This window comes from Balaenoptera physalus (genome assembly GCF_965194825.1).
Source record: "Balaenoptera physalus genome assembly, chromosome: 16".
NCBI lineage: Eukaryota > Metazoa > Chordata > Mammalia > Artiodactyla > Balaenopteridae > Balaenoptera > Balaenoptera physalus.
In genome coordinates this window covers 84367059-84428006 of record NC_138898.1, presented here as the reverse complement: position 1 = coordinate 84428006, position 60948 = coordinate 84367059, and the positions used below count along the sequence as shown (strand labels likewise).

Sequence of the window (60948 nt, the reverse complement as noted above, 5' to 3'; positions counted from 1 at the left end):
AGCAGACACCCGTCTGTGCTAATTTCAAGGGGAAAAGACCCTACAGTTCACTGACCCCACCCTGCCCCGAATCTTTCTACTGCACAGTGGTCCAGCCCCTTCCAGGTCTGCTTGTACACCCCTCATGACAGGCAGCTCACCACCTCTCCTGTTTAGTTAAAACATCGTAAACCCAGAATCATAAAGCAGAAAGCTCTTTTGGTAGAATGCCGCCTCGGAGTGAAATCTCACAATTTAGGGCCAAGAGGCAGCCACCGTGGCTCTTCCTTGATCCATGTAAGCCTGGGACCAATTCCTTCCTGCTCTGGATGCTGGGTGGCTGAAGGTCAGAACGCTGAGTCCTTTTCAGTTCTTACATTCAGTGCAACTGACACACTGTTTATTGAGGGCCTGCTATGTGCCAGGACCACTGTGGGCACGGGCTGCGGGCAGAAGCTCCAGAGGAGAAGCTAGGGCTGGGCACTTTATCTATGCACTCCTCCAGCAGGCCATGATAGATCCCCTGCTCTGTGCCAGGCTCTGGGGGAACCTCAGGGAACAAAAAACAATCTGACATCCTGGTTGGGAGGGACAGAGAGTAAATAAACACATTCAAGTATAATGGAGTGTCTGGTAGTGATACAGGCTTCAAGGAAGCAAAAGCTGGGAGGTGAGGATTATGGAAGGTGGGGGCTGTTTTAGGCAGGGAGAGCACAGAACCCTGACAAGGTGACATATGAACAGAGCCTGAATGAACCAGGAGAGGGAGAACCATGGGAGAGCCTGAGAAAGTGCTCTCCTGGCAGAGGAAGCAGCTGGTGCAGAAGCCCCAGGACAGCTGTCTGTCGCTCTGTAACTATGTCCCCAAAGCTCTGAGGATGAAAACAGTAACCACTTTAGCATCTCTCAGAATCCTGTCGGTGGAGACCGGGCTCTGCTGGGTGGTTCTTCCGCTCCATATGGTATCAATGGAGTCGCTCATACGGCTACGTCCAGCTGGGAGCTTGGCTTCACTCACGTGTGTGGGGTGGCTGGAGCAGCGGAGAGCTGGCCGGGCCTCCCCCTCCTCTCATCCTCTGCCCCCACCCTTTTCCTTTCCATGAGGCCACTCATCATTCAGTGGTCCACACTAAGTTTCTTTACATGGCAGCAAGAATCCCAAGACGGCAAAAATGGAAGCTGGCAGGCCTCTCAAGGGCAAGGCCTGAACATCAGACAGCATTACTGCAGCCAGCCTATGGCCAGAGCAAGCCCCAGGACAGCCCAGGTTCAAGGGGAGGGGAGGGGATGCCACCTGGTGGGAGGTGCAGCGTCCAAACAGGGAAGGGTGCAAATACCAGTGCCCATCCTTGGAACAATCCACGTAGGCCCCGAGGAGGGAGCGTCTTGATGGCAGTGGGTTTGCTGGGGTCAGTGTGGTTGGGGGATTAACTAGGGAGAGAGGGAAGGGGTAGGAGGTGAGGTCCTCAAGGTCCGGGGGCAGCACAGATGGTGTGGGGCCGTGTAGGTCGCTGTCCAGACTCTGGCTTTGACCTTCAGAGAGATGTGAGTCTCAGCATAGCGCAGAGGAAGGGTGTGGCTAGGAGGCCTCGGGCTGCTGTGGGGAGAACAGACTGAGGTGGGGGAGGGGGTGGGGGGGTACTTGTCTCCTGGGGCTGTTGTAATAAGGGACCACAAACTGGGTAACTTAGAACAACATTATTCTCTCGTGGTTCTGGAGGCCAGAAGTCTGAAATCAAGGTGTCACAGGGCCACGCTCCCTCTGAAGTCTCTGGGGAAGAACCCTCCCTTTCATCTTCTAGTTTCTCATGGCCGTGGCCTTCCTTGATGCCCCCTGGCATGACTCAAGTCTCTGCCTCCATCTTCACACACTGTTCTCCTCTCTGTGTGTCTGTCTCTGTGGCCAGATCTCCCTCTTCTTAGAAGGACCCCGGTCGTATTGGGTTTAGGGCTCACCCTAACCCAGGATGATCCCACCTTAACTGCAAAGACTCTATTTCCAGATAAGGTACATTCATGGGTTCCAGATGGACATGAATTTGGGGGGACTCTATTCAACCCAATAGACGGGGGCAAGGGCTGTGGAGCGCCCAGTGAGGAAGCTGCTGCAGTCGTGCAGGGGAGAGACAAGCGTGGTGGCAGGAGGACCCTCTCTAAATTCATTCCCCCTGCCCCCAACCCCGGCTGCACGGAAGCCTCCCTCAAGAAGAAGCCTCCACGCTTTAGTTTTTCTGAAGCTTGGAAGCCCTCTGCCCTGGAGCCCCAGTGGCTGAGGCCAGCCAGGGCTGCTCGCTGCCTGCAGTGTACTACTGGGGGACAGAGGGTGGAACCCAAGTCCTACCAGGCACCCCCAGTGTGCCCACACCTGACCTTGGGAGCAGTGAGGGGGCGTTCATGGAGACATTGTCCCCCAAGGCCCAGCTCAGGTAACCTCCCTGTTCTGCCCAGGGCTCACCTCTCCCTGCCGCTCACTCCACTCTGACCACTGAAGGCCTTCCCAAAACCCAGTCTGCTCCCCCTCCCTTAGACCAGATCCTCGGGTGGTGTTCAGGGCCCTCCACGATTACCCCAGGCCTCGCCTCCTCCCTCTTAACCCCCCCGGCTCCACACCCACCTCATTCCAGCCAGCTGAGCCCCACTGTGATGCCGTGACCCAGCTTTCCAGGCCTCCTCCTCCCTTCCCTGATTGCCTACCTTCCTCCCTTCCATCCTCAATGAAGTCACCAGCTCAGATGCCACCTCCTCCAGGAAGTCCCCCTGGTGCCTCCACACCTCCCCAGGCTGGGCCGGATGCTGCCCTTGGGTCCCACCACTGCCTTGTTCCCCATCACAGATCCTGTTCCCTACCCTGTACTTTCTGTGCCTGGTTTTGTCTGCGCCCCCAACTCCGCCCTGCAGAGGACCCTATGCAGAAGAGGCACCCAGAGATGTCTGATGACCTGAGCCCACTCTCAGCCCCCCACCCCTCCTGCCCATCCCCGTACCCCCAGCCCCATCCCACCCCTGCCCTGGGGGCTCTCCCATTGCCCTGGCCTCATGGAGTCGGGGCTCCGACAAGGACAGGGCTCCAGGCACAGGGATTGGAGGGCAAAGCTGAGCCCGGAGCTTCCACGAAACACTCGAGGAGACTTTGGGCCACCTCCACCCTCCACCGGGGAGCGGGGAGCGGGGAGCGGGGGTGGAGGACTGAAGACGGGGAGGGAGAGGCCAGGATGATTAATGGGACATTCCTCTCTGTCCCTCAGGGGAGGAAGAATGGTTGTCAAGGGCAACACATTCTTCCCGTGGATAACTCCAGCCTGTGTCACCCACAGGGAGTGGGGTTTCAGGGAGGTGGGGACTGGAGTGTCTGAGCCCAAACTGCTTAGAGAGCGTCACTCATCTTACAGGGGAGGGGAAACTGAGGCCAGCGGAGGGGGGCAGGGCTGCCTGCGAGGCTCATCCAGCAGTTGAGGCATAAAGGGTGGGGGTAGCCCTGGGCTCCTGTCTCACTCCCGGGCTCTGTCCCTAGGAGTCAGGGGTGTCCAGGCTGGGACCAGTGGTGGAGGCCGAAAAGGGAGGGCCAGGACGCGGCTGCAGTGGCCTCTGGCTTCTCCACAGGGAGGGGAGGAGGAGGCCCGGAAAGCTGGGTCAAGGGGCCAGCGTGAGGCCCTTCCTGCCTCCAAGCCTCTGCACACGCTGTTCCTGCTGCCTGTCAGCTCTCGTCACTGACCCCTGCCCGGTGCACTCCGCCTCCGTCACCGCTCACGTCCACAACACCGGGATGGTGGGTGGGTGGATCAGCCTGCTCCAGCCGCCGGGGCAAAGTGCCCCAGACCAGGCTGCTCAAACAACACTTCCTCACAGTTCTGGAGGCTGGAAGGCCAAGATCACGTCAGCAGTGTTGGTTTCTTCTGGGGCCTCTCTCCTTGGCTGGCAGACGGCCGCCCTCTTGCTGCCTCTTCACACGGTCTGTCCCCTGCAGCACCCCTGGTGTCTCTGTGTCCCAATCTCTTCTTAAAAGGACACCAGTCAGACCGGATTACATCCCACCCTCAAGAACTTACTTAATTACCACTTAACTTCGTTACCCCTTTAAAGACCCTCTCTCCAAATACAGTCACATTCTGAGGCACTGGGGGTTAGGGCTTCGACATAGGAATTGTGAGGAACACGGTTCTGTGTATAACAGGGTGTGTGCCTCCCCCCTCCCCCCACCCCCCGCCCCTCCGTGAGTGGGACACTCTCTAAGGACAGGGACCGGATGGGAGCCCTCTCTGTGGCCTGGAGGGTCTCTGGGCTGGGTCTCTGGGTCTGTTGTCCTGCCCAGCAGCTGCCCCCTCCCTCCTCCACTCCGACACCTCTCTTCCCCCTCCCCACCTCCGTGGGGACACGGTGGGGCGGCCAGGTTGCAGAGTGAGCAGTGAGGTGTGGCTGTGTCCCTCTGCTCCTGTTTCATGCTGGCCCCTCCCGAGAAGGTGGTGCCCGCCCTGCCCTCTACCACTGGCCTGGCGGCTTCCTGGGCTGGGCTGGGCTGGCCAGGAGCTGGACGTGCCCTCTACGCCCTCCAGCTTCCTCCTGCGGACAGTAGAGAGAGGCCGAGCTCTGCACAGGGTTCTTGAGTCGCCATCCTGAAGAGGCAGCAATGAACAGCCCCTAAGGCTGTGACACTGGCCCTGGGGCCCTTCCTAGAAGGCAGATCATCACAAACCCCAGCAAGGCTCCGAAAAACCGCCAGCATGAAATGAAATTGTGCTCCCCCAGTGCCTGGGGACTGGCCACCTTCCTGGGCATGATAGATGATTGCCATTCTGACTGCCCAGCTCCTGCAACACCCTTATTATGTCGGGGACATGGCTTTCTTGCTGCCATGTCCCCCGGCCAGCGCTAGCCATATGATGTCTTCGTAAGAATCCCAGAAAGGTGTCTCTTCTCTGCACGGACTCGGCCCCCTCACCCCACCCAGGAACCCCACCTGTGGCGGAGCCTGAGTCTGCACCTCCCACTGTAGCAGCCAGAGGGTGGGACGTGCCAGGCTCCTGGGCAGCCAGGGTACCCACCGGTCATGCACCCGCACCAGACAAAGAAGCAGGTGCCCTGGCCAGCTGATTGCGGTCGGTGTGAAGACGCCTTTTATAAAGCATTCAGGCAACAAATATTTATTAAGCAACTACTGGGAGCCGGGCACTGTGCTAGCTGTAGGAGTGCCCTGGTGAGCAAAGCAGACGTGATCCCTGCCCTCCTGGAGTTTACAGTTCAGTGGAGGAGACGCAAAAGCTCACTGTTTTAAATGTCTAATTACAAAATGGAAAGAAAACGTGCTGAGGAAGAAAAGAACACAGCTCTAGGAGAGCTGAGAGAGTCAGGAGGGGCTTCCTTGAAGAAGCGACAGTGAAGCTGAAGAATGATCTAGAGGAAGGGGAGCAAAGTGGAAGAATGGTCTACATTGAGGGAAAAGCAAGTGCAAAGGCCCTGTGGCACGGGGGCTAACGGAGGGTGTGTGTGGCATGAATTCAGGCATCAAGGGATGGATCATGGGGCCTCAGGACTGAGGTGATGAATCTGGATTCTGTTCTTGCAGCAGGAAATCTCTCTGAGAGTTGTGAGCAAGGGTGTGACACCATTAGGTGTATAATCTGGTCCCTCTGGATGCTGGGAGGAGAATGGGGGTGGGGATCACGAATGCTGGTATGGGGAGACCAGCAAAGGGGCAGCTGCTGACACTCTGGCAAGAGACCAGGGTGGCCGGCCTGGGGATTGCAGGGATGATGGAGTGAAACGGGTGGTTCAGAGATACAGAGGAATAAAGTGAGCCCAGAGGGTGAGAGGGAGGGAGGGGTGCTGCCCTGTTGCCTGGTTTCCACCTGCTGTCATCCTGATTCCTTTGATTTCTGGCCTGATGAGTCATTTGCGAGTCATCGCCCCCCACAACCATTGCTGTTTTATTCCTTTTTAACAATGAACTTGTTTTTAACAACTGAGCCATTATGTTATGGGCCAATGGATTTGGAGGCACTTCCCCAAATACAGCCCTGGAGAAAATTTAAAACATCATTTAATGAAAAATTCTCCACAAAGTAGTTCTCACTATGCGCCCTGCTCAAGGCTGTCACGAGCAGACCCTCGCCGGGCTGGCGTCTGGCTCATGACCCTCTCTGAGGCAGAGGCCCTGCCTGGCACGGCTCCCCGGGGTCCAGCGTGACGGTGCCTGTGTTGGCGATGACCGGTCCCGCCAGCCACCCCTTCTCCGTGTGGACTCTGTGGCGCCTGGGCACGCCTGTCAGCACAGCCCTGGGGCAGCATGCCCACAGCTGGGCAGGCTCACAGGGTGGCCTCCCGCTGACCAGTGTTGGCTTCCATCTTTGTAAAATATTAACAATTTGTGGACTTCCCTGGTGGCGCAGTGGTTAAGAATCCGCCTGCCACTGCAGGGACACAGGTTCAAGCCCTGGTCTGGGAAGATCCCACATGCTGCGGAACAACAAACAAATAAACAAATAAAATTAATTAATTTAAACAAAAACAATTTGTCAGTGTATTTGTGGATTCACCGACCTAAGATGACGTTCCCAGAACCCCCTTTTCTGGGGATCTGCTCTAAAGCTGGGGTGATAGAACCACTTTCAGAACATAAAGGGCCCCATTTTGCATTCATACCCATCCCCACATCAGAAACCCAAGCACAGGGACTTCCTTGGTGGCACAGTGGTTAAGAATTCGCCTGCCAACACCAGGGACACGGGTTCGAGCCCTGGTCCGGGAAGATCCCACATGCTGTGGAGCGACTAAGCCCGCGCGCCACAACTACTGAGCCCGAGTGCCACAACTACTGAAGTCCGCGCACCTAAAGCCCGTGCTCTGCAGCAAGAAAAGACACCGCAATGAGAAGCCCGCTCACCGCAACGAAGAGTAGCCCCCGCTCGTCGCAACTAGAGAAAGCCTAGGCACAGCAACGAAGACCCAACGCAGCCAAAAATAAATAAATAAATAAATAATAAATTTATTTAAAAAAAAAAACAAAAAACCCGAGCACAGCCTCTCCTTTTGGCTTATCCCCCAAGTCTAAGAAGTGCCTGATTCCTCCAGCCACCTCCTGAATATTTCTAGAATTCAATTCTTCCCCTCCAACCTGCTTCGTCTGCCCCAGCTGGGTCAGGGCTGATTCCATCTGCCTGGAGGTCACCCTCCCTCTTACTGGCCTCCTGGCCCCCAGTCCATGCTGCCACGGCCCCGGGCACCATCCGTGCCACCGCAGGGCAAGACCATTTACACCTGATCTCCCTGAGTCGCACCCTCTCTTCCTCTCTCCTTCTTTCCTCTGACTTGACTGACTTGCATTTGCCTCCTGAGACTCATCTCAGCCCTAGGAAGTCCCCTTGCCCATCAGGTGGGGTCAGTTGCCTCCCCTGGGCTCCCCTGCCCAGTCTTCACTCACCATGTTGCAATGTCTGTTCAGAGCCTCTCTCCACGGTTAAGCCCCAGTGGCCCCGATGGGGTGACAGCAGCTCCTCAGAGGGTTTGAAGATGCTGTTCAGAAGTGAGGGGCAGCCCCAGGCATGCACAGGACGTCGCAGCTCCTGGGACCCACACAGATTCTGGCACTAAGAACAAGCCACAAAAGGACCCTGGGACATGAAAGAGCCTGGGGCAATTCCTGCTCCTGGCTGGTCCTCCAGCTTTGGGAGGATTTGTTCATTTTTTTACTCAGCAAACACCAGTGGACCCCTCTTCCTCCCCACCATATCCCTCCTGGGCAGGCCCCAAGCTGGGCATCCTGGGCCTCAAGGGCCTCCCTGTCTGGTGTTGGAGCCAGGCCTGGGCAGGACAGTGTGAGACTGGCTCCTCTGGGGGTAGCTGGTGCTGGGGAGGGCACTTTTAACCGTCCTCCAATTCCAAGAATCCAAGAGGGTCCTGGGCTCTACAGTAGCAGAATTTCAAAAGTGGCTGCCTGAAGGGGCTGGTTTCCATGGCCAGGTGTCACCCAGGACACCAGGGCCTGAGCTCCTGACTGCATCTGAATCTGCTTCTGTCTGCACCTAGAGCGGGTCTTGTGGCTGGTGGGGATGAGGGCAGGGTGGGAGAGAGACCACAAGGGACCAGGGGTGCATGGGTTTTCAAAGTAGAACCCCCTAAAGTGTTTGCTTGGGAGGGAGCACTGCTAAATCCACCTGCGTCAGTGGGAGGCTTCCTGGCCCTGCCCTCCACTGTGGGTGGGTTTCCCTGGGCCCATCAGGAGATGGGGCACCCTCAATGTATAGTTAGGGCTGGCAATCAAGGGCATAGGCTCAGGGCAGCCCCGGGTCTGGTGTCGGGGCCAGGCTGGACAGAGCAAGGCCAGGCTGGGCCCCGCGTGTAAATTCTCCTCTTCCAGAACCAGCACAGGCACTACTAGGATGGAGGAGCCAGACTGCGTTTATTCATCTCCAAAAAGCAGGGGCCCCCCCCGCTGGCCACCGCTGGGCACCCTCCTCGGGGGGCCTGCCTGCTGGGAGCCGCGGTCAGACTAGAGGGGCCGGGAGCGGGTCCAGGGACACGGGGTGCGGTGACAGTGGACAGGGCGCGGCGGGGAGGGTACTGAGCCTCAGTTTTTCCATCCAGAAAACGGTGGCGGCTGTGCGGATTGGACGATACATCGTAGATCCTCAAGCGAGAGCATGACTGCTCATCCCTCTGGCTTGGCCGAGGTGGGACCTGGAGCCCTGACCTCCAGAGACCCTCCGGAGTGGCGGTAGCTCTACGACATCAGGTCACGCGGCGGGACTCGCTGCAGTTCAGAGGAGTGCGCACGCGCGGGACCCTGCGGCTGCGGTAAACTGGCGCCCCCTTGCGGCCATAGTGGGAACACCGGCCTTGCGGGCGGGCGGGCGGACGGACGCTGCTGAGTTAAGTGTATCCTCCTGGGTGATGGGGGCTCGCGGACCCCAGAGAGTCCATTGGGGTGATCGTCTGAGGAGTGTGAGCCCGAGGGTATGTGACAATGTGAGGGAGTGATAGCCTCCCAATAGTGACAGGTCACATCAGGACACGTGGTCATCTGAGGCTCAGAGCAGTGAGTGAGCGCCCAAGAACAGCACCGGGCTCTGCGTGAGGGCCCATGTCTGACACTGTGCAGGGCATGCAGCAGGAGCTCAATAAATGTTTGCGGCGTGAGAGTGAGTGGATAAGTGTATGAGCCATCTGCGTGTGCAAGGGGGTTAGGAGTGGTGGCCGGAAAGTCAACATGTGTCTACACTGTCAGACCTTACAGCTGGTGAGTGCCACCCTCAGAAAGGGCCCCCGTCCAGGGACAATGGAAGAACCTCTAAAGGCTCCACTGCAGCCCCAGCCGCTGGTGGATGGGACAGAGGGACAGAGGGAGGCCTCATATACCCCAGGATGGGCCCAGCCCAGCTCCCTGCACAGGGCAGACAAGGCCCCCTGCAGGCCTCCTCCTGGGGCCTGGAAGCTTCCTGTCAGGGCAGTCTCTCCACGTCACCTTCCAGCCTCGCTCGAGGCAGGCAGAACAGAGGCAGATGGCGGCGGAGGCTGGATGCCCAGGCTGACCACAGCCCTCCCCTGAGTGCAACTTCACTGCCTGGAGCGGGGGAACTGGGAAAGCCCAAGGCAGGGCTGCTAGTGGTGGGATTTCAGGCAGGGTGGGGAGGTGCGATGGGGGAGGGGCACATGGGTGCAGGTCCCCCACAGCCCCAGCCCCAGCCGTATGGGCCAGGCTAGGGGCTGAGGCTGGGGAGGGGTTCCAGGCCAGGCTCGCAGCCCACAGGCAGCGTGGCAGCCTCGCTGGGTGGGATGTGGTGGGTCATGTAGCGCGTCCCCATGAAGGAGCCGATTCGCAGCTGCTCTGGGGCCTCCTCCGGCCACCACAGGCTGGAGCTGGATGGGGAGAGGAAGAGGCGCAGCTGTCTCCCTGCTGGGTGGAGTGGGCTGCCGGGCTCCCCACTCCCAGAGCCCTCCCCCTGCAGCCTCTGATCTCCCTTTCCTCCTTTGTAGAGCCAGCTGGAGGTTTGCCTCCTCCAGGTGGCCACCCTGACTACCTGGGTGTCAGTTCGCTGAAATGATAGAGGGCTCATTGGAGAGAAAACAAGGTCAGGGAGGAGAAGGGCCCGGGCAGAACGAGGTGGCCCCTTCTCTGAACCTGTTGTCAGAGGAGGTGCTGGACCACCTCCCTGACCTCCGAGGTGAGAGATATTTGGGGGGGGGGGCGGGGAATTCCCTGCACATCCCTGGAAGGGGCACTGCCCACCTCAGAACCACAGGGCTCATGGAGGGCTTCCAGGTGCTGGGACCAGTGAGAGGGAAGGGGTTCAGGGTGAGAGAGGGGCCCTCGAGGGTGTCACCACTCACAAGCGCACGCTGGAGGCTGCCAGGAAGGCCAGGAGCAGAAGGCCGGCCAGAGAGGAGAGGATGGAGGTGATGACGATCATGTCCCCACTTCGCCGCCCTGGCCACGTGTCAATGGAGCCTGGGGACTTCCCTGCACACACAGTGGCTCTCAGAGGCTGCCCCTGGACCCCAGGGCGGTCACCTCCCCACCATGCTCACACCCAAGGCTGACTGCCTTACATCCCCAGCCAGGCTCCTGAGCCCATCCATCTGTCCCTCTCAGCTGGGCATCTGTGCTCTGCCAGCCTGGACCACCACCCATCGCTCCAGCCTCTGCCTTGGTCTCACCTTCTGGGCTGTTCCCTCCAATGTGCCTGCCCACTGCCCCGCCTGTGGCAGGCAGAGTGGCAGCAGAGCTCAGGACTGCCCTGCTCCTGGAGCCTGGCATTCAAGACCCTCACATGACAAGACCCACCAACACCACCAGCCCGGCCTCTCAGCCCATCCCCCAGGCGCCCACACGTGGGACACTCCAGCCTTTCACGTTTAGTTTCCTTAGGGCTCTGCTGAGGGAGGCCTCCCGGGACCCATGGCCCTGATCGACTCCAGCCTCCTTCTTGCCCTGGCCCTTCCCCTCCACCCGGCAGTGCTGGGCACAGGGTTGGCTCCCTGAAGGAGGGGAAGACTGATTCTGTCTATGACGGGGCTGGGGCCCGGGGCACCCGAGGGTTGGCAAACATTTCGGGGTGGACAGAGCCGGTGCCCCAGCCTCTAGCACGAGGTTCTGTATTGGGGGGGGCTGCCTCTGAGCCCCCAGTCCCACAGCAGCAGGGGGAGGGGCCGGCTGAGCACGACCACGGTGGAGAGGGCGGCCAGTCCACACGGGGCAGACTGGAGCTGGAGCGCCCCTCCCCCAGCGCTACCTTGGCGGAGAGTGATGGGGTCGGACCACCTCGTCTGGGCCTGGGGTGAGCCCTTGGAGTCCATCAGGAGGAACTTCACCCTGGAGGGAGGAGGAAGGGTGAGGCTCCGAGCCTCGACTGCCCTGGGCGAGGCACCCACCTTGGCCAGGCCCCAGGCAGCTGTTGCTGGCTGGCTAGGCTGTGGGCCTTTCCATGTGTAGGGGAGGGTGGGGCCCATCAGCACCGGCCGAAGCCTGGCCCTGCTCTAAGAACCCCCTGAGATCTCTCTGGCCACAGTGACCTCTGCCAGCAGCCCCAAACCATCTGAACCGTCGCTCTCCAGACACCCTATCTGGTTTAGGTGGCCCCGATTACTAAGTGTCACATGCAGGGTGCCTCAGGGTGGCTCAGCGGGGCGCGTGGGGGGCCTGGCCTCCCAGAGAACTGCTGGCTGTGAGGAGTCTGTGAGGCCTTGGAAGGCCCCCCTATAAGAGCGGGCACCCCAGGCAAAGGCCAGGGAGAGAAGGCTGTGATCAGGGCGCACTCGGAGCCCAGGATCACGGGAGGGGGCAGGCTGAGCTCGGGGGCACCGGGAGCCGTGCGAAGCCTGGGTTGTATCTTTGTCCGCAGGTGGGGGGCGGAGCTCTGGAAGGTTTCCGAGCCGCGAAGAACGCAGGCAGGCTGGCACTGACGGGACGGCTCCAGTGGCCGTAGGGATGCGGCGGCAAGTGTAACTGGAGGCCGCGCCAGGGAGTGGCCACGGGGAGGGGGAGGGGGACCTGGCCGGGCTGGGTGAGAGGGAGAGGGAGGCGTGGGTGGAGCCTACGCCCCGCCCCACCTTCCCTGCGCCCCCTGCCGGTTCCCCCAGCCGCACTGGGTCTCCCTGAGGACCTCTGGCCTTGTCCCCTGGTCTGACACCTGCTCTCCCACCCCGGCTCCACCCTCAGCCCCAGGCTTAGTCTCCCGCCAGATCTACCTGTGGGAGGGACGGTGGGCCCTGCAGCATTCCCCTCCCCCATTGTGGGGCCTGCAGACTCCTCCCCACCCCCCCACCCCACCAGCTCTGCGATGCCCACCTCCTCCTCGTGGGCCTCCTGGAAGGGCCACATTCTGTCTGCCCCCCCCAGCTGGTCGGACCCCACAGAGGAAGAAACCCAGGCTTGTGAAGGGGAGGGGCTTGCTCCGCCTGCAGCCAGGAAGGGGCAGGGCCAGGACAGAGGCCTGGGGAGAGGCTGGGGTCGGGGGCAGCCCTGGTCCCCAAAACCCCTCCTCTCCCAGCACAGTCCTCTTCCAAGGTCCAGGTTGGGTGACCCACCTGTAAGGTCCAGGGCCGGGGAGGGGGGCGTTGCAGTAGCGTGGCTGCTGGAGGTCAGCAAGGCAGCCGGCGTCATTGCCCACCCTAAGCACCAGGGCGCCCCCCCTGCCATCCACTGGGTCCTCACAGGGCAGCTGGTCCAGGGTCAGGGGCAGCGTCATGTAGTGGCCATCCGTCAGCAGCCTCGGGGAGGCTGGGATCTCAGCCAGTGTCTGGGGGTTCTGGAAGTCCCTGGAGGCTGCAGGAGTGAGGGACAGATTGGGGCTGGAGGGGAGGAGCAGACCGGACCTCGCCATAGCCCCTGGCTGGGTCCAAGGCCTCCAGCCCTGGCCCTCCATGCCTCACATGAGACTTTGTCACCCGTCAGAGCGCCCTCTAGATAAAGCCCAAACTCCCAATCCACACCCGGTTGTGAGGGGCTCCCAGGGCCCCTGCAGCTCTCCTCAGCCCCAGACCTGCACCAGGACATACCGTTGCTGAAGGCCACCACCAGCCAGACGGTGCTGGCAGCACTGGCATGCCCTTCCAGGACACAGCGCGGCTGCTCCAGGGAAAACGTGGTGGCTGTGACCTTCCCTTCCAGGTCCCAGGCTGTTATCTGTGGCGTGTAGGGGACGAGCTCTGTGGCCGTGGAGATAGGGGTGAGGGTCCAGGGCCCACTGCCCCTGGGGCTGCCTCTCCCAATCGGAGGGGGCGGGCTCCCAGGGTCCCAGCAGGTGCCCCAGCCCCTTGGATCTGGCCAGGGGCACCCATCCCGGGACCCCCACTCACCCAGGCTCACGCAGGGCTGGGGCCACACCAGCACCACGAGGAGCAGCAGCCAAGGGTGCAGCTGCCTCCAGGGGAGCCCCATGATGGCCTGCAGAGCACCTGCGCACCCACAGCCTGGGGCTCCGGCCTCGCCCCCTCCCCCAACAGCGTGGGCCTGGAGGAGCTGGTTAGTCAGGCTGCCCCGCTGGCCGCTGGCTGAGGGCTTGAAAGACCTGAAAATGTAAGTGCACCCTCACTCCTCCTCCCAGCCCAGCCCACCACAGGGAGGGTGCTGGGCAGGGCTCCGGTGTGGGGCAGGCCAGGGCCAGTTAGGAGGGCAGGAGCAGGGCCGCTGGAGCTCAGGGAGAGAGGTCATTGGACCCCCAAGATGCAGGCCAGGTCACCCCAGAGGCCCATGTCTTGAATTTGGGTCCCACCCAGCCTCCCAGCCCTGGGGAGGAGGGCTGATCTCTGGAAACATGGGCTCAGGGCCACATGCCAGAGATTCCTGCACCCCAGGTGCCAGGAGCCTCCCTCTGGCCTTCCATCCCCACCCAGGGAAGGAAGTGGGCAGCCCCAACCTGTCTGGCTCCAGCCCCATCACCGCCCCTGGCCATGCCACCATTGCTGCACCCTGCCCTTCCTCCCCGAGGCCACATCCTCCCTCACTCCTCAGTTCCATTGTCCAAAGGAATCACATGGACTCAGAGAAAGGATTGTAGAGCCCTTGACAGCCGGCAAGTCCCGTACTTCAGCGGTCCCCAACCTTTTTGGCACCAGGGACCGGTTTCGTGGAAGACAATTTTTCCACAGACGGGTACCGGTCTGCGGCCTGGGGGTTGGGGACCCCTGCCCTACTTACATTACTCCCATGGGTTCTCACTATATATGTATGTTTTTAATTTTAATTATTTATTTTTTAAAAATTTAAATTTTTTTTTTTTTTTTGGCTGTGCCACACGGCCTGTGGGATCTTAGTTCCCCGCCCGAGCGGGGACTGAACCCAGGCCCTCGGCAGTGAAAGTGTGGAGTCCTAACCACTGGACTGCCAGGCAATTCCCTATGTTTTAAAAATTGAGATATAATTCACATACCATAAGATGTCATTTTAAAATGTACAGTTCAGTGGTTTTTGTTTTCTGGGGCTTTTGGTATTTTGGGGGAGGGGTTGTTTTTGTTTTGCTTAAACAAGGAGGGATTTATTTTTATTTACAAGAATCCTGGAGGAGGACAGCTGCTGGCATGGGCTTGATCAAATGACGATAGGGTCAATGTGTCTGAGATTCTCTTGGCCTTTTTCTCATTGGAGCAAGATGGCTGCTGTGGCTCCAGGCATCATATCCTCAATCAAAGTAGGAAGAAGGGAGGGGCAGGGAGGTGTTATCCAATCTATCTCTTTTATCAGAAAAACATAAGCTTTCCTAGAAGCCCCTGTAGACCTCCTCTTAAACTTCACTGGCCATAAATCACCAGATTCCAGAACCTTTTCACCACCCCAAAAGGAAACACTGTACCCATTAAAACAGTCACTCCCAATTCCCCCTCCCCCTGACAACCACTAAGGTACTTTCTGTCTCTCTGGATTTGCCTCTTCTGGATATTTCATATAAAGTGAATCACACAGTGCATCCTTTTCTGTCTGACTTCTTTCACTTGGCATAATGTTTTCAAGGCTCATCCATGTTGTATGTGTTAACAGTTCATTCTTTTTTCTGGCTGAATAGCATTCCGTTGCATGGATACATCACATTTTGTTTATCCGTGCATCAGCTGATGGACATTTGGGTTGCTCCCACTTTTTGGCTATTATGAGTGTTACCGTGGACATGTTTTCAGTTCTTGGAAATTTACCTGGTAGTTTTAATTGCGGAGTCATATCGTAACTGCTTTTTGAGGTACTGCCCAGCTGTTTTGCAAAGTGGCTACATTTTACATTCCCACCGGCTGTGGATGAGGGTTCCAATTTCTCCACATCCTCACCAATATTTATTCCCTGCTTTTTTTTAATAATAACCACCCTAATGGGTATGAAGTGGTATCATTTGCGTTTCCCTAATGACGTTGAGCATTTTTCATGTGCTTGTCAGCCATCTGTATATCTTTTTCAGAGAAATGTCTATTCAAGTCCTTTGCCCATTTTTTAAAAATTGGGGATCTGTCTTTTTATTGTTGAGTTGTAAGAGTTCTTGATATTTTTTGGATACGAGACCCCTATCAGGCGTAAGATTTGCGAACATTTTCTCCGATTCTGACTCTCACTGTGCTGTAATGGTGGGAGCCGAGCATGGGGGCGGCACTCAGGTGCCCACCCAACTCCTGTGCCCTGTGAGCAGTGGAGTGAGTCTCACCGTGGAACCAAACAGGATTGGGGTCCAGCTTCTCTATGGAGGCCTCCCTGTCCTCCCCAGCCAACTTCTCCACGAGGCAGTGGACACAGTGCCCAGGGCCCACGATACTGCTAGGAGTCCACAAAAATGCTTTAATTTCTTTTAAAATCAGAAAGAAAAAAAAAAAAAGGAACTTCTAGATGAAAGAAAATGCTCTAACATATATTCATCTTTGTACCAGCGCGTCCTAACGTAGAATTCCAGTCCTTTTCTTATGAAGAGAAGGGCTTGTGAAAGCAGACCGCCGCCCCCACATCCGTTACCGTCACTCGGGTGTGTGTCTCTTCAGCCCCAGGCCACACTCACCCCCGCCAGGCAGACAGCAAGCCTGCGAGTACTGGATCCTCCTTCTAAGAAGGCTGGGAAGGATGAGAGCTCTGAGGATGGGGTCAGAACAATCCTGTCCGGGATTCCAGTCCCGGCTCTACCGCTAGTCACTGTACCCTTGAACCTGTTTCCTCACCTGTAAAATGAAGACAGCAGCACCTGGCCCATGTGAGCAGCGCTTAGAAAGCCAGAACCCTGGGGAAGGAAACGGGAGGGGCCCTGGCGGAACTGCTGGACTGCGCACTGCAAGGAGAACGGGGGCGGGGCCCGGGGAGCAGCTCAGGGCAGCTCCTGCAGCTCAGGGCAGCTCCTGCAGCTCCTGGCCTCACTGCAGCCTCGGTTTCTTCATTTAGGGGGTTGGATGGGCAGCCTGTAAGGCCCCTTCCTGTTCTGACGCAGCAGGACGTGTGTGCTGGCCTTCACACATCAGATTTTACACACACACACATACACACGTGCACACACACGCAGCCTCTCCACTGAGAAACCCACCAGGGCCCGCTGACTTTGGCTATAGGGCATTTATTGCAAACAGAACATCTGAGGTATGAGAAGCTGACCCAGACCCAGGCCCGCCCCTGGCTGGGGGCGCAGCAGGCAGTCTCTCCTCACCCCCTGCAGGGCCCCCGGCACCGAGGGCCCAACGCGGCCCACCAAGGATGGAGGGGCCCACGCACTGAGGTAGCTGCATCCGAAGCCCTCCCAAGTATGACTCCCAGGCTCGCCCAGTTCCCACGCAGACCCGGGCCTGGTGGGGACGGGGGACGGGGCCAGGCAGGCAGGAGTGGCCTGGGCTCGGGGGGAGCACGCCTGCGCCCCAGGTCACTGCTGCCCCAGGCAGTCCTCAGTCACCCCCTGGGCGGCCAGCTCGGCCAGCACGTTCTCCAGGTAGTTGGGGTCGGGGTAGCCGTGGCCTGTCACGTTGCGGTCCATCTCTGTCTTGTGGTGAATCTCGTTCCACACCACCGTGTCGGTCTCCCCCGTGGTGCTGGACGTCCCTACTGTGAAGATAAGTCGCCTCTTCCAGGCCACCTTCAGCAGCTCCAGGACCTGCCCAAGGGGGAGCGGATGGTGGGGAGGCAGGAAGAGGGGGAAGGGGAGGGAATGGCGGGGAGGGGGGAAGAAGAAGGCCGTGAACAAGCGCTCAGAACAAACCCCAGCTCCTGGGGCTGGCCTGGAGAGCAGACACCCACCTGACACCCCCTCACCTCCCTAAGCCTCTTCACACCCTCGGAGCTGTCCCCACCCCAAAGCCACCACACCGGCTGTTCTGTCTGTCTGGCACACTATTCCCCAGCCTTCGGAGAGCTGGGAAGTCCCAACTCAGGTCTCAGTGCAGAGGTGGCTCTGCAGGCCGCCCCCCCGACCCAGGGTAGAGCGGCCCCAGTGCCTCCCCATCCCGTCCTCCCACTGGAGCACCTGTGAGGTCAGCTCGTCTCTCCCTGGACCCCGGGCACCTGGGACGCCTGACCCACAGCAGGTCCCCGGGAAGGGGTGGCCCACACCCCAGCCGGCCCCCAGGCCTCGTCCCCCTCTCCCTGTCGCAGTAAGAAGGTGAGCAGAGACAGATCTGGTGTGGCCGCCGAGCTGGGCCCTCCCCACCCTACCGCCTCCCACTGCACACAGACAGCTGGGCCCAGAGCTGCCAGCCGGGGGGAAGGGGGGCCACTCCCAGGGGCGTCAGCCGGGCCTTCACCTTGCGGCCCTGGGCGTTGTCCGGAAGGTAGCACTGGCGGGGAAACCCTCTGGCGGTGAACGGCTTTCCAGGGTTGGGGTGTTCCGGGCCCTGCAGGAGGCACACAGACGCCGGGAGTGGGAGCCGAGGGGCCCTCTGGCTGCAGAGGGGCTCAGACACGGGAGCCCAGCCTCACCCCTTCGCCTTCCAGGTGGGGATACTGCTGCGCTCGAGCGACCAAATCAACTGCCATCTCACATCTCGCTCTGAAGACCCGCCGTGAACACGGCGCCCACCCACGACTGCCCTCCCTGAGCCCGGGCCACTCAGCCTGGCATCAGACACTTCGGCTAACTCCCTCCACTTCCCTGAAGAGCCCAGACCCCTTAGAGGCTGGGACGGAAGCACCTGCTTCGCTGGTGGCCCTCTGGGCACTGGGCTCTCAGGACCGGAGGGCAGGGCCCGCCGCCTGACACCCTCACTTGGGCACACAGCCCCTCCACTCTCGCTCTAGAAGTGGCCGGAGCGGGGCCCGAGACAGTGGCGGCAGGCTGGACAGAGGCTGGGGGCTGGAACTGCACACGGCCCTTGCTCTGCCCTCGGCCACACGGTGACACGCCGTGTACAGCTCCCAAGTCCCCTCCCGCTCTGTGGCTCTACTGCTGTCGGGAGTGTTTCTAAATTTCACTTTGAGCCACGGAGAACTGTAGGGAAACCAGCGGAAGCACATAATTAGACAAAACCGAGTGACATCCCGTCAGACTCCTGGCCCCCACTACCCTGTATCTTCCCAACCTGCCCAGGCTCTGAGATCCCCCCCCGCCGGTCCAAGGCAGAGACCTCAGGGGCCAGGGCTCCCGTCTGGGTCCCCAGTGAGCTTGGGTTCCTGTCCCTGCACACCCCACGCAGGCCTGGATCAGGCCACTGAGTGGGTCCCTCAAGAGCAGTCAGGCCAGCCAGCCCTCCCCACCCTGTGCTCTGCCCCTGTGGGCTCGCCAGCCAGCCAGCCCAATAAAAGCGCTCTTCCTGCTTAAGACGCTTGCTGGCCTTCCGCCCAGTACAAGTCCAGCGAAGATGCCTCTGCCTCCAGGAAGCCCTCCCTGGCTCAGGAAAGGGCTAGGGCCACCTCTTTGCTTCCACAACCCTAGGAGCTGGCTCTAGCCCCCAGCACCAGTGCCTCCTGGTTGCTGATAGCCTGACTTGGCAGCCTAGGCACCTTCAGTGACCCGGGGTGCGCAGACTGCTAGGAGGGGGTGGGAGAGGAAGGACAGCACCCGAGAAGGGCTGATTCCAGAAAGATCCGAGGAGTCTCCTCTTGTGCCAGGGCCCCTTACCTGAATGCCATGGGGAATGTTGTAGACTATGAGGATTGTCCCACAGTCCTCGTGGCCGGGGAGGGACACCTGGAACGTGAACACCTCCATCTTCCCCCGGGGCTGGGTTCCAGTTTTCTCCCCATAGATGGTTTTGCAGGAAGGACACTGCAAGCTTCCATCCTGGGACAAGGCAGAACGCCGTGGACTGAGCCGGGGCCCCTGAGAGGGCACCCAGGCCAGCCACCCCGCTGGCTAGATGGGAAAGAGGCCCACAGGGACACGGGTTTGGCCCCGAGTCACACAGTGGGTCCCAGGCGCAGTGCCCAACTCCCAGGCAGCCTCCTCGCAAAGACTTGATTCCAGAAGCTTCCCTGGAAAGATAAGTTTTACCCCAGAAACTCATGCAATTTTCATTAAAGGGACAAGGTACCCAGAGACTGGCATCAGGTAAGAAAATGAGGTTTATGAGCAAAAGCTTGCACAGCCGAGTCACGTTTAAGATGAAAAGGAAAACCCTGTGAATGATGGACTGATGAGCTGGCACCTTGGCTGGTCCACGATGGCACGGGGACACTGTGCAAAGGCCAGGCCCCAAGGCCCACCACGGGCCTTCGTTCTCTCCGTCCCCCTGACCTGTCCACTCCGGCTAAACTACGTCAAAGGCAGGGCAACCAGGCATCACCTGCCACCCCCAGTCCCATCCTGCTGCAGGGCCAGGGCTGCAGACATCTCAAGGCTGCCTCCGAGCGGGCCCTGGGCCCCTCACACAGCAGCCCCCTTCACCTGCTTAAGTGCAACATGACGGGGACGGGCTGCGGGAAGGAGACCCCGACCCCCACCCCTGGCCCCGGCGGGCCGTGGGTACCTTGTTCCCGTTGCAGTACATGGCCAGCAGGCAGAGCAGGTGGAAGGCGTGGCTGCACTTGGCCAAGCGGCCCACAGCCACCGGCCCGAAGGTCGTGCTGTCAGTCACGTCGCTGTAGCCGGACGCCATGGACAGCTTCTCCATACAGATGATGCAGTCCTGGAGGGAGACCCAACCCGGGGAACGCTCACCCACGGCCCCCGTGCCACAGGGGGCGAGTCCTGTAGGACCGGCCTTCATCTGCTGAAGTGCCTGACCCCAGTCTAACTCAATCCGACAGCTGCTTGTTCCGGAGGCTGGGAGCACAGAGGGCTCACCGTCACCACAGCAGAGGGGACGGCAGGCGGCACCAAGCGTTGGGGCGGGTGTAACAACTGAAGCACGGGCGGAGACAGCGGCCGGAGCAGCCAGGCAGAGAGGTAAGTACGGGTGGGGCCCTCAGCGCTGGGCTTTACAAGGGAAAGGGAACTTGTCAGACGCACAAGCACGGGAACGGGCACTCGGGTAGAGAGAAGAGAACGTTCTGAAGCAGAAGCCAGCGTTTCCACTGGGAGGGGCGGTGCACCTGCAGGGCATGGGGCGACCAGGGTGCAGGAGACAAGAGGAGGTCGGAGGAGGACCAGATCCTGGGAGGCCCTGACGGCCACGTTCAGGGTTGGGGCTTCGTCTTACACGTCGGGGGCCCGGCTGAGGGGCTGTGAGCAGCGGGTACTAAATTATTATGGCCACGTGTCAGCTGTGTAGATGGCAGCTTGGAGGGGGGGTGGCGGGGGTGGGGGGCAAAGCAGCCCAGCTGTGCTGGGTGAGCACAAGGGCAGAGACAGACAGACAGCTGTGAAGGGGGAGGGCAGAGCAGGCTGGAGGGAGGGGCCGACGTGAGGATGACTTTCAGGTTTCTGTCCAAACCTTTACCCACCAGATGCTTCCTATGCACTCAGTTTGCAGGCGAAAGAGACAAGAGAGTCCTCGGCTCTGGACTGGCACGAATGACCTTGACCCCACCCCTCCAGATTCTCCAGCACTCTCCATTCAAATCAGAGAAAAGTGGTGCCATAGCCCCGAAGCGAGGCTCAGCAGAGAGAGGTCCAGGTGCAGCCGTGACGGGGGTCTGGCAGGCCGGGTTAACCACAGGAACGCTGACCGGCCCTCCCAACAGCCAGTGGGGCAGGACGGCTCTCTGGACGAGGCCAGAGGCTCCTCAGGAAGCACCTTCCAGCAGGGGACAGGCTGGCGTCCTCGTCTAAGCCACCCCTCATTTCCAAACAAAACCAAAAGCAGCGTGGTTCCCGTGACACGCACCTCATCCAGGGCCGTCTTCAGCTCTTCTGTGTAGTTTTTTATCACCTGCTCTGGCTCTGGCTTTGGAGGCCCTCCTAGAAGAGAGAAGAACATAAGTGGTGTCCCGAGGAGAACGAACTGGAGATGCTGGAACGAGAGAGAAAGGACGACAGGGAGCGGTCCAAGTTGCTGGGAGGGATGTTAGGGCGGCTCAGATGGGAAGGTTAGCGTGCAGGAGAGGAGAGACCTGGGCCAGGCGCAGAACGCTCCAGAGCTCTCCAGAGCTCCCACCCGTTGGGGGCCCGGCCCCAGGAGCCCTGGAGGAGACGGAAGAGGGGCAGAGACAGCAGCTGGCCACAGCCCTCAGGAGCCACGACGGGGCCTCGGCCACGGCCCTGCACACCTTCACTCAGAAAACCTGTCCGAGGCTTCAGAGGACATGCGGAAGAGTCAAACAGCAGCTTCTAAAACAGACACTCTGGAGCACATTCTGGCCGTGTTATTTTACTCAGCTTTCATCATTCTTGTAAGAAAGTCTCGGTAAGAGAAGTAAGTTTTCTGAGTCAAGTGTGTAGTGCGTGCCTACCCCATGGGGGCATCTGCGCACACCAACTGCAGATGACGGCCACACGGCCACAGCAAACCACAGTCTTCTTGGGCTTGTCCCTGGACTGTGGGGTGTCAGTGACGCGTCTCCTCGATTCCTAAGCTGCCCACAGTTCTGTCCCCGCCCCCTCCTCTCGAAACCTCCCACTCCTCTGTGTGCACCTGTGCAGGAAGCCCGGAGGGGAGGCCCTGCACCAAACAGGCCCCACCCCAAGGAGAAGAACCGCCCCCAGCTAGAGAGAGAATCAGCATGGCAGGAGTTCTCCAGGCAGAGGCAGCTGCAGAGTCACAGAGGGACAGCAAAGCGGAGCAGAGGGGAGGGACCAGGGAGACCAGCACGGCCTGGGGAGAGTGATCCCGGCAGGGCTTGTCGTCCTGTCTCAAGGTCAGGGGAAGCTCCTGGTCCTAGACCCTGAGACCAGAGGGGCTCTGGAGTGAACCCAAGCTCACGGCCATCAGCCTGTGGCTGCAAAGACTTACAAGCCTGAGCTCCCTCTAGACCAGAGAAGGCCAGGTGACAGTTATGAGGGGAGGAGAGGGGTGGGGACCTGGTGATGTCAGGTTGGATTCTGGCTCTTGGGCTGGGACCAAATCAGGTCACCTCTGAGTCTCGGTTCTCTCATCTAAAAAGTGGACCTAATACCAACCAAAGCCGTGATCACTGTAAAGGCATTAGCTGCTATGACCTGGAAAACAGCTAGAGGCAGAGGAAGACCACGCACCCCATACACACGCACACACACCCCCATACACACAGACTTCTAGGACCCTGACTCTGGTCACTGGGGAGAAAGCCAGGCAAAAGCACAATCCCCACCAGCACCGGGCGGCCATCCTGCTGGCTGGGACTCTATTCAGATTGAGGGGGGAGGCCTTCTAGAAAAGCCTGGTCTAGAAGGCCACGTCGACTAGGGACAGGCCAGTCTCCAGCTGGACCCTGGGATCCCTCCGGTGAGGCCTGGTTCAGCACCCCTTCCTCTCCTGCCTGCCCGTGCCCAGGCAGCCTTTCAGAACTGGAGGTAACTCTCCAGGAGCCACTTTTCTCAAAGGGGGCCAGCCAGGTGACCGCCTACCCCACGAAAGGGACATCCGAGCCCAGGAAGGCCGGAGCGTCTGCTGAGAGCCGTGTTTTCCCGGGGCAAACCCGAGCGCCTCAGGAAGCTGCCGCCCTCTGAGGCAGAGTAAGAAGGGGGAGCAGGGCAGGAGCGACTGCTAGGGGTGGGGTGGGGCTGGGCAGGGTTAGCCCCACCCCTCCCTGGCCTCCCTCCTCCCGTGTTGGGCGGGGGTTAGACAGGCAGTGAACAAGTTCAGAGCAACCACCGTACTACTACTAGTACTACTACTACTACTACGTGCCAGGCGCTTTCCGAGCTTATTTACTTCCTATTCCTCCCACAACCAACCTGCCGTGTAGGAGGCGCTCCGCTCATGAACGGGATGCTTGTGTGAGCTCACAAAGCCCGTGAGCGCTGGACACCCAGGACTGGCGGAGCCAGAGCCATGCTCGCTCTCACACCATCCAGAAGGTCACCGGAGCGGTCACACTTCTCTGGCCCAACGATGCAAGCAGAGCCACCATCGGCTTTAGAAATGGCAGGTTTAGAACTTACTACCCACAGGCCCCTCCACTTGAGTTTTGTTAAAACTCACAGCACCTTCCAACGGTTCTGAAACCCCTTCCTCCCTGGCCGTCACACGGCCAGGGCAGTGGTCATCGGGGGACCCCTCTGAAGTAGCCCCACATGGGCTGGCCCTTCGAAGGAAGCGGCGGAGGGCCGTGGTGGTCAGAGAAGAGCGATCGGTGCAGAAGAGTCAGAGGCAGCAAGACTCGGAGGAGGCTTAGCAGAGGCCAGAGAGTATCTGTGAGCAGGAACTACCTTTCATGGACATTTTCCTCAATCTCTTAACTGAGCTGTGACTTTTAGAGCCCAGACAGGAGGCGGGAGGGCTGGCGGGCTGGGGTGCGCGGCTAAGACACACAGGGAGTCCAATGGCTGACATCAGAATACTCGTCATGCCTACACGGGGTGCGAGATCAGACATGCAGAGAGGGGAGAAACGTTAGAAGGAGTCGTTCAGCACGTGACCTCCACAAACCCCAGCTGTGTCCAGCTGGCACTGTCAACGGCCATCAGGACCCGCCGATCTCCCCGGGGAATCCGGCTGCTCGAGGCTGCCAGGGCCTACCGGGGCCGGCAGGGCTAAGCTCTGGGTCAGGAACCAGTGAAATGCCTGGCTGGTGGGAGCCCTGGCCCCAAGCTCCAGAGGGGTCTGTACAAGCAACCCATCAGCCCGTGCCTGGAGCATGCAGGGGGCGAGTCTGTTGCATCGGGAGGGCAGAGGGCAGAACGCCACCCCAGGAAGCCTCCTGAGCAGTTCTGGTGGGCGCCTCTCTGTGCCAGGCATGAGGAAGGAGAGCAGAGGGGCGACACAGAAGGGCGCAGCCAAGCTATGGAAACGCAGATGGGCTGGAGCTCATGGTCCTCCCTCTGTGCTCCCTCGGCCGCGCCCCCTCGGCTCCTGGTCACCTTGCCCCCAGTGGGGCACTGCCTGTTTTGCACGCCGCACCTGGCCCGTCTAGGTGCCTTCAGCGCCATTGCTGGGGCGGGCAAGCGGGAATGCTGCCCCAGGCCTGCTCCCCCACCGAGGCGTCCCCATGGCCCCTGTGACCGCTCCTCTGGAGCAGTTAAGGTCCCAGGCCATGGCTTCCTTCTCTGGTCCCCTTTGCCCTGGGTGGGAGCACAGGGGCAGCCCACAGCGGGAGGGAGCCGCAGCAGGCAGCCGCGCCGAGTGGACTGTCCAATCCTGTCACTCCTTCCTGATGCCTGCAGGAGGGATGCCTCACTCCTCAGCCTGGCGCTCCACAGGCATCCTAGCCGGACCCTCACCCGCGCTCCCCAAGGGCCTGGAACACAGCACATCCTCCTGCTGGAGTCCCCGTTCCTGCCACACTCTCAGCCACCCTGCTGCCCACAGCACCCTCTACCCAATCCTCCCCGTCCCTAGTCAGGCTCAAAAGCACCTCCTCCCCCAGGGAAGGGAGCTCTGGGCTTCCCCTCGGGCACCTCCCTTAGGGGGGCTTTCTAGGTGCTCAGAATCTGGCAAGGGGTCTGGGCACAGCGGACAAGCCAGGTGGACCTGCTGCCCACTCCAGAGGCGATCCAGAGCGGTGAGGAGAGATCTGGCCTCGGGATCCACTGGGCCCCACTGTGGCCTCCACCAGAGAACGAAGGCTCTCAATGGGGCAAATGCGCCCAGTGAGGGACAGAAGCAGAGGCCGGCAGCCTGGGCAGCACAGGGTGCATTGTGGTGGTCACCCCGCAGGAGGCACCAAAGTGCACATCAGAAGACCGAGGCTGGCCACTGGGTGCCCGCTCATCAGGTAATTCGATGCCACCAGCATCCCAAGGTTGTTCCTGGGCTCAAATTGTGGGTTCCCTTGGAACTAAACATCAGGTGGGCCAAATGACAAGCAGGCACAGGGGGCAGATAGATGGAAAAAAAGAGGACAATTCCTTAGGAGAACTCTGGAGCTTTGTACTTGCCCCAACATGCACCAGTTCGCGCCCATCAAGCAGACCCCTCTTCACTGGCAGCCCCTCCCTGACTGCCCATCTAAAACAGCCACGCCCCCCTCCTACTCCGGCTCCTTCACTCTGCTCCAAGAGGTGCCCGGTCCCTGCCTGCTGGGGAGCAGACATCCCTGAGGCCAGCACGTCAGCCCCGCAAGAGCCCAGCGTGAACAACGCTCCTGCCCTTTTCAACGCAGGACCTGCTCCTCCGAATTCAAGCCACAGACAGCGAAGTCTTAACTTAGACGCCCACAGACCAGCAGCCCATGCCCTGCAGGTCTGCCTTCTTGTGAAAAAGTGTGAAAATCACCCCAGAGCTAACACTTCACAAAAGCGGCGTCCAGTGGACAGGATTGGGCGGTGGGGAGGGAGGGGGGGGGGACCAAGAGTGGCCATCACATCATTCCCAATAGCAAGGGCTCAGGGACAGCCCCCCCCAAATTCCCCAAATCACCGTAACAGCTCGGATAGCCATGGCTTTTCCTGCTCTCATCTTGATCTGCCGGTGCCCCTGGCAGGTCCTGCACATGGGCAGGTGTGCAGACACCCCCTTTCTGATGTCCAGCGTTGGCCTTTCATCTAGTGACCAGGGCTCAGGTCCAAGCCTACCCTCCGCTGGCCCTGGCCTTACCAAGCTGGGCTCAAGGCCAGTACCACTCCCCACTGGCTGACCGGTCTTGGGCAGGTCTTGGTAGCGTAAAATGCAGACACTCCTCCTCCCTCGCAGGGTGGGAGCCTGGCCCCAGCCTCGGGGGCCTGCTCCTCCCCACCCCCCTGAAGGAGAGGCCCTGGCCGGGCCGCAGGCAGCAAAGCCATCACCTGAGGCGCCCGGCCGACACGGAGGTGGATCTTCCACCAGCGAGAGGGGCGCGCAGCCCTTCAGCAGTACATCCGCGGGCTGGAGACCTACCTGCAGACCCCTGTGCCCAGGTGCTCACCTCAACGTGGCGAGCCTATTCCCAAATCCATAATCGAATCCGTAACTGCAGCCCAGCTGAGAGGTCTCTCCAGACCCTGCTTCTTGGGGGTGGGCGCAGGATCCCTGGTTCCCTGGTGCCCCACACAGCGGCCCCAGCTTCAGGTATGAGCCAGAGCCACGTGTTCAGGCGGGGCGGCGTCTGGCCACCGGCTCATCTACTCTTTCCTCACTGGGATCCAGTTCCTGAACCTTTGGGGTCTGTTTCCCTGACAAGTAAATGGAGATTAAAATACCTGCCTGCCTCCAGGATCGCTGTGAGAGCCCAGGCGGCAGGGGACACAGAGGATGTGGCCTGCAGAGGGTCCAGCCTCGAGAGCTCCTCAGCACACAGACCACTTCTGAGCTGTGTGCAGAGGTGATCACGGCATTGGTATTAAAGCCTCAGGGACCGCAGAGCTGAACAGAGCTGGGCGCGGGGAGGTTGGGCCCATTCCCCCACAACCTCTCTCCAACAAGACCAGCACCACACACACGCGCACGCACACACACACACACAGGCCTGAATCACCTGTGGCATCGGATGCCACGAGAAGACCTAAACTGGGCAGGGACTTTCTAGTCACCACATTTTTGCTCACTGTTCTCTCTGCCCCAGCAAAGGGCTGATAGCTGAGCAGGTGAGAGACTGAAAGCCTCCCCTCCTGGGGCTTTCCCGGCCCCACTCTCCTGTCTTCACCGCCTCTCTGACTGGTCCTTCCATGTCCTTCAAGGGCTCTTCTTCCCGGCATCCCGCCAGGTCTCCGTAAGCTCACTCCGGGGGGGGCACAGGCCGCCCCACTCCACCCCATGCTGCTCTTCTGAACTGCTCGTCCAAACCTCCCTGGATCTGGGACAGCTCCGCCTGTCGACAGCCACAGCCATCGCCCCACCCATCGCCCCATCGCCTCACAGCGAAGAGCCCAGACTCTGAGGCCAAGAATGCCTGGGGCTGAATCCCAGCTCTGCCAAGGGCTGGCTGGCTGGCTGGCCCTGGGAGGTTTTTGGAGTTCTCTGAGCCTCAGTTTCCTTAAACGTAAAATGGGAATCAAAGTTCCTCCCCCACAGAGTTGCTATTGGGATGAAATGAGTTACCACACATGCAAAACCCCTAGTCCTTCCTCCTTAATTATGATGATTTATTATCTGTCGGCAGCTGTACACCAGGCCTCATTCTATTCCTTCCCTCTCATAACCAATCCAACCACCAAGTCAGAAGCCCTTACCTCCATCTACTGCCACGGCCCTAGTGAGTGGCTGGCCCGCCTGAGGCATGAAGTCCAGGTTCACAGGGTCTCCCTGCCTCTAGGCCTGGTCCCCTCCAATCCCCCCTGTGCTACCCCAGTGACTCACCCAACACACAGTCTGGTTAGCTCACTCCTCTGCCTCCATCTTTAAGTGATGGAGGTCCACCAGACTCCTCAGTGTATCTTCATGTACGATTTTACATTTCCCATAAGTTAAAAAATAACTTTCAGTGGCTTCCTAATACCCGCAAGAGGAATTTTAAAAACAGTTTGGGGCTTCCCGGGTGGCACAGTGGTTAAGAATCTGCCTGCCAATGCAGGGGACACGGGTTCGAGCCCTGGCCCGGGAAGATCCCACACGCCGCGGAGCAACTAAGCCCGTGCACCACAACTACTGAGTCTGTGCTCCAGAGCCTGCGAGCCACAACTACTGAGCCCACGTGCCACAACTACTGAGCCCACGTGCCACAACTACTGAAGCCTGCACCTAGAGCCCGTGCTCCGCAACAAGAGAAGCCACCGCACTGAGAAGCCCACGCACCGCAACGAAGAGTAGCCCCCGCTCACCACATCTAGAGAAAGCCCGCGCGCGGCAACAAAGACCCAACGCAGCCAAAATAAATAAATTAATTAATTAATTAATTTAAAAAAAAAAACAGTTCAGAGGTGTAAGGTTAACAAAAGATCTAGTCAGAAACAAAAGCACTTACTCAAAATGTTAACTCCAGCCAAAATAGCTCTACGAGTTCCGCAGGGGACCCCTTTAGGGAAATGCCTAAAGCATCTCGGGACAGAAAAGTAACTCCCGAACCATAATTCAAGGTGATGTGAAAACGTAAAAGGTGGGGAAAGGTCACAGCAGGGCACCCACAGTCATCAGGCATGACCCCCCCCGCCCGCCCCAACACCGAGACAAACGAACAGGCACCCAGGCTCACCCGCTGGGGGATACGCCATCACTGAAAAAAGGCACCGCCCCCCAAGGAGCCTCTCTGGGTTTCCATGAGAACACACAGGGTAACAAGACCCCTGCCCCCCAATCTCCTCCCCCTCCCCCGCGCATTCTCCCCTGCCCCCAAGTCCTGGCCCTGCCAGACACAGTCTGTTCTGGAACCTGGACCAGGGAGCAGCCTGCCTACCTGCGAGAGCTTGCTGGACCCTGCTGGGCTTCGGCATCTGCACGGGCACCGTGGCGGGGACGCTCCTGGGGCTGCTCACTGGACCGCCAGGCAGGGAGGCACTTGGGGAGAAGAGAGGGCAGAGCTTAATGTGCGGAGCCGACTTAGCAGAAACAGGAGCCGGAGAAACACCGAGTGAGGAAGACACGGGTGCTGCCGAGGCCCCTTTGTGGTTTCACTTCCCGCAGCTGCCTCTGTGCAGTGAGGGCTTCTGGTGTTTTCTTTTTTTTAAAGAAAAGATCCCGATGAAGAGTATCTGGAAGGAGGAACAAAGAGATCTGACGTTCACTACTCTCAGACCCAAACTAACCAAGAAAGAGAATCTGAATACTTAAGATATTAAGCCAGAGGCCGGCCCGCCATCCTTCCCCTGTGAAAATCAAGCGACAAAAGTCAAACTCCAAGTTGGGCCTTGGGGAGGGGAAGGAACGCTAGGCAGGGACGGGGCAGCGACACGAAAGAACGCTGCTGGGGATGAGCCTCATCTTTTTACAAGGTATTGAGAATGAAGCTTTGGCTGTCAAAAAACGTTCTCCTGGACAATCAGAGACTCTGAAGACAAACCTAAAAGAATTATGAACTCACCAGCTTCATCAAAAGGAGGGCTCTGCGGTTCCCCGCAGAGCGGAAGTCCAGCAGAAACCACTCTGAGTGGTCCAGACCAATACCACCAGTAATAGGACCAACCAACATCAGGAACCCCAAGAGAAGATGCTCCGAGAAGGAAATAACACCCCTTTTGGGGTTCCTGCCAAAACGGCATAACCTCTGTCCAATCATGAGAAAACGTCTGGCGAACCCAAATTAAGGGCCATTTGACAAAAGTAACTCTCCCAAAGTGTCAAGGTTATGGAAGATGAAGAAAGACTGAGGAACTGTTTTACCCACAAGAGGAGGAACAGGTGGAGGAGGAGGAGGAGAAATGACAACTGGATGCAAAGTGGGATCGTGGGACAGAAAGAGAACAGCAGAGGAAAAACTGATGAAAGTGGGAAAGTCTTTAGCTAACAGTCCTGCACCAGCGGTGAGCCTCTGGTTCTGACAGCCGCACCATGTTTACGAAAGACGTTAACGCAAGAAGTCAAGGAAGGGGGATGGGGAAACTCTGTACTATTTCTGTGACTTTTCTGTAAATCCAAAATTAGTTCAAAATAAAGGGAATTATTTTTTCAATGAAGGTCTTGCTTCCCACAGTGACTAATTCCAGGTCTCTCACTTGGTTTTAAGCCGTTATATTTTTAAACAGTAATAAATCCATGCCATTATGGTTTCAGGGAGCCCTGCCCTGGGGACAGTTGGCGTAGATGGCCCGACATGCCTGCCATCTCCTCCCCCTCCCGGTGACTGCGTCCTCCAATCCAGCACTGCTCATGTTCAAGGTGATGCAGTGGGAAGGGTTATGAAACCCTTCCACGCAGTCCCTCCACTGGAGCTCCCCAAGGACAGGCCCTGGGCATGTTCCTCTCTGTTCCACTGGGCCCAGCCTGGATCCAGGAGCTGGGAAGGTGCTCAGGAAATGATGGACGCCTCCAGTCTGATGTGCTACCCTTACAACGGTCGGCAAACCAGCAACCACCTGGTTACGGCAAATGCTTCTGGAAGCTGCCCAGATCCTTCCCTACTGCCGGCCTTGGGTCACGGGTCCCACTGGTGGACACAATAGGGAGCTGCTGGTTCTGATGCAAATCAGAAAATTTCACACTGGCTGGTACTGGTTTTCATTTCTGGACTATTCTCCCCAAACAGAATAACCTGTGCGGCCACGCTTCCTGCCACCCTTATCTACCCTCAGCCCCAAGAGGACAATGGAACTGGATCAGGGCGCTCTGATAATGCGGGGGGCGGGGGGGGAGCGGGGAGGGGCTAGGCGTGCAGGACACTAGGGCTAAGGTTTTAGCCCCACTAAACTCTGTTTAATTTGAAGCCACGCCCCACCCCCTTCCTGAGCCTGTTTCTTCAATTTTCAAGTTCTAGAAGCGAAGAATTTGAGAAGATACAGCCCTTGGAGGCATCCTTCATCTCCCAGGCCAACCCGACAGGGAGCACTAAGCTTGAGCCCATAACCGGGAAGCTGGAAAGCCGAAGCCTGGCTCTGCCGCTGCACTGGGCTACTCAGCGGGCTGGGCATCACTGGCCCAGCGGGGGTCCGAGAGCGGGATCCTCCCTTGCTGGGGAGAGGCACGTATCTGGGGGAGAAGGCCTAGGTTCTAGAGCAGAAAGCAGACAGGCGGTAAGGCTTCCAATGAGCAGCTCACCCTGGAACTGGGACCAGGAACCACGACTAAGTTCAATCTGCCTAGGGGTCTCACGATGTTGTCACTTCCCCCGTGACTTTCCCCAGCTCCTCCCCCATACATTTCTCTGCTGTGGTCAGAAGGGACAGAGCAGTAAAAGGATCCAGTGGGTCCCAAGATGGGGACTCTCAGGGGTGGACAGAACCTCAGAGGTCGCTGATCTCCCTGCACCGTCCTCTAAAGGGCTCAGACTGGCAGAATGGTCCCAGATGTGGGGGCACCATATGCCCATGAAGTGCCCTTCCGAGAGTTCCCTCCCACCTGCCTCACGCACCCCTCCCGCCTGCTGGGTTCCTGGCTCTACCTACTAGGCCCTCCCTGCCTTGCCTGTCTGGGACCATCTCCAGGAGCTTCCAAGTGGAGCTGGGAACACGAGACAGGAAGATTTCTAGTCTTCTCCAGACAGGACTGGACAGTCCCAAACAGGGGGCAGAGCGAGAAGGCCGGACAGTGAGGCACACAGAGCCTTCCTCCAGCTCCTCACGGGCTGCCACGCACCGGGGAACCTCTGAGCATGCGCAGTACAAGAAGCACACGGTGTGGAGCCTGGCGACCCCCTTCCAGCCCCCGCAGCGCTTAAAAGCTGGGTGCCTTGGTGCATGTCGAGTCCCCTTTCTGAGCTTTACTTTCTCTCCCTGTAAGATGCGAATAATTCCCAAAGACCCCCAGGGTGTCTGCGAGGCTCGATCTGCAGCACGATCCAAATGCCCACTGTTTCCCAGGTCTCAGCGGAGCAAGGCGGCTCCGGGAGAGCTGCAGGGCCCTCACCAAATCCTGAAAACCACAGCCCTATCAGGGCAAAAGGAAACTTCAGAAACTGACCCGCCCAATTCCGTAACCTTCAGAGAGGAAAAGAGAGACGCAGAAAGAGAACAGAGTGGAGCCAAGGGCCTACAGCGAGTCAGGGGCAAGGACCCACTGGAACCCAGGACCCCAATCCCACAAGTCTGAAGAGCCTGGCCGATACTGGGAGGGAGCGGGGTGCTTTCAGAGGCTGGGAGAACAGCAGCAGCAAGAACAGAGCTGACGAAAGCAAACTTTCTGCTTAGGGGTCTCACAATGAGAGCCATTTTCCTAGGCCGGGTTAGTGCAGGGACAAAGCACCCCGAGGCCTAGCCACACCAAAGCTGCAATAGAGGGCTGGTCCTAATCACCACCCCGAGTCATCAGAATGCTAAACCAGCCGGCACACCCTCTATTAAAGAATGTGTGCGTAACACATTTTGGAAAGTTTTCCATCCAACATTACTGAAACACAAGTTTTGGTGCTTAAAGGGATAAACTTCAGCTACTAGGAAATTTACTTAAACCCAGCGGCTCAGTGACAAATCATGTATCTTCTAGATGGATTACCGCCTACTTGGAAAGGCTCCTGGGGCACCAGGCAAATCAGTCAGCCAAGGTTTTACCCAGATTGAGCAAGACGTGATTTGAAACTATGTGGGTTACAAAAAAAAAAAAACCCACATGGGTTCCACAAATTTTGATTTCACTCACTCACATGTCCTTCCCAGCAGCTACCAGTAAACACTTTCTCCTCCACACACGCGGTAACCTTCACCTGATGCTGCTGACATTCACTTGGCTTTGAGAACTATACCACAGCCGCTAGAAGACTAAGGTGCCAGGTGTTTTCAAATCCTTCCGGCCCTGCTGGGTTAAGAGGTCAGGGATTTATTAACCCCCCTCTGGCTCTACAACAGCCATTAGAGAAGGGTTAACTGCAGAGGACCACACTACAAATTAGACAGGAAAACACTGGCCCCTGCGAGTGAATGTCACCCCTCCCAGCTCCTGAGGAGCTGCAGGAGGTCCAGGTGAACACCCCCTTCAGGCGGCAGGCCACCCTCTGAGGCTGTTTCACCTGCCAGAGCCTGCCGGCCCGGCTCCCTCCTGGTTTACAACGCAGGGCAGCAGGGTAAGCAACGTGCACGACCCAGCAGCAAAGGTAAGGCCATCTGGCCCGGCAGCCTTCCATTCTGTAATTGGCCTGGACGGTACTGGCGGGACCCACCTCAGCAGCTTCTTGGGCCCTCAGGCTGGGGAGGGGAGACCCCAGAGAATTATCAGGGGAGACTGATGGGCGCCCCACACCAGAAGAAAGCAACAAAGCCCATGAAGTCGCCTGGCTCAATCCCAAAATCCCAGCTCTAGAACCATCTAGAAATTTGCTGCAGTTAATTTGTAAGAACATAAGCCCCAGGAGGCTAGGCAAAGCCGACCTAGTCATAAAAGAAGCTCCAGCCTTGCTGATAACCCTTCTGGGCTGGCAAACGTGACATGTTTTTCTCTAAAACAGACTGACTCACATACTGGAAGGGGCCTCACAGAGCACTGGGAGGGACTGGGTTGGCACAGAGCCCAGCTTGCTTATGTCTCTGTGCAAGCCCACAGAGAAGGCCCAGGCCACACCTCCCTGTGCTCCCAATTCCCAGAGGGATCTCAGATCCACGTGCCCCAACTCCTGGAGGACAGGCAGGAAGACACCCGGACCCAGGGGGCCCATCCCCTCCTCTGTGTACTGGCGGCTTCTGCACGCACCCCTCAGGACGCCCTCTGCCTTCCTCTCACTCTGCCTTTCAGACAGCTTCAAGAACTCCACGTGGGGAGTTCCCTGGTGGCCTAGTGGTCAGGATTTAGAGCTTTCACTGTGGAGGCCCGGGTTTGATCCCTGGTCGGGGAACCATCCCACAGGCCACGCGGCGTGGCCAAAATACAAAAAAATAATAATTAAAAAAAATTTTTTTTCAAGAAAAAAAATACTCCACATGCCCCACATGGGGCCTGGGTTTGATCCCAGCTCTGCCACTTCCTGGCTGTGCTGCCAACCTCGTCAGCCTCAATGTTCTCCCCTGAAAGCTGGGGACACCCCCTACCATATGGCCATTGGGAGGAGTCACGAAATCACCTACACAGCCTGCTGAACAGGGCCCGGCTATAACACGTGCTTGGTGAGTGACAGCTGTCACCGTCTTATCGGAGCTGGAAGGGTCCTCTGAAACCTAACTAGAAAAAATACTAGAGGCCTGAGAAGCTGCCAAGGAGGTCTCGGCCACACTGGGACGCTTCGGCCCTCCCCGTGGTCAGGGGGGCCGCTGGGTGGGCTTGGGTGAGTGAGGTGGCACCAAGATGCTGACTCCCAGGGAAACAGGGCGGCCACAGGCCCACACATCCAGTCACCACCCACCCAGGTCACCCTCTCTCAGAAATCAGCCCCCATCCCGGCTAACACTCTGAGTATTCAAAATGTTCTCCAGGCCCCAGACCCTCAATAATAATCAATGACGAGGCCCCTGGTCAGTGACAGGTCTCTGAGCATGCCAGATGCACCCACCACTGGCCACTCAGGGGTTTCCCCACTTTAAAGTGCCACCTGGTCTGGACGGGGCCCATTTCATCACCTTTCTCAGGGTGCCCTATGAGGCATGGACTGTACCAGCACAGCAGCTGCCCTATGTCACCTGCTGCCACCCCCAACACGCTCAGCACTTTGCTCTCTCCTCAACCAACTTTTAAGCACCAAAACTGGGCTCACAGCCTTCCCTGGATGAGACCGTGGGCTTAGGGAGAGGGCTGAACCTTCCATGTCTGTGACTTCAGGGCCGGGCACACAGACGGAGTCAGAGAAATGTCCTCAGGTACCCGGCCCCAGCTACGTGGCACACAGGCACAGCCAAAAAAATCTTTAACTGCTCAGAGAGCCCGATTCTCCTGAGTCAATGAAAGGATCACTGGTTTTAACCCATGTGGCAACTACCAGCACTCAAGTGCCAGAAGTCACGTAGGCTCCCTGGGACACAAGGCTGTGGACAGCGTGGCACCTCGGCACCACATGACACATGCAAAGGAGATGACGTAGCAGGGACAGCCGAGGAGGCAGGTGCCGAGTCTGCAGGCATTTGGGGGGAGTCTTCCCAGCTAAAGAAGAGCAGAAACCCAAGCCCGCTGACAAGGCATGCGGGTGGACAAAACGACCGTCCGCGTCACACAAGATACCTGGCTGCGCTGGCAGCGGAAGGTCCTGGGGGCTGGTGCTGAGGTCCCAGGTGGGAGAGGCTGGAGCGGTAGAGGGGCTGGTTTCCCAGGGAGGGCAGCGCCCCAGCCCAGAGGTTGGCGGTGCTCAGCCTGGGCGCAGACCTGGCCCCAGAGAGTGAGGGTTTGTTGTATGGAGCAAAGGCCTGGTGGGCCCCCAAAACAACGGCGGTCCTGTGGGGTGGCTGGGGGACTGGGTAGGCGGGAAGGCTGGTCATGGAGTGGCGGTAGCGGCCTGACACAGGGCCGGCTGCACCGCCGCCGAGGCACTGATGGCAAGAGCAGGCCACTCCCGTGTGGCCCGGTGGAGCAATGACAGTGGTCACTGGGTACGGGGGCCCTGCCTGGCGCCGCACACTCCGGCAGAAGCTGGAAGTCTTGTTGGTCTGCGTGTGGGTGGCGTAGTTGACGGTGTAGTTGTACCCCAGGGGAGCCAAGTCCATGAGCTGGTTGCCCCTGGCCACCTGCTGCTCCAGGTAGTCGCAGACGCTGGCTTCATACGCCGTCCAGGAGCCGTCGTCACTCAGCCACTCCCAGACGATGCCCAGGCCCGGGGCCGAGTGCTGGGGAAATAGGTGCCTCCGCACAGCCCGCATGGTGCCTGTTTTAAAAGAAGCGTTGCACATATAAAGTTCATCTGCTAGCCACTCACCACCTCCCAAAAAAAGGGAGTTTAAAAACTCTTTTTTTCCTACAACCAAAATAAAACATGATCACGGTGTATATATGGGTCATGTTGCTGTCTGACCTAAAGGCTGGCATTGATTATTCTCTCCAAATTTGGGGTGAAGGGTAGAGAGCTCTCTCTATGCAAAGAAACTGTGGATCAAAGGGATCAAGTGGCAGACAGGGACCAGCGCTTCTCAGCAGGAGTGAGGGATGCTGGACGCTTAGGTCAAAGACCAGCTGTGGCTCAAAATATTCCTAAGGATGAAACCTATGTAGCCTGACTTAAAAAACTGAAAACAAAATGCCTGAAGAAAATTAAATCATCCATAATCCAACCACCAAGAGGAAAGCACACGACGTATATTGTATATTGTAACATATTCCTTCTGGTCTGGTCTCCTAGGCATGTATATTTAGGTGTAGCTGACAATCATACTGAAAAATTTTCCTGTTTTCATGTATTATGCCATAAGTATTTCTTATGTCTCTAAAACTTTGTAAAACTCTTTATTAACTGTTACACAGTTCTCTTACATGGATGTACATAGATTCCCTTGGACTTCCCAGGTAGCAACTATTAGGAAACATCTGTGGTTAGCTTATATTAATAAACCAAACCTGACGATTCAGGAGAGAAAGAAAAAAATCAATTTGGGCCATGCTTCCAACAGTACTTTTCAAAAGGTGATCACTGCGATTACCTTCTACCTGGTCTCCCGACCTCAGCAGCCAGTGGGATACTCTTAACCCCCAAATCAGATTACGTCACTCCTCTGCCCAAATCTTCCCAGGGTTCCTCCTTTCAGAAGAAAAGTCGAAGCCCCTCAAGGGATGGAAAAGCCCTGCACGACCTGCCCCTCCCTCCTGACCTGTCCCCAGCCCTTCCTGGTGACCAGGCCACCTAAGCTCAAACTTCAAAACAACCTCTCGGGCTTCCCTGGTGGCGCAGTGGTTGAGAATCTGCCTGCCAATGCAGGGGACACGGGTTCGAGCCCTGGTCTGGGAAGATCCCACATGCCGCGGAGCAACTAGGCCCGTGAGCCACAATTACTGAGCCTGCGCGTCTGTCTGGAGCCTGTGCTCCGCAACAAGAGAGGCCGCGACAGTGAGAGGCCCGCGCACCGTGATGAAGAGCAGCCCCCACTTGCCACAATTAGAGAAAGCCCTCGCACAGAAACGAAGACCCAACACAGCCATAAATATAGATAAATAAATAAATAAAGAACAGCAAACTTTAAAAAAAAAAAAAGAATAACTTTAAAAAAAAAACAAACAAAAAAAAACCTCTCCCTGCGCTTTACACATCCATTCCCTGATAAACACTCATTGCTACCTAACTCATACACAGTTCACAAATCATTTATCTTGTGCGCTGCCTTTCTCAGTGACTGCGAACATCATGAAGGCAGGGACTTTTATCTGCATCCACTGCCTGGAAGCCTGAGTCCTCACACCCTCGAGGAGGCTGCTACAGGGATTAGAGCAGGAGTCTTCAGGCTCGGCACTAGTGACATTCTGGGCTAATAATTCTTTGATGTGGGGCTGTCCTGTACATTGTAGGATGTTTAGCAGCGTCCCTGGCCTCTGCCCACTAGATGCTGGTAGCACCCCGCCCCATAGTCCTGACCATCAAAAATGTCTCCAAACGTTGCCCCCAGCTGAGAACCACTGATTTACAGGGATAGTGCACAGCTCTGGGAAGAAGTTGGTGGCCCCCTTCTCAGTAATACTGAGCAAAAGACACACATACACACACACACACACACACACACGAAAGAAACATGAGTGCACAGGAGAGTGAAGTAACTTGCCCATGTGACACAGCTATCATACAGGAGCTGGAACCCATCACCAGGCCCTCTTAACTAGCATGGTGTGCCACCCCCATGCCGGCTGGCCTGCTTGCCTGCCTGCTGCCAGCGAGACCCTCGAACCTCTGCGGGCGGAAGCAGGCATTTCTGGTTTGGGAGACAAGGGGGAAAGGGGCTGGAACGGCCTCTGCACTGTGTTCCCAAGGCACCCTGTACCACTAAGGAACATCTCACACTGCTGTCACTCCCAGCACCCGCCTTCTGACTGTGTGCATTTCAGGGGCAGGATAACGCTGAGAGTCAATTCTGTGACCCCCAACACCTAGCACGACGCCCAGCCCGAAACAGGCACTTGGACACATACTTGAGGCAGGAAGTGCCTTACCAGTGTCCTGGCGGAACTGCGTCCAGCTGGGGAGGTCGATGATATAAGGAGCCAGTGAGGGGTCAGCTTGGCCTAAGGGGATGCTGTGGGCCAGGCTCCCCAGCCCGAAGCGCTGGCCCTTCTGCTGGACAAACTGCTGCTCGATGTAGCTGCAAACAGTGGCGCTGTAGGGGTGCCAGGTGCCCAGCCCGTCCTGCCATTCCCACACGGCCACTGCCACCGGGCTGGTGTACACCTGAGCCAGGGAAGGGCTTGGGGCCATGGCCATCTTCCCCAGGACTCCCTCTGTTTTCCCCAACGGCTTCAGACCACTCTGGGCTCGAGTCTCAGGTCCATTGCCCAGCGCTTCCAGGAGACCTGAAACAAGACAGACACGCAGTTACCGACGAACACGGTGGCCCTGCCAGAATCAGTCTCAGTGCGGGGAAAAAAAATCATGCTTTTCCACAGTCACTTTTTTCCCTAATACCTTAAGGGCATCGTGAACCAAGTACCTAATCCTGTCTCTTTGCTCAGGCAGCCAGGAAGAATTCGGAGTCAATCAAGCAGCCTCCTTACCTCTGCAAATGTCCAGGAAGACACAGTGGGTGAATTCTGGGTGCTAATCATCAGCCCTGCTTCTGTCCTTTTACCAATAATTTCCCTCTGGCCCAACTACTAAGTGTATCCTTTTCCACTATACGTATTTTCATGAGTCACCCCAATCCTTTATGGACTGAGGCCATCATGACCCCTTATACCTTTGTGAGGACGCCACACAGGTTTCCAAAGCAGGTTTGTTTGTGAGACACATATTAACACCTGCTATGCTACAGATGAAAAAAAAACTATGTCTCGGAAAGGACCAGGGGCTCAAGGACAGCCAGAGAGGCGACTCTAAGCGTGGGTGGGTCCTAGCTCTGCCCAGGTCTCCAGGCTGCCCTGGTTTCCCGCACCATTAACCACACAGGGCAGACCCTAGATAGACATTAAAATCCTATGGATGCTGAAGCCCTCCCTCTCTGGCCTCTCTGCACCCCACTCCCTGGGCCTGGGCCTTGCTGACCAGCGGTCAGGTCCAAAGACTTTACACCCATCTCCCAAGACAGTCTTCTCCCAGTCACTCCCGCCCAGCTGCATCACTCAAGGTTTTCCCAGGCCATCCGTCACATGAACTTCTCCTCCACGGCACCGACCAGAACCCTAACGCCCACACACACATATGGCGGTCCCTGTCTTTTTCTGCCCCCTCAGAAGGCAGACACCCAGCGAGTCGGCCTTGTCCACAGCCACCTCGCCAGCCCCAGCACAGGCCGTGTCATGTAGCATGTGTTATACACGGATTAGCTCAAAGCACGACTGAATGGAGGCAGATGAAGATTCTATGTGCCTGCAGCTGTTTGAAGAAGAAAGGGGGTCTGTGGAAGCTCCTAGGGTGAGAGAGGAACGGGGCCAAACAGACGGACAAGGCGGTATTTCTCCCACTTTATGGACAGGAAAACAAAGAAGTCAAGGTCTTACTGAAGGTCACACATACACTGCTAAGTGGTAGCACAGAGTGCAAACCCAGATCAACTGGCTCTAATGCCCATTTTCTTAGCGGGGAAAGCTCAGCATGAGCTCTACCTTGGGCTCCGCCCTAGATAAACATTAAAATCCTATGGATGCTTAAGCCATCTCTAGCCTCTCAGCCTCTCTGCACCCCACCTGCTTAGAGAGGGGGGAGGGAGAAAAGGGAAAGCGGTGGTGGGGGAGGGGAGGAAGGGAGAGAGGAGCCAGCGTCTCAAGCTGCGAGCATCCTCAGCTGTTACGTCCACGTAGGGCCCTGGTGCCAACAGGGTTCCCAGTCACATCATCTGCTCCGATTCCCACACAATCCCCTTAAGTACAGACATCGAATTTTGCCCCTGTTTTGCAGACGAGAAAACCGAGGCCCCGGTGGTTTTGGTGACTCGCTTACATGGCCACTAATGAGGCTGGGACCCTGGGCTTTCGCTGCTGTCCCTGAGACTGCACTCCAGCAGGGTTTCAGTGAGAAGGCCGAGACCACCTGCCCCACAAGCAAGGCAGAGCTGGAGCAGCACGAGACAGCGAAGAGGCACGGGCTCTGGCGTCCACACGCCGCGTACTCACTGCACTCTACTCACTGTGTCACCTGGTGAAGGTACCTAAGCCCTCCAAGCCCGATTTCGCTTGGAAGTGGACATATCAACCTCTATTCTAAGTGCTTCTCTAGGGGATTCAGATGGATAGGTGTGTATAAAGCACCCAGAACAGCGCCAGGCACACAGCCGATATCAGCAAATCTTGGCCTCCCTCCCTTTCCCTGCCCCCCTCCACCCCAGCACCTCCCACCCCTCAAGTCTGGGGGAGGAGTGGCGGCCCAGGGCGGCACTGAGCTACACGGCCTGAGAACACGGGCGATGAGTCAGGCCTGCAATAACTCTGAGCACACACAGGGGGGCCAGGGCCGCCCCTGAGCTGCCAACCGCTCCAACAGAAGCACACATCCCGCCCTGGAGGATTAGACCCGGGATGCCCTCGAGACGGCTGGCAAGCTTATTAGCTCAGCGCCTGTAATTAGAGGCCTCTGGACCCACATCCAGGTACAAATCACAGGACTGGTTTCAGGGCCAGTTACTCCTGAGCCCAGACTTTCCCCCTGGCACCCCCTGGCAGCCGTCACTCATCTCTCGGGCAGCAGGGGCCTCCCATGCACCAGCACACGTGGTATGTTCCAGCGTGTCCACACACCCCCAGATGAACCAACTCAGGAGAACTCTGCCAAACAGCCTGAGAGCGACACTCGAGAATTTCAGCTAAGCTTTTCATGACCGTGTTCGGCCTACAGACCACAGGCACACGACGGTCCAGGCTCTGTCAGGGTACTAGAGACCCAGAGATGAGAAAGACACAGCACACGGCCCCTCCGTGACCGGCCACTGTCCCCACTAATACCAAGGCCTCCACCTTTTGTCCACCTGCATCAAATTCTAGCAAGTGCCAGAACATTCGGAGCCATTTCCCACCTCCCAGACATTGATCCTGCTGGTGCCCATGTCCAGACTTCCATCCTCCCTGCGCCTAAGCCCCCAGCAAACATGCCCATCTTTCCAGACTCAGCCACAGCGCCCCGCTCTGAGCCACACCTTCAACAGAAAGTGCTGACCCCATCCTCCTGTGCGTCCTCACTGCATTCTCCATTTACCCAAACACACTGCATTTACTGATTTCAGTATCTGTCCCCCCTCTCACCACCCCCCAGAACAGGAACTCCCTGAGGGCACAGCTGGGGTTGACCCAAAGCTGGGACTGCAGCTCTTCAAATGCCCAGTATCCCAGAGGGTCTAAAACACACATGCCGAAAGAGAGGAGCACCGTCTGCTCCAGGGGCCTGGGGCACACTTGGGGCGATGCCCAGAACGCCCACTGATGTTCCCCTCGAACGCAGCAATCATGCACACGCAGCGGCCGTGTCAATGCACCCATTCTCTGTTACAGCCTCAGCCATCCCCAAGCTTCAGTTCAAAAACCTAATTTGGGCTTCCCTGGTGGCGCAGTGGTTGAGAATCTGCCTGCCAATGCAGGGGACACGGGTTCGAGCCCTGGTCTGGGAAGATCCCACATGCCGCGGAGCAACTGGGCCCGTGAGCCACAACTACTGAGCCTGCGCGTCTGGAGCCTGCGCTCCGCAACAAGAGAGGCCGCGATAGTGAGACGTCCCCGCTCGCCGCAACTAGAGAAAGCCCTCGCACAGAAACGAAGATCCAACACAGCCATAAATAAATAAATAAATAAATAAATTTATTAAAAAAAAAAAAAAATCTGATGCTTGAATCCCATCCCTAAATATACTTATTTAAACAAAACAAAACAAAACAAAAAAAACCTAATTTGTTTCGGCTCCTAATGATGGGGCTATTTAGGGTGTTCTTAATTATGAAAATTGTTATTATTCTAATTGGCCATGGGAAAACAGCCTTAGTCTGGGGGCAACCTAAACACTCCATGATAATGGAATAAGGGAATTCTTAAATAAATTATGGTACACCCCAATGATGGAATACGAGTCTTGAAAAATGTTTTTAAAAGGCTTTCAGACCTAGAATAATGCTGTTGACAAATTAAAAATACCGGATATGTAACCATATACACTATACGCTCTCAAGTGGGTGGGTGTGCCATTTACTGAGCACCTACTATGTGGCACGCACTCTGTCCGGTGCTCTTGCTGTCCAGCTCTCTCAACCCTCAACTGCCCCTGAAGGTAGAGATTATCCCCATTTTACAGACGTGAGAACCAAGGCCAAAAGCAATTAAGAATTTACTCAAGGTCAGACGGCCAGTCTGTGACACGAGGTTCTTATATAAGCTGATTTTTAAAAGGCGGGAAGGAACAACTCTGACACTCAACTAGGAGTGATGGAGTTACGGGATATTTATTCTTTACCTCTTTCTGTACTGGCAAATGTTCTACAATGATCATATTACTTATTATGATCGGACCGAAGTTATCTTTAAAAAAATGTATCAACAACTTTGACCACGAGAAAAACCATCCTGCCTTCTCTTACATTCTCTTGTCAGATTAAGCCACAAACGCCTGTGCACAGCCCCACGGCTCCGAGGCACAGAGGGACGCTGCTGTCCTACCAGAGAGGGGTTTCACACAAAGGAGAAAAGGTGCATGTGTCCAAGAGTCTTTCTATTCCCGGGGGATTTACAAAAGCTTTAGAACAAGACCTGAGCTGACGCAGGAATCTGCGTGAAACTCATCCCGCCTGATTGTGGGCCTCTGGGTAGGGGAAACCACACAAATGGATCCCCTTACAGTTGCGGCCTCCGGGAAGAAGGCCCCGAGCGTGGTTTTTAAACTGGTGCCCAGACTGGGCGACTGTCAATTTGCCAACATGTGAGGACCCGTTTCCTCCCCCCAAAGCCCACCGAAATACAGAGTGGCCTGGCCCAAGCCTGAGCTGGGCAGTTCACTCTTGGCTCCACGCTCGGTGACCTTGGGACAGTCACCTCCCCTTTCCTGGGCTCCACTGCTCAGGCGGTTGGATGGGTTTTCCAGCCTCTTATAAGCAGCAGAACCCTTTTCCAAATGTGACCGTACGCTGCCCATCGATATGTAAAACGCAGAAAAGTGGGGCGCTCTTATTGACGCAGGGGCTGCCCTCCATTCCTGCTTCCTGAGAGGTCCAGGAAGCTGTTGTGCGGGACACAGGCGTTCTGGGGGCACGGAGTGGAGACCAGTGAGACCGGGTGGACTTCAAACCCTATTTCCATGCTGCGTCTCTTCCGGGTGCTTTCCAAGAAGCATGGGCCTGCAACTCCACACCCCACCAGCTGACATGGTGCACATGACCTGTAAGCAGAGCATGACCTTCAAAGACTTGTTACGGGGCAGCCGGCCACCCGGGCACTGTCAGAAAGCCTTCCCACGGAGATGGGAAAGTCCAATACTGCACACAAACACACCAAAGCAATGTTCTACTTTGCTAGACATGTTGCTTTTAATACAAATTTAAAACAATGACCTATTATTTTTTTGCCTGTCAAAGCAGTAAAAATAATTTCAATACTCAGCGCTGGCGAGAGTACACTGAGATGTCATACTTCTGGGACGGATAAACCCTTTCCAGAAAACAGTTTGGTAATATGTATCAAGAGGTTTAAAAATGTTCACTTGCTTTGACCCAATCATTAAAAAATCTATCAAAGGAGATGAGAGAAAAACTTCAACATAAAGATATTCCCCACAGCACTATTTTAACTCGGTAAAAGAGAAGCAGAGAGAAAACTCAGTAGAAACGTACCAAAATGCTAACAACAGCTGCCTTTGAGTGCAGAAACTATTAGAGACCTTTTGTTCAACTTCCTTATATATCTGAACTTTTCACATTTTCTAAAGTGGGAAACTATTACTTTTGTTTTCAGAAACAAATCTCTACAATGCCCACCACTTTCAAAAGATCGTAAATATGAAACAAACCCCACCACTGTCACTTACCATCATTACTTCAGACGGCTGCTCCCGTCCCAGTGGAGTTTCACTAACAGGCCTGTCAAAGTACCACGGCACCTCCTTGCCAAGAGACACATGTCCCACCCCTGAGTTCCAAGAAAGTGCAAAAAACACACCATCCAGGTGCCCAAACTATTACCACAGGGGAGCGCTGCAAGGTAGGGCTTTTGTCTAGAAAAGAGATGGCTTAAGCCGGTGCCACCCACACCTGACTAGGCTTCTGAGAGATGGAAGGAACTACACATGATTCGTCCCTTGCACGTGGGGCCGCTAGAAGGGAAATGACAACTCCTCTCCTGGCTGGTACCTGCCTAGGGCCCTCCAGAGGCAGGTCAGAGCAGAACGTCCCAAATGGGGTTCAGAAAGCCACACAGTGGCCAGGGGGCAGGCCCCGGCGACCAACAATTCCCCAGTGGGCAACCTCCTCCACCAGCACCAAGAACCTGCTTCTCCTTCTTTGCCAGGAGCAACCTGACCACCCACAGGTCGTCAGAGCCTACCCTGGGGCCAGAACGGGGAAGCAGCGGAAGCAGTGGCAGGCACAGTGGCCATAATCACACCAGTGGCCACCAACCAAGAGCTTACTATGGACCAGGCACCGTGCTAAGTATCTTATAAGTGTTCTCGTTTAATCCTCACATTCCTGAGCAAAGGGTATCATCTCCATTTTATAGATGAGAAAAGTGAGGCAAAAGATAAACAACTTGCCTGAGAAGCCACAGGTATAAGCAAACCCAGATCAGTTTGCAGAGGGATAAATTGATGTGGACAAATCGGCCTGCCAGATGTGTCTGCTTGACCTACTACACAGTTTTTAGTTTTTACAAATTGAGCCAATGTTTAAAAACTGGAATATCCACCATTAAAAAAAAAAAAAAAAAATCCAGATTTCTAGCTTCTCTTGAAAACCAGAAAAGCTGGCAACATTTGCAGGCCTGACCCAGATTCATTGTGCAGCCAGCAACAATGAGCTGCACCACCGCGGTGGCTGGTACTACTCTCCAGGTTACCACAGTTACCGCAACTCCCCAGGGCAGAGCCGGCAAACTTTTCCTATAAAGGGCCGGAAGGTACATATCTTAGGCTTTGTAGGACTCTGGGTGTCTGTTGCAACTACGCAACTCCACCACTGTAGTATGAAAACAGCCATAGGCCACACATAAACTAACTGGCGTGGTTGTGTCCCAATAAAACTTTATTAACAAAAAGAGGCTGTGGGCTGGCTTTGGCCCACGAGCCACGGTTTGCTGACCTCACTGTGGTCCCACCGACCTATAGTTGAGAAATACTTCTTTGAACCTGTTTCTCTATTGAAAAGTGGGAGAGTGCTTATGCCTCTGGCCAGCCTCCCCTATGACATGCCTGCCCTCTGTAGACACGTCAGTCTTTGCCCAGCACCTGAGGGTGAAATACAGCATCCAACAGCACGGCAGCGAGCATGTGGTGAGGGCCACCCCCAGCGAACCCCAACCTGCTTCCCAGAGCCAAACCTTTCCCTGCATCAGGCAACTGGGCCCTGGCCTACCTCTCTCCTCTCCCCCCTCCCCCGTGACCCTCTCCTCTGCTCCCATGGCTTCAATAATCCCACGCACGCAGAGCATCCAGACCTTTCTTCAGATGTCCTGCCTGAGTCCCTTAAGCCCTCTGCTCCAGCCATCAGCAGCTCCAGTGAGAGCCCAGAACCCGCCAGGCTGTTTCGTGCCCCTCACCCCTCACCAACAGCACCCATCCCACATGTCCACTTACTCAGTTCTTAATTCCCAGCCTGAGACTCTCTGCCCGGTGAAATGTGTCCTACATCCACTCCTGCCCCGCACGGAGAAGTGGCCTCTTCTAACCACCAATGTCCCTGTGACATCTGAGTGCAATTATCTACTTGTCCCCTCCACTAGGGCACGGACTCCTAAAAGGCAAGGATTATGGCCAGGAAAAGATTTTTCCAACGAGGCACGGATCGCTGACTATACATGAAAAGATACATTTCGCTGTGTTAAAATTAAGAATGGTTGTTCAACAAAACATGCCTCAAAGAAAGCAGAGAGTTACAAGCTGGAAAAAGATACTCACAATAAGCAGGAAGGATTAAAATCAAGGATATAGAAAGAACTCCTACAAGTCAATTTTCTTTTTAAAGCGCCAGGAACCCCACAGAAAAATTACAAAAGAGTGAACATATAATTTACAGGAAACGCACATGCCAATAAACTTATGAAGAGATGTTCGACATCAGGGCTCAGGGACACAGAAATCAAGATCCCAAAGATCCCATTTTATACCCATTCCATTGGCAGAAACAAAAAAAAAGTCGGCCTATATCAAGTGTTGGCAAGAGTGTGGAGCAAGTGGAAGGCCTACATTCTGCTGCTGGTGGAGTGAAAACTCGTACAACCACTTCAGAAAAAGTCTAGTAACAACTATGAAAGTTGGACATTTATTCACCCTACGACCCAGCAAAATACCACCCCTCAGCTCATACCCAAGAAAACCTCTTGCATATGTGCAACAGGAAACATGTACGGAAATGTTCAGAGCAGTCCGCTCGTGACAGCAAAACTGGAAACGAGCAGGTACCCATCAACGGAAGATCAGACGCATAAACTGTGATTTGTCCACACCATGGAATATTATTCAATATTCAAGACAAATGAACCAGATGACATGCAATACTATGGACAAACTGTAGCGATATTTTTTTAAGTGCCTTAGGAATACACAGGTACCATAAAACTACATAAAAATGAAAGTGAGGGGATAATGGTTATCTCAGGATGGGAATGGGAAGAAAGATCAAATGATTGGATGTGTATTTTGTTTCAAGATCCTGGCTTTTATTGTGGATGGCTGAAATGCAGGAACTTAACGACACATTAAAAATAACTCTGGAAACAAGTGAAAGCAAGCCGGGCGTGAACAGTGATCAGTGTGTATTAATCTAGTTCTCTGTTTACCTGAGGTGAAAATTAAAACAAACACACAGAAGGGACTGTTTAATTCTCTGTACTCTAAGTGCCAAGCACAAGCCCGGGCACACAACTTCCTAAGCGTGTGTGCAATGAATGAGGGACGCTTCTCCCTCACCCGTGGCCCCATTCCTGTCGGCCTCTTTGGTACCTTCGACATGTCTGAAGCCAAACTCACCTTCCTTGCTAACGCCCCTCTCCTCCTGGATTCCCTGGCTCTGCGCTGGCCCTCCTCCGCCTTCTCCCCCACAGCCCAGCGGCTGCCCTGGCTTGCCCTCTCCTCGCCTCCTCAGACCCCACTGCTAGCATCTGGTTGGCACCTTTCTGCCTCTCACCTTGACAAGCACTCTCTGCCAACTGGCTTCTCCAACTCCTGTCTCTCCTCGTCCACCCCAGAGACAGGTGCGAGGTTGAGCTTCCCGATACAGTTCTGACCCTCTCTCTTCCGCACCTCCCCTAGAGCTCTAGAAATAATGTTCACGTTCCCTGGGCTGACGCTGAACGCCCATCACAGTCTGGTCCCTTCCAATCAACAGTAGCTGCCAGCGCATCTCTCTTCAATACCCTCCTCCATCTACATCTTCCCCTCCCCGATCCCTCCTAAAGAGCGTAAGTGATGAACTGCTACCCCATATACCGCCAGTTTCCCCAACTCTGTGCCTCGACTTTACCCGGAATCCCACCCACTTGGCTACCCATCCTCAGCTGACCCACACTTTCAAGGCCCCATTTAAACACCTCCAGGATGCTGGGATGTGCCCACTTGAAAGAAAAATCCCCTCTTACCAACTTCCACGGCATTCTGTCTGTCCTCTACAGTTCTCTCTTCCACAAGACCAGGAGCAGCCAGAGGGCAAACTCCCCTGTCTACCTCCCCCTACCAGAAGCTGGCAGTGGTGTACGGAAACAGTCACAAAGAGAATAATCTTATCCATTCCACGCTTTCTAGCCAGGGTGCTCATTTAAAATGCCCATCCTCGGACTTCCCTGGTGGTCCAGTGGTTAAGACTCCGAGCTTCCAATGCAGGGGGCTCAGGTTCGATCCCTGTTCGGGGAACTAAGATCCCACATGCCGCGCGGCACGGCAAAAAAAAAAAAAAAGGCCCTTCCTGGAATTCTACTAAAATCCTTCTGTTCCCCTGAGCCCTGGCATGACCCACAAAAGCCCCCGCTCAGCCCCCTGCCTACCTTTCCAGGCTTCTCGGCCCTGCATCCACACGCTGTCGCTTCAGCCACATTGAGCTGCTTACGGTGACCCAGACATGCCAGGTTTCTTCACGACTTTGCGTATACTGACTCCTCTGCCAGGCTCTGCCCCCTACTTCCTAGGTCCTACTCCTTCTTCACAACCTTAGCTGTCATCTTCTGGAGGCTTCTGGACCTTCCCTCCTGGGCAAGGGTGGGGTGGGCTCCGCCCTGTGATTATCCACTCCTCAACATGTATCACACTGACAACACCTTGTCACTGTCTATGGTTTGTTTATCTTTTCTACCGAACAATGAGCTCCTGGAAGACAGAGCTTTTGTGCCTGGTCACCGTACCCCCAGCACTGAGCATGGGGCTTGACAAAAAGGAGGCATCCAGTAAAGGTTCAAGTAACAAAAGAAACTAAAATTTCCAGTTCAAATGCAGAAACCGTGACTCGTGTCCTTCATCCCATAAAGCACGTCTGAAGGTGGAAAGCATCTTCTAAGACTGGTTAAACAGGAGAAGCTGCTGGCAGGAAGCCACCTGAATTTATCTGAGACAGTTGGCAATCAACAATCAACTCCCAGGGCTCACTTTCATCCTGGGGACCTCAAATTCCACCCTCCCCAGTGCCCACTTTCTCTACTGAAAACCAGATTGGGAAGGCAGCAATGTAAAGTCCCCATGGCTCTCACCTTTTCTCTCTGGAGAGCTGGCACAAACTGTGCCTTCTTGATGGAGAGACCAGATCCTTAGGAGGAATGACTTGTTTGAGTTCCCATCTTGTTATAAAATGCCAACAACAAAAACCGGGCAAATCTGAAAGGCTTGCTGACTCAGCAACACAAATTCCAAGGCACCTTTGCCAACAAGGAAGAAGATGATCAGGTTTTAAATTGAGAAACAGTAGTTAGTGAAAACGAATGCACAGATGTCCAGTCTGTGTGCTGTGGCTGGGGACTGGAAACCACCAGATTCATTTTCCAACAGCCTGGGCAGAGCAGAATGTACAGTAGTCTCCCTCTGCCCACTCAATAACCAAGGGGATGGCTAAAAACAACAACAACAAAAAAAACCACAAACAAACACACCCTAAGCCCTTCCACAGAAAGGCCTGAAAGGACTTCGTAAGCCAGTCTGCAGTGTAGGTATCCAGGAAATCAACACACCAGAGAGGGAAAAAGTTTGGCCAAGGTCACATGGCAAATGAACAAGAAGCCTAGCTATAGTCATACTGATGGTTTAAGCAAAGCCTGATTTTGGCTACCAGAAAGACCACCTTCTACAACTCTAGAGGAGCTAGGATAGCATGCAGAAATATTTTGAGTTTCTTAAGGGTCCAAGCGTCTCTGCACGAACTATTTCCACTGCTACTGGCACTTAGGGAAGAGGAACCAGTGTGGGGGACAGCAGCTGGCTGAGAAAGGATAGTTTCAGGGGGAAAAAAAAAGCCTCCTAAATCCTCTTCACAGCATATACATTATGCCCTCCTCACGAAAATGACCCAGGGTCCCAGGAAATAGGCACTTCCTGGAAGGGAGACCCTACATGAGGCGAGTTAGGAGTTAGACTAAGGAGGCAAACTCCCCTAAGTACAGCCCCTGGCTCCAGTGAGCCGTCCACCGGGAGGCAGACCCCAGCAGAACCCAAGCGCTAACTAGGGCAGCCGGTGGCATCATCACCACCGTCTCCTCCAAGTCCTGTGGGAAAGGGTACACTCCCACAGACGGACCAAACTCTGTGTCTGCGCCCCTCCCCCTGCTAGCCCTTCGGCTTCCACCCCGGCGTTCACCCTCCCACCAGGTCCGGTCCTAAGCTCCCAGCGTCTCCCAATTCCCCCAACTCCCTCCTCCGGGACATCTACCCGAAGGCCGATCCCCACAATCCACCCCCCCCACCCCGCCCCGTCACCCCGTGGCTCTTCTCCGGCCCGGCCCAACCTTCCCTCGCGCCCACGCCCGCCCCCTTCCGGTCCCAGATCGGCTTGGTCTCCCCCGCGTCCCCGGGACCCCAGCCCTGGCGACGAGCAGGTGGCCTGTCCGCCCCTCTCACCGAGGCTGAGGAGGGCGAGGGGGCAGGCGGAGGACACCGCCGGGCTCAGGCTGCAGCCCCCGCTGGGCCTGGGCACGGCTCCGGCTCTGCCTCCCAGTCTAACGAAGAGGCAGCCAGAGTGAAACAGCGTCGCTTCCTTGCGTCCCAGTGCGCATGCCCAGGACGCTGGGCCTTCTGGGAAACGTAGTTCCAGCGGAACAGCGGGGGGCCGGGCCGAACTCGACGTGCACCTGTTTAGGGGTATGTATTCCCGAGAGAGCTTCGTGTCTAGCTGGGAGACAGACACTTAAACACACAACTACAGGACTCCCCTGATGGCGCAGTGGTTAAGAATCCGCCTGACAATGCAGGGGACACGGGTACGAGCCCTGGTGCAGGAAGATCCCACATGCCACGGAGCAACTAAGCCGTCGCTACAACTACTAAGCCTGTGATCCAGAGGCCGGGAGCCACAGCTACTGAGCCTGCGTGCCACAACTACTGAAGCCCGCACGCCTAGAGCCCATGCTCCACAGCAAGAGAAGCCACCGCAATGAGAAGCCCGCGCACCACAATGAAGAGTAGCCCCCGCTCGCCGCAACTAGAGAAAGCCCGCGCACAGCAACGAAGACCCAACGCAGCCATAGATAGATAGATAGATAATAAAAAATTAAATTAAAAAACCACACACCTACAATCTAGTAGGATAAATGTGATAAAGGAGTGAGAGCATAGAAGGGGGTGCCTAATGCGGTGGGAGGGAGGTCAGGAAGACATCGCAAAGGAGGTGACATCTGAATTGGATTTTGAAGCCTGTATAGGGGTTTGCCAGGTGGAATACAGGGAATCCCTTGCAAAGGATGAGAGATGTGAAAGTGCCTGACGTATTCAGGAAGCAGGGAAATGTTCTGTGTGGCCAAGGCAGAGGGTACATGGACGGCGTGAGGACAGAGAAAATGGATTAAGGTGTGGCAGGATATGGGGAAATGTCTGGGTAAGATTATGATGGACTCTATATGTCATGCAAGAAATTTAGGCCCCTGGAGTCAATTGAAGATTAAGCAGGGGAATGAGAGTAGGCATTGCATTTTAGAAGGATACCCTTGTGGCGGGTGGAGGATAGAGAAAGGAGTGGGGAGACCAGTCTGGAGACTGTTGTCCAGGTCGAAGGTGATGAGGCCTAAACCAGACTGGTGACTAATCTTTTGGGATCATAGACCTCCTGTAGAAAGCTAAAGAAAGCTATTCCCAGAAAAATGCTCAGATGTGTTCACACATGTGTATACACACACATTTTGCATACAGTTCCAGGGGATTCAGAATCCTCTGAATCTTGGACTCTAGTTGAATATCCTTACATAATCTAATGTCACTCATACTTTAACAGGGATTTGAGGAAGATTCAGATTGCTGGAGATGGGGAAAGAGCCCTCCCCCAACATTCAATTCAAACACTTTATTTTATAGAGGAGGAGAGAGGGGGAGTAACCCATCAAAAGCTAGTGAAGGAAGAGAAGGAACAACTGCAGCAGGCCCAGTTTCTTGTACCCTAGGCTGGGACCCCTTACCACCCGGAGCTGACTTAGAGGACATAGGCTTTGAGTCTGGGGAGGCATCAAAGTCAGGTTCTTCTAATTATGCCCAGAGCCAGCTCTCCATTGAGAAACAAAGGGTAGCGTTTTACCTGTGATTTATACTAGATGCCCGCCGTGGCTACAGATTAGGATGGGACCACTTCCCTTCCCCTCTCAGAGCCTCAGTTTTCTCAGCCATAATCATTAACAACATGTCTAAATCACCTAGTAGGTGCTTCCCTCATTACTCCCATTTTAAAAATGAGGACACTGAGGACTTCCCTGGAAGTCCAGTAGTTAAGACTCCAAGCTTTCACTGCAGGGGGCCTGGGTTCGATCCCTGGTCCGGGAACTAAGATCCCACATGCCATGCAGCACAGCCAAAAAAATAAATAAATAACATAAAAATAAAAAGATGAGGACACTGAGGCACAGAACTTAAGCAATGTGTCCAAGGTCACATAGTTGACAGCTGAGAGCTGGTCTTTTTTTTAAAAATAAATTTATTTATTTATTTATTTATTTTTGGCTGCGTTGGGTCTTCGTTACTGCGCCCGGGCTTTCTCTAGTTGCGGCGAGCAGGGGCTACTCTTCATTGCGGTGCGCGGGCTTCTCATTGTGGTGGCTTCTCTTGTTGCAGAGCACAGGCTCTGGGCGCGCAGGCTTCAGTAGTTGTGGCACGAGGGCTCAGTAGTTGTGGCTCATGGACTCTAGAGCGCAGGCTCAGTAGTTGTGGCGCACGGGCTTAGTTGCTCTGCAGCATGTGGGATCTTCCTGGACCAGAGCTTGAACCCGTGTCCCCTGCATTGGCAGGCGGATTCTTAACCACTGAACCACCAGGGAAGCCATGAGAGCTGGTCTTTAAATCGAGGTAGTGTCTGACTCCAGACTTGAGCACCCCCATATGGCTGGCCTCACTGCAGGAAAGGTGGGGATGCAGATGAAATGGTCTGAAGCGTTAGGAAAGCCTTTCAACACCCAAAAGATATTTTCTTAAGTGTTTCCTTTTTCCTCAGTGAAACACTGGAGTGTTTGTCCAAAACCCCACTGCACACACACGTAGACACCCAAACGGATAGAACAATGGTGAGAGGCTGGCTGGGAAGGTTTTGGAACCTAGGCTCTAGAGAGGGGAGGACCTCTAAACCCAGACTGTTGGAGCTCTGGGGAAGTCTCAGGGGCTCAAGGTTGAGAACCAGTGTGGGAGACCAGGGGGAAGGCTGAGGCGGAGAAGTTCCACAGGGGCAGGAAGTAGGACACGGTCTGGAAGACTCGGTGCATGGGAGTGTCCTCCCATGAGGTAGAGCATGCTAGAAAAGTGGGGAGGTCAGTCAGTCAACCTCACGCATTGAGTGTGAGGTAGGGGGCGGGGTCGAACAGCCAGGTATGAGGCTCTGGAGAGATCTGGGCTAGAGATGGGGATTTTGGAGTCACAGGCGATGAAATTGAGATCACCTGGGAAGACCACAGAAGCGGCGCAAAAGTCAGTCCAGGGCTGAGGAATGCTGACTTTTGAAGGACAGATGAGAAGCAGAAGTATCTGGGGAACAGGCTGGACCGGGGGACACCAGGTGAGCATGATGGCAGAGAACCAAGGGGAGGGTTCCACGAAGGGGGAGCTCAGAGGTGACAGACACTCTGAGAGGCCCAACCAGCTGGTCCCCTGGTGGGGAGCCCATCCCAGAACCCAGGGTTCCTCCCTCCCAGTCTTGGGCTCCCTCATTTTTCAGTCAACCGGATGACGTCCAGAAAGTTCCCAAACTTCTGACTTAGGGACAGGAAGGCCATTGGTGACCGCACAGTGGCTTCCATTGAGAGTCAGGAGCTGAGGTCATGGAGGTTAGGAATGCAGTCTGGAAGCATAGGCAGCTGTTCCAAGAGCAATCTTTGTGTTCCACACATGGGAGGAGGAGATTGAAGGGGGTGGCAGAGGATAAATCCACGCGTGTGGAATGATGCCACTTACGTAAGCATGCCCGTGGCCGTGTGCGCTTGGGAAGACGCTAGCCAACACGGTGACACCCAAAGGGCGGGAGTAACAGGTGATAGTCACTTTCTTTGTACTTTTCCTGTAGCATTTCACTGTGTCCCAATGAATAGTTTCCATTTTTATAACCTGAAAAGAAAGACTATTCTTATTTGGGGAAAAGTAAAGCGTTCCGGTCGTGAAAAGAAGCTAAATAGGACAACAGCAAGAGGGAGAACGGGGGACAGGGACTTTGAAGTTTTAGGCAGGAGAGAGTGAGTGTGCTGTGTTCTGAGGCTGCAGCAGGATGTCCCTCAGGAAGCTGGAAATGAGGGAAACTGGATTGGCCACTTGCAAACTGAACTTTAAGCCAATACACATAGCAGAACGGGGCTGGTTAAATAACCCTGGAACGCTAGGTAGAAAGAATGAGGAAGACTCACAGGTGCTGATGCAACTGGTAGCCAAGATCTATTGTTAAGTAAAAAAGGAACTTCCAGAGCAGAGGGTTAGAGTAGAATGGGCACTTTTGTGTGTGTGTGTGTGCATTTTAATTTTTATTGGACTGTAGTTGATTTACAATGTTGTGTTAGTTTCAGGTGTACAGCAAAGTGAATCAGTTATATATATACATATATCCACTTTTTTTAGATTCTTTTCCCATGTAGATCATTACCGAGTATTGAGTAGAGTTCCCTGTGCTATACAGTAGGTCCTTATTAGTCATCTATTTTATATAGGGTAGTGTATATATCCCACTCTCCCAATCCCAATCTCCCAGTTTATCCCTCCCCCCACTTCCCCCTTGGTAACCAGAAGTTTGTTTTCTACATCTGTGACTCTGTGTTTTGTAAATAAGTCCATTTGTACCATTTTTAGATTCCACATATGAGATATCATATGATATTTGTCTTTCTCTGTCTGACTTACTTCACTCAGTATGACAATCTCTAGGTCCATCCATGTTGCTGCAAATGGCATTATTTCATTCTTTTTATGGCTCAGTAATATTCCATTGTGTATATGTACCACATCTTCTTTATCCATTCCTCAGTCAATGGACATTTAGGTTGCGTCCATGTCCTGGCTATTGTAAATAGTGCTACAGTGAACACTGGGGTACGTGTGTGTGTTTTAAATGCACACACAGGCTTGGAGGCATAGACATTTTCTGAGAGGAAACCTAAGATGCTCCAAGAAGGTAAGGGATGAGCTGAGGATTTTTATTTTATTTAGTATGCATTCATGCTAATTTTTTCTATCACAAAAATATGAGAATGCCCCCCAACACATACACACAGTAGAGTAGGTTAGGTATGCCTGTGGGAGCTGAAACATCCCAGGCGGAGGCTCTGTCCTAAATCATCTGCCCAGAAGGGAAGACTTTTTTTTTTTTTAATTTTTCTTGTGCTGAGAACTCTTTTTTTTTTTTAATATTTATTTATTTGGTTGCACTGGGTCTTAGTTTTAGCAGGCAGTTTCCTTAATTGTGGCATGTGAATTCTTAGTTGCGGCATGCATGTGGGATCTAGTTCCCTGACCAGGGATTGAACCCGGGCCCCCTGTATTGGGAGCACAGAGTCCTAGCCACTGTGCCACCAGGAAAGTCCCAGGAAGACTTTTTTTTTTTTAAGGTCTCACAGGCTAGCATTTGTGCCACCCACGGGCCTTGAGGGCTCCCAAGCAACTGAGAATGAATGATGTGGCCCAGGAAAGAAGTGGCCATAGAAGGCGGAGTGGTGGTGGCCAAAGGAACTTAGATTAAAAAATAAAGTTCTTCAGTTCCACTCCAGGTGTCAGGGTTTACTGCTTCCAAAGGTTCCAATCTTGGAACCAGCCCCTGGCTCACGCTGGAGCAAGAAAAGATCAACGTAAACCTGGGAAAAGGCGAGACACTGGAGCCCAGCGACACCACTGAGGGGCTCGAGCACTTTCTGATGTTTTGCTCGGAAAGGCAGAATTTTGCTGCTTGGTTTCTCAGCTAATGGGCCTCTGTCTGACACTCTGCAGGGCTTGTCTGATTAGAAGCCACAGCTGCCTTGCTCATTATTTCTGATTAATTGACAGCACCTGGCATCTCTGGGCGATGGCCTCGCTCAGGACCCAGGTGTGACCTACACAGCCAATAAAAGCGCAGTGGTTTTGCAGCCCTGAGGGGGGAAGCAGTCTCACCTGAAAGCACCATCGTATGTAATTCCCAGTCCCTGGGAGCACAATTTGATGAACTGGTTTGTCCTTCTTGCTAGTTCCCTTGCTGCCGGTCTGAAATAACTGATGTAAACTCACAGTTAATTCATTGGAGAAGTTTGTTTTAAATCTAAGCAATCCCACTTGACCTCTAGCCTCCACCCTACACAGTTATTGTTCTTATTGTAAATTAATGCTCCGGCACTCTGGTGTTAAAAAAAAAAAGGACAACAAGCCTGAGGCGGGAGATAGATGGGCCCCAAGCGGAACAGTTTCTCCCCTGTGGACAGAAACTCCATAAAGCAGGATGATGGAGGAGGCTGGGTCCTGCCCAGATAAGAGATAATAGACCACATATTCCTTAGTCTTGAAGTCAAGGAGACCTCCCTGACTACACATGCACAGAAAGGCTCCTTGGAGGTCAAAAAGGGAGGGGGCGCCACCTCATAGTAAGTGACGTCAACTACCCATAGGCCTCTTCGCTGGAATCCATCTTGCCTAAGAGATACACACGCACACAGGGGAGGACGCTGAGATATACCAAATATGGACTCAGAACCAGGTAAAGCAACATGATTGGTCAAAGGAAACCCGGAAAAAGTGCCCCATAAGAGTGATTCAAACTGCCACGAGTGTGTGACTCTCTCTCTGAGCCCACCCGTGTGTCTATCCACGTGTATGCTTTTTTCTCCTAATAAACACTTTACTTGCTTCACTACTTTCCGTCTCTATGTGGAAATTCATTTCTACGCAGCTGACGGGCCAGGGCCTTGTCACTGACTACTGGTCTAGGGGCTAGGATTTGGTGCTCTCACTGCCGTGACCCGACCTCAATCACTGGCCAGGAACTGAAACCCTGCTTCAAGCCGCTGCAAGGCCGAGGCCACCGGAGATCAGGCCCAAAATGGAGTCAGTTGTGCTAAGCCGCATGTCAGCAAACCAAGACTTATTACCTAATTGCAGTTTCAGCCTCTCCCAGGAAAGTAACCTTTAACCAGTCAATCTGGAATTACCTGGCCAGTACTAGTGAAGGAATTCGCACCATAGACCCTTTCTGTCCCCCATAGGAAGGTGACTTTGCCTGAAACAATAATCCATTCTTTGCTAGAAACTTCCTTTTCCCACCCCCTTCTGCCTATAAAAGCCTTTCACTTTGTACAGCTCTTTGGAGCTCCTTTCTATTTGCTAGATGGAATGCTGCCGAACTCATGAATCGTGGAATGAAGCCAATACGATCTTTAAATTTACTCAGTTGAACTTTATTTTTAACACTCATTTGGAATCTTGAGTTGCTCAAGAGAAGGGATCAGTTGTGGTGTGTGGACAAGCAAGGTGTCCTAACCTGAAGGCTGAGGGCAGGTGGTCCCTTGGGAGACACAGTGTTATCTTTCTGGTGATATCCAACCTCCCCCTGGAAACTTCCATTAGCCCCTAGGAGCTGCTCAGAATCCATTGATAAAAATACCTGATAAGTCTCACACCTGTCAGGAAAAATTGTAAAAGACCTTGAAATGGGCAAAAAGTTAATATGGAAGGGTGTTAGAGAACACCTAGGTATCTGATTCTATAAGAGTCTGTGCCTTTCCTAGTCTTTGACTAAGGTATTTTACAAAACCAATAGTAATGCAAATAACTCTTACCCATAGAGATGCAATTGATTTCTGTCTTTGAAAGCCATTTTTGCCTCTATCAGCAAATTCATGTCTGCATTCCTGATCGCCTTTGTAAATCTGTTTTTTGGATTCTCCTTTGAACCAGTTTTTTCCATCTTGCAGTTTCCCTCAATGAATGAGTTCAAACAAGATCTCTGACACATTTTAATTTTATATTTGTAGGATGATTTTTTTTTTCATTGTTCTTTAACATAGCTCATATCTCCCTTTTTACCCCTGGCTATCAGGAAGGCAAAATGTTAAGATTAAGTTGTCTTATTTTTTAAACTTTTTACCGTGGGGGCACACCCATAGGCTGGAGCTGCAACTTGGTCCAGGTGGGTCAAGTGTGGGGTTTCCCAAGAGAGCGAACAGGTGCACTTGGAGCCCACAGGATGTGCTATGTGACTCTGGGTGCAGTTTTAAACACTCAAAGTGTTGATTCACCGAGAGTTTCCCAGGATATAATAGGGACTTTCCCCAAATGCCCGGCAAAGAGGCGGCCTGAGCAATGGGCCTGCCATCTTCCTCCCTTTCCCACGGAAGCTCCACCTTGAGGCGGGAAGGCAGGGTCCTCTGACATTACTGCTGGAGGTGGCCTCTGCACCCAAGCTGAGGGCACCTACCTCCCGGAACTAGCTGGGGCTGACACTTGAGGTTACGTCCTCGGCACACTTCCTCCCCACACCAGACGCAGCCACTTCCTCTGAGGACAGCAGAAGTTGAATGAGAAATGAGTTCCCAAGATGTTGCAACACCCAGGATCATGAGGGCAAGTAACGGGTGGGTGGTCGCAGCGAGGACCGTCTCCCAGGGGCTCCTGGGAGTAGCCTTAGCTTGGAGACCAGCTCTGAACACACGCTGCATTCCAAGTGTCACATGAATCCTCACAATAATCCTGAAGTCGAGAACTCCCCCATCTGAAACAGGACGATTCTTAGCAGGAGGAAATGGGCTCAGGCAGGGGTGGAGCTGGGTGGGATGTGAGACAGGCCATCTGGCCCAGGGGTCCTGCTGCGTGACCCAGGATTCCACCAAGTGCTCTGTTACTCAGTCTTCAGACAGTCCCATCTTACAGATGAAGTGACCTGCCAGCCCAGCCATGGCAGGGAGCCAGGCTGGCTTTCTGTCAGCCTCCAGGTTTTACTCTGCTGCTCGGTTGATCTCCCTGACAGGGACGGCCCATCCATGGCACTCAGCCCTTCAGTGGCTCTTTTTCATGTTATCAGCCCTACGTGGCCAGCCTCTTCCACTCTCCCCCTTACTGGACATCCAGGCCCTCCATTCCTACAGCCACAGGTTCTCGCCCTCCTCTCCTCCCTCCACACCCACCTCCCCCATTTTGCCCAGCTAGGACCTGCTCGTTCTTTGAGGATTTGCTCCAGGATCACCACCTCCAGGAAGCCCACCTCTTCTACCCCCGAGTCTTTTACTCCTGTACAGCACACCTGATGGGGGCAGGGGACAGGATTCCTTCTTGATGGAACTCCCCTGGCCCAGAGTACTTCACACACCTGAATCAGTTGGGGATTTTGTTGAGATGCAGATTCTTAGGTCTGGGATGGGGCCCCAAACTCTGCCTTTCCCACAAATCCCCAGGTGATGCCCAACGGTGTTCACAAAACCATGCTTGGAGGGGCAAGGACCTAGGCCTTCCTGTACTTCTGAGGCCTAGAATCACACAGATCTTGCTCTGAATGTATTTAAGTGCCATTTGACTCCGATCAGTTTATGCCTAACAGCCCTGCCCAGCAGGTACCAGCCCCGTTTTGCCCCCAAAGATGCCCAGGCTCACAGCAGGTGACTAGCAAAGCTGGGATTCCACGGTGAAGGAGATCTTCACCCAGTGAGAATGAGTCGCAGCTGGTGGTGAGGTTGGGCAGCTAAGGGCCAGCCGATGGTGGGGACATCACAGCCCTCAACAGCGAGAGCACGGCCACCTCCCCTGGAGAGGGGCCACAAGCTTCCTGGGCACCACCGGGGCACCATTCCCTTGCTGAGCACTCCCAGAGGCTGTGGCCAGGGCCTGGGGGAGCACGGCAGCTTCTGGGGGGGGAGTGATGAAAGTGGGGGAGGCCGAGAGGCAACTCCCCTCGGTCACAGGAAGCCCTGAAGCACCCACAGCTGGTGACTTGGCCATGACACTCACCCCCCAGAAGGGCTCCCCTACAGCGACTTCAGGTCCCACATGACCACTGCCCTAGACCATCACCTCTGGCCTTTGGGCTTCTAGCACGTGGACACGTGGCTTCGTGCCTGCTGCCGTTAGTGAAGGCGACTAGAAGTCCTTTCCTCCCTGCCCCCAGCCCTGGCATCAGATCCATAGGGCCCAGAGCCAGGACCCTCTGCCCCCCTAGAAGCGGGGCTGGCAGGGCCCACCCTACTTTAGCCCCCCAACACCTCTCATCTTGGCCTCCTTGGAGATGTGGGATTATACTTGCCCTGGGAAGACAAGCCCTGAGGCATCTGAGGAAGGCCTGAGGAAGCCCTACCCTCTCTATACACAGACTTGCTAAAGACACAACGGTACTTCGATTTCGCTGCTTGAACCCGTGACCCTGTTACAGTTGACCCTCCGCCCCTACACAGCCCCTCCCAATTCACCCCCATCTAGTTACTGTGCCACACCCCAGAGGCCACTTTCTTCTTTTATTGGGAAGCAGACGCAGGGCACACAGGGTGGGAAGCAGCCCGACGCCTCCCCGTGAAACCCAGGACGATGGTGGCCAGAGTCAGGGACACCACAGTGGCCAGGCCTAAGCCCAGCATCACCGAGGGGGGAGAGGAGGTGGACCCTTCCACACCGTGGTCGCTAGTCTTCCCCAGGAAGATCAGTGGCCCCACTGTGACATCTGCTTCTTCTGTCACTGAAAGACAAGACATCCAAGGGTCACTCTAGTCCCCACACAGGAGTCAGGTTAGGGGTTTGGGGTTGCTCAGTGGGTTCTAGACCAGTAGGTTTAGTTCTAACAGCTGCATTATTCTCCCACACCCCTGATTATGTGTCACGACTCCAGGATGACTGCAGAATGGCCCCGGACGACAGCAGGGCGAGGGCTTGGGGCCTCTCCCACTTAGCCCCGAAATGGCATCCCCCTAGGGGTAAGCAGCCTTAAATGGGGAACAAGTGTCGCCCTAGAGTGACATCCAGTGCCCTAGACGGAGGGGAGGGCAATAGCCCTGGGGCCCTCTGGAGACCTACCATGCCTGCGACTACGGGGAACAGATTGTCCCTCCAGGTGGGTCAGCCTCCTGGAACGGCCCGATACGCCACAGCGCCCCTTGTTACAGCATCGACAGATATCAACAGGGCCTTCTACCGGGGACCATCTGAGAGGGAAAGACACAAGGGTCAGACGGCTGTGCGGTCTGCAGGAAGCGGTTTGCTGACAGTAGGCACCTTGGGGGAATCAACAGGAGCGTGGTCAGTTTGCTACCCCGGTCACGTCCTATCTGGTCTCCTCACCTATTGGAGGACTTGCTGAAGGAACAGGCCTTGCTTATTTGGTCCGGGACTCGGTCAACCGGAGTGACCTTCAG

The 60948-nt window shown here is 55.5% G+C and overlaps 3 protein-coding genes across 11 annotated transcripts in view; all 3 read right to left on the bottom strand.

Annotated features, from left to right (window-relative positions):
- Window positions 1-5108: 5108 nt before the first annotated feature.
- Window positions 5109-16245, bottom strand: UPK3B (uroplakin 3B). 5 transcript variants are annotated; one of them, XM_082430901.1, is made up of 7 exons: window positions 16096-16245; window positions 15939-15991; window positions 12967-13116; window positions 12496-12733; window positions 11202-11281; window positions 10300-10429; window positions 5109-9828 (listed from the first exon to the last, which is right to left on the bottom strand). In XM_082430901.1, the coding sequence occupies exons 1-7, from the start codon at window positions 16125-16127 to the stop codon at window positions 9669-9671; spliced, it is 843 nt and encodes a 280-aa protein (XP_082287027.1). In that variant the 5' UTR covers window positions 16128-16245; the 3' UTR covers window positions 5109-9668. The 5 variants fall into 5 exon arrangements, with proteins under 5 accessions (XP_082287027.1, XP_082287025.1, XP_082287024.1 ...); XM_082430899.1 differs by lacking the exon at window positions 15939-15991 and adding an exon at window positions 13267-13478; XM_082430898.1 differs by lacking the exon at window positions 15939-15991 and having other exon boundaries at window positions 12967-13478.
- Window positions 16246-16465: 220 nt separating this feature from the next.
- On the bottom strand, window positions 16466-50206 carry DTX2 (deltex E3 ubiquitin ligase 2). Of its 5 annotated transcripts, XM_082430708.1 has the most exons (13): window positions 50051-50194; window positions 48694-48858; window positions 47998-48551; window positions 45596-45752; window positions 37843-38199; window positions 34942-35578; window positions 28613-28713; window positions 23577-23717; window positions 21115-21188; window positions 19816-19974; window positions 18969-19130; window positions 17656-17745; window positions 16466-17009 (listed from the first exon to the last, which is right to left on the bottom strand). In XM_082430708.1, exons 5-13 carry the CDS (start codon window positions 38108-38110, stop codon window positions 16782-16784), a joined length of 1860 nt encoding a protein of 619 aa, XP_082286834.1. In that variant the 5' UTR covers window positions 38111-38199; window positions 45596-45752; window positions 47998-48551; window positions 48694-48858; window positions 50051-50194; the 3' UTR covers window positions 16466-16781. The 5 variants fall into 5 exon arrangements, with proteins under 5 accessions (XP_082286834.1, XP_082286832.1, XP_082286835.1 ...); XM_082430706.1 differs by lacking the exon at window positions 45596-45752; XM_082430709.1 differs by lacking the exons at window positions 45596-45752; window positions 47998-48551.
- A 9641-nt stretch (window positions 50207-59847) lies between these two features.
- ZP3 (zona pellucida glycoprotein 3) overlaps window positions 59848-60948 on the bottom strand; it is an 8162-nt gene continuing 7061 nt past the window's right edge. Inside the window, exons 6-8 of the mRNA XM_082430555.1 lie at window positions 60875-60948; window positions 60611-60738; window positions 59848-60275 (exon numbers count right to left, since the gene is read on the bottom strand). The exon at window positions 60875-60948 is cut by the window's right edge and continues 18 nt beyond it. Coding sequence (XP_082286681.1) covers window positions 60058-60275; window positions 60611-60738; window positions 60875-60948 — 420 coding nt within the window. The 3' untranslated portion in view covers window positions 59848-60057. The remainder of the gene's footprint in view (window positions 60276-60610; window positions 60739-60874) is intronic.

Bases quoted from the DNA above. Each gene is read 5' to 3' on its own strand.
- DTX2 (XM_082430706.1), bottom strand. From the start codon at position 48,022: ATGCAGGGCCGAGAAGCCTGGAAAG. The intron at 38,200-47,997 runs GTAGGCAGGGGG...GTCTTGTTTCAG, and splicing joins GGGCCGAGAAGCCTGGAAAG to GTCTCCTGGAAGCGCTGGGC. The intron at 19,975-21,114 runs GTGCGTGTCACG...GTCTCCCTCCAG, and splicing joins TGAAGACGGCCCTGGATGAG to GACTGCATCATCTGTATGGA.
- UPK3B (XM_082430898.1), bottom strand. From the start codon at position 16,127: ATGGGCCAGGTGCTGCTGTCTTCATTTTACAG. The intron at 13,479-16,095 runs GTGAGGAAACAG...TTACATTTTCAG, and splicing joins CTGCTGTCTTCATTTTACAG to GTCTTTCAAGCCCTCAGCCA. The intron at 11,282-12,495 runs GTGGGTCACCCA...TCCTCCCTCCAG, and splicing joins CCCGGCCCTGGACCTTACAG to GGTGAAGTTCCTCCTGATGG.